The sequence below is a fragment of the Mytilus galloprovincialis genome, chromosome 10, assembly GCF_965363235.1.
Source record: "Mytilus galloprovincialis chromosome 10, xbMytGall1.hap1.1, whole genome shotgun sequence".
NCBI lineage: Eukaryota > Metazoa > Mollusca > Bivalvia > Mytilida > Mytilidae > Mytilus > Mytilus galloprovincialis.
Genome location: NC_134847.1, coordinates 4264155 through 4336243, shown reverse-complemented (window position 1 = coordinate 4336243; position 72089 = coordinate 4264155). Strand labels below are relative to the sequence as shown.

At 31.6% G+C, this 72089-nt stretch overlaps 3 protein-coding genes across 3 annotated transcripts; 2 read left to right on the top strand and 1 right to left on the bottom strand.

Moving 5' to 3' along the window:
* Positions 1-20549: 20549 nt before the first annotated feature.
* On the bottom strand, positions 20550-31309 carry LOC143049682 (uncharacterized). Its single transcript, XM_076223340.1, has 8 exons — positions 30901-31309; positions 30137-30251; positions 29400-29518; positions 28478-28555; positions 27649-27768; positions 25363-25497; positions 22089-22263; positions 20550-20684 (listed from the first exon to the last, which is right to left on the bottom strand). The coding sequence occupies exons 1-8, from the start codon at positions 30913-30915 to the stop codon at positions 20671-20673; spliced, it is 771 nt and encodes a 256-aa protein (XP_076079455.1). The 5' UTR covers positions 30916-31309; the 3' UTR covers positions 20550-20670.
* On the top strand, positions 31288-48461 carry LOC143048831 (uncharacterized). Its single transcript, XM_076222700.1, has 11 exons — positions 31288-31783; positions 33707-33832; positions 34342-34439; positions 34961-35154; positions 35818-35932; positions 37171-37318; positions 38473-38645; positions 41089-41242; positions 42002-42198; positions 43352-43652; positions 45625-48461. Exons 1-11 carry the CDS (start codon positions 31361-31363, stop codon positions 45952-45954), a joined length of 2259 nt encoding a protein of 752 aa, XP_076078815.1. The 5' UTR covers positions 31288-31360; the 3' UTR covers positions 45955-48461.
* Positions 48462-57359: 8898 nt separating this feature from the next.
* LOC143048940 (ankyrin repeat and SOCS box protein 16-like) lies at positions 57360-65319 on the top strand. The gene is made up of 2 exons (XM_076222790.1): positions 57360-57459; positions 64024-65319. The coding sequence occupies exons 1-2, from the start codon at positions 57452-57454 to the stop codon at positions 65225-65227; spliced, it is 1212 nt and encodes a 403-aa protein (XP_076078905.1). The 5' UTR covers positions 57360-57451; the 3' UTR covers positions 65228-65319.
* Positions 65320-72089: the final 6770 nt, after the last annotated feature.

Below are 72089 nucleotides of genomic sequence, written 5' to 3'. Positions count from 1 at the left end.
TTAAGCTAGCTATAAAACCAGGTTAAATCCATTCTTTTCAACTTTTAAGGAAGTGCCTATATCAAGTCAGGAATATGACAGTTGTTATCCACTTGTTTGGTGTCTTTGAGGTTTCAATTTTGCCATTGCCATTTAAGGGACTTCATGATTTGAATTTTTTTTTGGAGTTTGGTATTTCTGTTGTCTCATATTTTATTAACTTTGATCTTTCTGTGGAAGTACATAGTTCAGTTGTGGTCATTTGTAATGTCCATTTTATTTATGATTCTTGTAATCCTTTCCATGTACTATAAATCTCAATGCTGTGAAATACAATTTTGATTTTTGTGATTTGGGGACAACTGTTCTCTATAACTAGGTAATTGTTGTTTTATGAGAAATAAAGTTTTCATTCGTTAAATATTGCTGGTGATTTTGGACACCTGATAAAAAATGTTTTTGGTGATTTTGCCATCTGTTAATTATAATGTTGTAATTAAGTGATTGTTCTGATTAAGAGGTATATCTGAAATGGTCTTTGCTGCTTTGGTGTGAATTATGAAATGTTACTGATTACTGGACATTTGTGAAATTTTGTTGACTTTTATTGTATGATTTGTTGACACCTGTCAAAATTTTATTGGTGATTTTGCTGATTTTGGGACATCTGTGAAATGCTGTTGGGGGTTTGCTGCTTTGGTGTGATTTTTGAAATATTGCTGACTCAAGGACATCTGTGTATTTTTTGTGTGTGATTTTGGGAACCCCTGTTAAAAACAATTTAAATGATTTTGGTAATTTTGGGACAACTGTTTACACTTTTGGTGATTTTGGTGATTTTGTGATATTTGGTAAATTTTATTTGGAGATTTTGCTGGATTTGGACAGCTGTAAAAAGGTTGTTGATGATTCTGATGATTTGGGGTCATCTGTGAATTTTGTTGATAATTTTGCTGATTTTGTTCATCTGTAAAATGTTGTTGATGATTCTGATGATTTGGGGTCATCTGTAAAATGTTGTTGATGATTCTGATGATTTGGGGTCATCTGTGAATTTTGTTGATAATTTTGCTGATTTTGTTCATCTGTAAAATGTTGTTGATGATTCTGATGATTTGGGGACATCTGTAAAATGTTATTGATGATTCTGATGATTTGGGGTCATCTGTAAAATGTTATTGATGATTCTAATGATTTGGGGTATCTGTAAAATGTTATTGATGATTCTGATGATTTGGGGTTGTCTGTAAAATGTTGTTGGTGATTCTGCTGATTTGGGGTCATCTGTAAAATGTTGTTGATGATTCTGCTGATTTGAGGTCATTTGTAAAATGTTGTTGATGATTCTGATGATTTGGGGTCATCTGTAAAATGTTGTTGATGATTCTGATGATTTGGGGTCATCTGTAAAATGTTGTTGATGATTCTGCTGATTTGAGGTCATTTGTAAAATGTTGTTGATGATTCTGATGATTTGGGGTCATCTGTAAAATGTTGTTGATGATTCTGATGATTTGGGGTCATCTGTAAAATGTTGTTGATGATTCTGCTGATTTGAGGTCATTTGTAAAATGTTGTTTATGATTCTGATGATTTGGGGTCATCTGTAAAATGTTGTTGATGATTCTGATGATTTGGGGTCATCTGTAAAATGTTGTTGATGATTCTGCTGATTTGAGGTCATTTGTGAAATGTTGTTGATGATTCTGATAATATTGTTCATCTGTAAAATGTTGTTGATGATTCTGATGATTTGGGGTCATCTGTAAAATGTTGTTGATGATTCTGATGATTTGGGGTCATCTGTAAATGTTATTGATGATTCTGATGATTTGGGGTATCTGTAAAATGTTGTTGATGATTCTGATGATTTGGGGTCATCTGTAAAATGTTGTTGATGATTCTGATGATTTGGGGTCATCTGTAAAATGTTATTGATGATTCTGATGATTTGGGGTCATCTGTAAAATGTTATTGATGATTTTGATGATTTTGGAACGATTCTATTTAAAGGTTGTTGATGAATTAGAGATTTCTGTTTAATTTTGTTGATTTGGTGATGTTTTTGTAATGAAGTTGATGATTTGGTGATGTTTTTGAAATGATGTTGATGATTTGATGTTTTTGTAATGATGTTGTTGATTTGGTGATGTTTTTGTAATGATGTTGATGATTTGGTGATGTTTTTGTAATGATGTTGATGATTTGGTGATGTTTTTGTAATGATGTTGTTGATTTGGTGATGTTTTTGTAATGATGTTGTTGATTTGGGTCATCTTCATTATACTTTGGATGATTTTAAAATCTGTGAACTGTTTTTGGTGATTTTGAGATATCTTTGAAATATTTTGGTGATTTTGGACACATATTATCTGTTAATTTTTTTTTGGTGATTTGGGAACATCAGTAAAATGTTGTTGGTGATTTTTTGGACATTTATGAAACCTTTTGAGTGGTTTTGTTAATTTTGGGACATGTATATAAAATTAAATAATAAGTGGTAATTTCATTGTTTTTATTCAAAATTGAGTGCTGAGCACAGTTTCAAATAATGATGAGACAGTTGTGATAAAGCAAATAAATGCTTAGACTTGTTTTCAGAGGTCCAAAGTTGGGGTCGGGTGACCCTACCCTCCCCTTTTCACTGCAGTTAAGTTGAGTAACACATTTCAGCATTCAGTCACTTAAATTTCGATTTACAAGAAATCTTTTCTTAATGAATCCTTAAAGGCAATACAGATGGTTATTGATTAACTAAAACAATTGAAAAGTTTTTCATGGACAAATAAATAAAAAAAATCTGTCACATCTTCTTTCTTTCAAACATTTCTTTTCATAGAATAAGCCAGATAAAATTTTCATGCAAACTCAATGGTCCTGAATTTACTGTTGGGTAAATTAAAATAAAGAATAATCAGACATGAAAATTAATCATCTTATCTGCCAAGGTACAAATGTTAAAACTCAGTGAATTTAAACAGTAGCTATTTCTGTTAAAAGTAAAAGTGAAACTTGAGAACTGTCTCCATAATCATTAAATGAACAGATCCGCGAAATCAATGATTTTTAACAGTTTCCCTTATTTTTCTTTCAGCGGGTCATTAGTAAAGGAAAGATACCTTTTAAATCTTATCAATTTCTACGTTAACAGATTAGCATCGGGTTACGGCTCAATTTCTCCACGTCCTATCACCTGATCACAAAACCTATCACAGGACACCTGGTGGCTGATCATGTAACGTTAAAGAAAATCTAACGAAACACCTGGGTGAGCGTTCTCTTCTGTAGGTATAGTGACAGCGATATGTTCGTCATGATTAAAAACAAAAACATTTCGCTGTCTTGTGGGAACTTTTTCTCCGGCAGATATTTTATCTTAATGATGAGTATCAAAAGACACAAAAGGTGACGAATTAGATCATTTCATCGTCCAAAAAGAGAGCAATAAAAATTTTATCTATATCGTTATTGGTCCTCTATTGAAAAGAACGATTTTCCACTTGTTGAGTGTCTTTGTTTCCACTTCATCGGCTGACAAAGAATACTGTAATTTTGGTACGCTGGGAAAATAGCAGAGGAACAATAGAATTCGAATTTTTAAAACATACAAGTGATTCTTTTTTTAACATTGATCAATAAAATCTAAACGGAATCCAATTGAACAATGATAATTTTGTATCCAATTTCTGTTAGAATTTAATTTTCTTCATTTCGTCACATTCTTATGTGATGAAGTTTTGTTGTGTGTTTTCTCACACATATAACGTTTTTATCTGTGTTAGGACGAGTTAACGGTCTTCTTTGTTAGGGAAGCTGACCTTTCAAATGTTTGGATGCTCCCTATCGATACATCAGTAAATAGAATGAAATTTGAAACAAGTTAAAAACAGACAAATAATCAAAGAAAAATTTAAATGTCATTTTGAAAATTCTGTTATGTTCTTTTTTTCTATAACCCATGGGAAATAAACAACTATTTAGCTATGAGTGTTGATATATTATCTTGGTAAAATATTTTCTTTTATGACAATTGAAATTGTATCCCATGAAGATATACAAACAAATTTAAAAGTACTTACATTAATTTATTTTGAAAAGGTTTAAGATTTTCTGTGTTTGAAAAAAAATATATTTCACCATAAGACAACCTATCTTAAAAAATAAAGGAAATGTGGTATGATTACCAATGAGTCAACTATCCACCAAAGTTCAAATAAAGTGAATGGAAGCAATTATAAGCAACCATTTGGCCTTCAAAATTTTATTTTCCATTTCTCTGGTTGTCCTGACTCTTGTACAATGATATGAATATTGAATTGTGGGCCACTAAATGACAATATTTATAGGATGGCCTCTCCAGTAATTAAATTAACACTTTTGAAAAAAAATACATAGTGTAGAGAATCAAATATGGAACATTTCTGTCTTTGCCATTTATTTCCCTTATCTATTTAAACTTCAGCTTAAAATATATCTTCATGAATATTTGTTGCTGTTTCCATGGATATCAATCAGACCTCATTTTCTAGATTGATTGGTGTTTTTCACCACTTCCAGTTAACACTATTGTGGTTATCTTTGTGGTCAGTTTTAATTGGCGGTGGAAGCTGGAGTGCCGGGAGAGAACCATCTTCAGTAGGATGGATATCAGAGAGTACCACTCAAGTTATTGATTGGATCAAGGGATCTCAGAAAAACAGATTGTACCCATGGCCACTAAATCTAATTTTAACTTCAGTGCTCCTGACCAGTGAGGAAATTTCATTTATTTATTAATCCAAGGCAATTAAATTTCATTGAGGGCAAGAAATTTAAAAGGAAACTCATTAGCTTTGTCTGATGGACATAAACTTTTAGATCTACACCTGTATCATGGGCCAGATTAACTACGACACATTTGGATTTTTCAAAGTAAATTTAGAATAAATGTAAAATAACAAAAAAAACAAAATGTTTAAATTTTCACCTGTTTTTAACAGGTGGGATAAAAGATTCATAATTAATTATCTAAGCCACAAACTGTAAATTTTAGATTTTTCTAACCAGTACATGTAAAAATAAATTTGAAATGTTAAACCCCCAAATAGTATAAGATATCCCGCTTGGAGTACCGCCACTGACCTATAGCAGTAGATCAGTAGAAGATGTAATATCATTTTCATTTATTTTTTTTTAATTTGCAAACAAATGTAAATTTTGAATTAAAAAATCCAATAAATTTCTGGTGTTTATAATTAATCAAATGCATACAGTTATAGTGCAGGGCTGAAATATCAGTAAAACTGATGGCCTACCAGGTTGCAATATGATCTATAAACTGCATGATTACAAGTTTTGATACCCTTTTTAAAATATGCTGTTCCTACAACCTGCATAAACCAAATCTGACTATCTGCTACTTTTGAATATATTAAACAGATTTTTTTTCCTTCCACCATGCACTTTTTATCATATAGATGAATCTATATTGAACTTTCAATGCTGTTCAAAGATAATAAATTTGGAGGTAAAAATATATAAAAATTGATATATAGAGGTATTTCATTATACAAGAAATTTCTAGTGCTCATAAAACCAGGTCCAAATTCAGAAGGGGCATCTGGCATGTGCATCCCCCTTTTAACATAAAGATTTTTTTTTAATTCAAAGGTAAAATTACAGCTAGTTTTTTTCAAAATATGGTCCTCGATATCCTTACATCAGGAGCAGCCCCATCCCCTCCCAATGATAAAACATTAAAGTTACAGTGTAACCAGTAAATGCCTAATCCGACACCTGAGTATTCCAACATCCTGCTTTAACCGACACATTTTCATGGTTCCAAAATATGCCTATCCTTGCCAAAAACCTTAGTATTCAGACACCCATCTTAATCCTACATTTTTTTCTGGTCTCCAGTGTGCTTTTTTTTAAACTTTCCAAATTCATATTATTTTCAGTACTCCCTTATAAGACTAAAGAAATTCCAAATTGATGTTATTTTTAAGACTCTTCAAAAGATAAATGATGGGAGAGTTTCCCAAAATTCATATTATTTTCACTACTACCAGAGTGATGAAAATGATATGAATTAAGGTAAAGACCCTAACAAGACGAGAGAGTTTCCAAGCTTATGCTATTTTTATGAACCCCCCTCCCTCACTAATAAGGCAAGAGTTTCCAAATTGTTGTTATTTCATTATTCCCATATAAGACAAGATCACACAGTTTCCAAATTGATGTTAATTCATTATTCCCCCTAAGACAAAAGACAAGAGAGATCAACTAACATAGCAAGAGAAATCAAAATTCATCTAACCATACAAATAAGATACACGGCAGGATAGTTGACCCCAAATTGATGTTATTTTCCTTATTCCTTCATAAGATTACAGAGTTTCCATATTCATATTATTTTCATTATTCCAATATAAGACTAGAGAGTTTCCATATTGATGTCATTTTCACGACTCCCTCAAAGACATAAGACTAAAGAAATTTGCCCAAATTGACGTTATTTTCATTATTCCGTTATAAGATTACAGAGTTTCCGAATTCCTATTATTTTCATTATTCCTATATAAGACTAGAGAGTTTCCAAATTGATGTTATTTTTACGACTCCCCCTAAGACAAAAGACGAGAGAGATCACCTATCATAGCAAGAGTAATTAAAATGCATCAAACCTTACAAATAAGATAGACCTCTGATAATCTCTAGGCTTAGGTTTTTTGTCATTAGTTTCAATTGAAATTGCGTGATATTCTATCCCGACTGATTGAAATTACGATGAAATAGTTTGGCAGAATTCCCCGTCTTTTATGTTTCTGTAATGAAGAGAATCACGTTTACAGTTAAGATTTCTATTGATGGCATATTTGAAACTGTTACCAAGTTAGTTAATCTCTTTTGTTTATCGCAATAAATATCGACAGTCAACCGAGGGTGACAATGGCAATTAAACCCGCCATTTAATTTTGACAAATATTCAAATTAAAAGGACACTAATACACTTCAAATTTCAATCATAAAATCATCTATAAAATATGACTTTAAATCTTGCAAACGAAAAACGAAAAAAAGTAAAAATAAGAAACGAAATTTTTATTTTTCATCCACTTTTTGTTACTGGTTTATACCCCCATTTTAAGCTGATGAGAGTGCATGGGCTAGTTTATACATGTCTAATCTTTTATTAAATAGTTATTGTTTCAAAAATGACATTGTTATCAATTTCTTTAAATGTTTATCTGTATTTTGAAATGAATAGCGTGAGATTAAAATTTGAACTGCAGCCCAATTTTCTTAATAAATCAGATCTAATTTATTGTTTTGAAAAGCTACAATTCTCAATTGAAACATGATCAAATTTCAAGTTCAATGTAAGTTATTGAAGCAATCAAAATCAATAAATTAATACTTTAAAAAAAAATGTAAATACATTGATCCTCTATCAATATTCCATAGATCGAGAACGGGAGGGTTTTGCATTGAGATTTTATTTTATAGCTCATTCATTCTTCCTAAGAAAAGGAGGGGTAGTACGTACCTGTTTCAGATTTTATTTTTTATTTATCAAATAAGAAATTAGGAAAACTAGATTGAACCAAAGCGGGTGTTAGGGGACAGGAGAGTTTAAGAATCATATATTAAATCTGTGTCAGGATATATATACAAGAGGTTCCTGTAAAAAATGAAGTCATACATGTATGATCATTCAGATCAATAGAGATTGTTGTAATTGATTGTCAATAAATAAAATGAATCTCCTTATCATGACTATAACATCTCTTGATTCATGTTATCAAATGATAAATTCAAATATTTCTTATATTTGAAAAATTTTATGTAATTCAGCAAATTTTTAACATTTTATTCAAACATATTACCTTTTATTATTTTCTTTCTCCATATCCCAACAGGATTCTAATTTCATCAGATACAGTGACAAAAATCTTCTGATGATACATGTATAACCATGTTTCTTGTGATCAAATATGGAATTAATATCTGAAAAACATAAGTTCTAAGCCTCAAGTGGCCGGTTGGCACAAAACATTTTATTAATCTAGTCCTATGATCTACAGTGAACATATATATAAATATTACAAATGTAAAAAGAAATAGGAAAACTAGGTCTTTATGTATACTCCTTGGATGGAGAGTTGTCTCATTAGCATGCATACCACATCTTCGTATATCTACCCATACTGGGATGTGTAACTCAACAAAATGTGTGCAAACTTAAATAACGTGAAGTTCCGAGGATCTGTGTTAGAAACTGCAGGAGGAGCTTCTTTTTTTTTCTTTTTTTTTTTTTTTATCTCTTTGGTATCTTTTATTTCTCTAATTATTAAGCAACTAACAATTTCATAATACAAAATTTCCTTGCACTATATATTTTAGAGTCTTAAAATCGATATGTACCAAAGCTTTATTAATTTGGTAATGTTACTTTGTCCATGGTATATTGTCTTTCTTCAACAAACAAATGGTTTTTATTCAATATACCTGTTTTAGGTTTCACCTATTTTTCAAGGATATGAAAAAAAGAACTTTTCTTGAATTTGTCTTTGTTTCAATTTGGTCTAAAAAGGGAGAGTTGTCTCATTGGCAATCCTTTCACATTTTTTTTAAATTTACATAATTATATCCTATTAGACTTGTTTATGTGTTTGTTCCATTTATTAAATTAAGTATGAAACATTTCCAGTGGTTTTTTTTCCCAGCTTGTTAAACATTATACATGCATTGACCTCTATATATTTTCTGTTTCATTTTTTTAGGTTGCTGTTCACTTGATTTTTCCCCCACATCTATATCTTCTTTTTATTCACAATGATAAATTTAAATCTTTAAAAATAATTTAGCACTAAATTGATAACCTCCAATTGTCCTTCACAAAAACGTCAACAATTCTACGGTGACATACCGTCTGATTAAGGTCACCATGTCCACTTCTGATCGACATCTGGCCACCTCTGGGCTAATTTTATTCAATGGTCAGTTTAGAGTGACCCCTGTAATTACACATTGTGTACTAAAGTTAAACGAGACTGAGGCTGTAATTTGAATTAAACGTAATCGTCACTTATAACTACACATACTGTTCGCTATTCATATGTGCACTTGTCCTGACCTTAATTCGTTTGACGTGCATTTCATTTTTCTCGCTTTTGAAGGGAGGTAATCAGGGCTGACAGAAGTAAATTTGTAGCAATCATTTTAAAATGAAGTGTGTGTTGGCTAATTATATATCTATAGGAAATAGAATGTCATTTTAGCCACATTTAACCTATACGTGTCTGTCATAAATTCTACAGGTCAATTCTAAAATCTCAGCAGTGAATGTTATTAGTTTTCGAATTTCTGAATGGAGAAATAATTATAATTAACTTTACTGCAAACTGAGAGATAAAATATCCAAGCAAGGAGAAAAAAAAGGGGGGGGGGGGGGGGAATTAATCCATGGCAAATCTTACATCACACAGGATCCTCATGTTTATACATTAAGACCCACATTTTGTAGCTATAAAAATTTGACAGTTATAAGTTTATATATAATTTTATAAAAAAAATAATAAGATAGATTATAAAGCTATAATCGTTTGAACTGTCCATTTCTTTATATTCATTTAAGATTTCTCATGTAATTAAGAGAAAACTTTCTGTAAATTTTTTCGTAGGAATTTTATTCTTGGACTTGGACTTTTTAAGGCATATTATCCAGTAAAGGCACTGTTTCTGAAGTAAAAAATGCACATATTTAAATCGTTGTGAAAAAACCATGAATTCCTCCTGGCAATGCATCTAAATTAGTAATATAGTGTTAAGTTTTATTCAAAGAGAATACCACTTGCAAAATTCAGACATGTACTTCATAGAAAAGAGTGGTGGAATTTGATCCATCAAATTATCTTTCACAGAAAATGAAAAATACCCTTTAAACATTTAAAAATTTGAATTACTAATCATTTCACCAACAATGCACTACAACAAATTGTCATAATAAACTAGAGATATTCAAATATTAACTGAAACTTTTGACTCTGCTTAAGGCTGAAAGTTTTGACTTTGCATACAAACTTTTGTAATTGTTGGCGACTCTTAAAATTTGACGATTCTTCCCTCAATAAAAAGCAACAAATGCTATACCGAAATTTTCCCACATTCAAGTTTCCTGTGAAAGTTGCCTGGAGTAACTATACACCTGTCACTTTCAATACCTTATAATTACCTTAAATCAAGGTCAAACAAGGTCAATGACAGCTCATCATCTGTTAAATCTGAAATAGTAAAAGTATTAGGTTATTTAAGAATGTTGCTTTCAATTTAAAAAATGTACTTTTATTAAACATTACATTTTAACAGAAATGAGCTCCAATGAGTGGCTGATCCAGAAATTTTCATTTGGGGTGGAGGGGGGGGACTAACTGTCTAAGAAGGGGCTTGATATACAACAGGTTAACTCAGAGTCAAAAGTTAAAAAAAGTGATCTATATAGCTGCTAAAACTTTACCAAGTTTCACTATCTGAAAATCAGCGAAAATGGCCTCTTTCCTCCAATCTCATGTCTATTCTTATCTTTAAATTCTTTAAAATTCCTTGGAACTTCATATTAACCCACCTCAAATAACAGAATTAATCCTCCTTATAGTATTTGCTGGTAAATAAAGTTCAAATTCTACCAAAAAAAACTGAACTTCTATTGAGATTAGCAGACCAAGATAATTGATGTTGTCATATTTTCAAGTTATACACTAACTTTAATATTTCTTCAAATTTCAATAAAATCTACAAAAAAAGTTCTTGAAACTTTTTTTGCATGATTGTAGGATAAAAAATTTAACATCAGTTCATTATAATGGCCTTAAATAATCTGGTAAAATGCCGTTTTTAAAAATGTCTGAAGGATGTTGTCTGTACTTAATTTCATGGGTCATGTATTACCAGTTGGAATGACTTCTTTGGTAATGTTGGTAGAGCATATGTAAAAATAATGATACTCGTTCTCAAATATCAAGAAAGTGTGGAATTCTATCATTATAAATGTCCATGTTTACAATTTCTGAAATTTATATACGTTCAAATTAAATTTATGAATGAATAAATCTATGAATGAATGAAAAGTGAGTTTATCTATTGTCTGAAATTAGAGAAACTGCACAGATTCATTTCCCCGGTGATTTAAATAAAAACAATTATAAATGCAGAATTAATGGGATTTCATATGATTTTTTATCCTTTCTATGGTAAAATATCATCTTATATTAAACAGATTTTGAATAATTTTTCGGGTTCGTCAGTGTCGACGAAACATAAATCCATGAAATGAAACTTCAAGCATGTACATACTCACGTAGGCCATTGGAATATATTTGCTTACATGTAACAGTGTACATTTCATCAAAACAGCCAAGTGGGGGGCAGGGCTAATGTTTACTGAAATTTCAGTAAAGAATTATTTATTACCGTTAAGCATAAAATATTTTTTTTGTAATTTTGAAATTTAAAAGTAACATTGCGGTAAACTTCCATTCAAATATCTGCACACCTAGAATCTGGGTGAACTTTGCACATGAAACCAAATCGTGTTTCAAATAGTTGAAGAAATTAAATACAATTACCATAGAGTAATATAAAGCCTTAAGCTACATAGGAGTCAGATCCACTCAAATAGCTAAAGAAACAACTCCCTTTGGTTACAAGTATAAATACCAATATTCATGGCTTTTGTGGGTACAGGAAAACCACGAAATTAAATGTTCAACGAATAACAAATTTTCTATAGGCTTATATGCAACCTTCGGCAAAACAACAAAATTAAATATCCACGAACATGCAAGTTTTCCTAAATCCATGAAAATTGCTACACACAAAAAATAAATGACTTCACAGTATATGGTAATAGTCACACAAATGTGCAATGCTTTCTAATTTGTTAAAGTGGAATTAGATGCAAGATTTCTTCTAATTTGTTAAAGTGGAATTAGATGCAAGATTTCTTCTGGCTTACAGTAGTAAGTCTGGAAAGACTGTGTTGATCCAGCTTTACAAATTATGCGCCATTTTCTATTTCCTTTTTTAAAGTTTAAGGGCTGTACTGTGCAGGTTTCTTATTGTGTGTTTTAGTTTTATGATATATGGTTGTGGTACTGGCAAAAAAAAGGGGGAAGGTTGTACATATCAAACTCACTTTTTGTGCATGCCAGAGTATCTGGCTCATGTGTAGTTGTTGCTTGTCTCTGTTAGTATGTCTGGTTTTTGGATGAATCAGGTATTGTTACCAATTTGGTGGTTGATGGAGTACATTTTTCTGTACAGAGATTTCGGTTATCCTTTTTATGTATATTTTAATTTTCAGGAAAAAACTTTAAGCAGTGGATCCAACTTTGTATGAGAGAGCTTTCAAAGTTTCAATAGAGAAATTTTTTTCAGTCTTAAATTTTGTGAAACTTGGAACTAAGTCTCACTTAAATCCAAAGGGAAAAAATCTGCTTTGATCACTTTTCAAAGTGAAATTTTTGAAGTACCTTAAAAATTCTAAAATCAGAACAAAACTGTTCATATAATTTGATAAAGAGTTAAATTGGATTGTAGTTCTTTGATGTGTTTAAGATATTAACAAATTTTCATATTTAGCACTTTAAATTTGCATTTTATACAAAAAATGCCACTTGAAACTGGGTTAAATAATTGCCCTAACAAGTTAATACCAGATTAAGTTTCCAATAAAACCATACATTTGACCACAGTTACAAATGTTAGAATTTAATAATGAAATTTTACACGCTATTTTACCCGACTAAATAAAACAAAATTGAATAGAGGACAAGAAGCAATTATATAAATCAACACGAAATTTACTTTTCAAATTTTTTACTTTTTTTAATCGAATTGTCCGTATTCTTTGTCGCTCCACAGGTGGGACAGGTGATGTTGGCCAAACACGGCTATTTGACTTCATTATTTTTATTTCCACTACAAACATTTGATATTTTTTAGTATAAAATTTCACGGATGACACTTCAAGTTTTTCTTATTATCCATTATCACATGAAACATCTTCCTTTTCTATCGAACCCCGCTAGTCCACATCTTGGAAACACATAAATCTTTCGACAATAAAATTTTATTTTTCAAAAGCTTAAAATTTAGTGAAAGAAAGAATTTAATTCCGTCCTAACTGATGTCCGAATCATAGAAACAAATAAATCTTATTCCAATTGTCTTTTACAAAGTTTTTATTAACTTGAAAAGGTACAAATGTTTAGAAATCAATTTCCATAAATCTTTGGTCATTTACATTTTATGATACAAACATTATGAAGATGAATCTAATTTCTTATTCACAAGTAATAATTTGGCGACTTCTGATTTTGAAAGAAATTATGGCATTTTCTAAACAAGCGGTTTTATTCCAATAGTTATTACTGTCACTGACCAAAGTCTTAAATCACTTTTAAACACAAAGACAAAATTATAGTTTCTTTAAATTCTAGTGACTAATACTTTTTAAAAAAGATGAAAAATTACAATTCTTGTATTTAAGGGTCATTTTGAAAAAAAAGTGAGAGAATTAACAAAGTTTAAAGTAAACTAGAGGCTCTCAAGAGCCTGTATTGCTCACCTGACTCTACTTGGGTTTTTGAAATCATATAAAAAGATAAAATTTGGCTACAAAGTAACAACACTTGGCCAGCACCTCATTAGGAAAGGAACGTTTATGCTATGTTTGGTTTCATTCAATTCAGTGGTTCTCTAGAAGAAGACTTTTGTATGCATTTCCCATAGGGCCCTATATTAAACTAAGACCCCCCGCAGGCGGCCATCTTGGATGATAGATAGCTACAAAGTAACAACACTTGGTCAGCATCTCATCAGGAACATTCATGCTATGTTTGGTTTCATTCCATTCAGTGGTTCTCTAAAAGAAGTCATTTGTATGCATTTCCCATAGGGTCCTATGTCCAACTAAGTCCCCCACTGGCGGCCATCTTAAATGATGGATTGGCTACAAAGTAACAACACTTGGTCAGCACTTTATAAGGAACATTTGTGCCATGTTTGGTTTCATTCCATTCAGTGGTTCTCTAGAAGAAGTTCAAAAAGTTAACGCCGACTACGACGGACGACAGACGACGGACCCAAGTGATGAGAAAAGCTCACTTGGCCCTATGGGCTAGGTGAGCTAACTAGAGGCTCTAAAGAGCCTGTGTCGCTCACCTTGGTCTATGTGAATATTAAAGGAAGCAGATGGATTCATGACAAAATTGTGTTTTGGTGATGGTGATGTGTTTGTACATCTTACTTTACTGAACATTCTTGCTGCTTAAAATTGTCTCTATCTATAATGAACTTGGCCCATTTAAGTTTCAGTGGAAAATGTTAGTAAAAATTTACAAATTTTATGAAAATTGTTAAAAATTGACTATAAGAACAATAACTCCTAAGGGGGTCAATTGACCATTTCGGTCATGTTGACTTATTTGTAAATCTTACTTTGCTGAACATTATTGTTGTTTACAGTTTATCTCTATCAATAATAATATTCAAGATAATGACCAAAAACAGCAAAATTTCCTTAAAACTAACAATTCAGGGTCAGCAACCCAACAACGGGTTGTCCGATTCATCTAAAAATTTCAGAGCAGATAAATGTTGACCTGATAAACAATTTTACCCCTGTCAGATTTGCTCTAAATGCTTTGGGTTTTGAGTTATAGGCCAAAAACTGCATTTTACCCCATGTTCTATTTTTAGCCATGGCGGCCACCTTGGTTGGATGGCCGGGTCACCGGACACATTTTTCAAACTCCTAACCCAAAAGATGATTGTGGCCAAGTTTGGATTAATTTGGCCAAGTAGTTTCAGAGGAGAAGATTTTTGTAAAATATTACTAAGATTTATGAAAAATGGTTAAAAATTGACTATAAAGGGCAGTAACTCCTAAAGGGGTCAATTGACCATTTCAGTCAGGTTGACTTATTTGTAAATCTTACTTTGGTGAACATTATTGCTGTTTATAGTTTATCTCTATCTATAATAATATTCAAGATAATAACCAAAAAGAGCAAAATTTCCTTAAAATTACTAATTCAGGGCCAGCAACCCAACAACAGGTTGTCCGATTCATCTGAAAATTTCAGGGCAGATAGATCTTGAACTGATAAACAATTTTACCCCATGTCAGATTTGCTCTAAATGCTTTGGGTTTTGAGTTATAAGCCAAAAACTGCATTTTACCCCATGTTCTATTTTTAGCCATGGCGGCCATCTTGATTTGATGGCCGGGTCACCGGACACATTTTTCAAACTACTAACCCAAAAGATGATTGTGGCCAAGTTTGGATTAATTGGGCCCAGCAGTTTCAGAGGAGAAGATTTTTGTAAAATATTACTAAGATTTACGAAAAATGGTTAAAAATTGACTATAAAGGGCAATAACTCCTAAAGGGGTCAACTGACCATTTCAGTCATGGCAGACTTATTTGTAAATCTTACGTTGCTTAACATTATTGCTGTTTACTATTTATCTCTATCTATAATAATATTCAAGATAATAACCAAAAACAGCAAAATTTCCTTAAAATTACTAATTCAGGGGCAGCAACCCAACAACAGGTTATCCGATTCATCTGAAAATTTCAGGGCAGTTAGATCTTCACCTGTTTAACAAATCTACCCCATGTCAGATTTGCTCTAAATGCTTTGGTTTTTGAGTTATAAGCCAAAAACTACATTTTACCCCTATGTTCTATTTTTAGCCATGGCGGCCATCTTGGATGGTTGGCCGGGTCACCGGACACATTTTTTAAACTAGATACCCCAATGATGTTTGTGGCCAAGTTTGGTTTAATTTGGCCCAGTAGTTTCAGAGGAGAAGATTTTTGTAAAAGTTAACGACGACGACGGACGACGACGACGGACGACAGACGACGGACGCCAAGTGATGAGAAAAGCTCACTTGGCCTTTTAGGCCAGGTGAGCTAAAAAGGGTTTTTGTAAATTATGTCTTTTTTATATTACTTTCAATGTAGGGGTTATCACATTGTTGAAGACCCAATAGTGACCAGTAGTTATTTTCACCCGCATCATTAGGTCTCTGGTACTGGTAATATTCAGAGGCAGATTTAGAGGGTTTTTGAGGTAGCCAGGGCCCCTTTTCTGAAGAAAAATTGGTTGATAATATAGGAAATATAACCGGTAATGATTATTCTCTGGCTTTGTAGAGGGAAGCAAAAATAAAATACAGAGATGTGTTATGAGCTCCAATGAGACAAACTATCCATAGGCGGACACAGCCTCCCCCCCCCCCCCCCCCTCCTTTGTGGAAAAAAAAATGGTTATAGAAAATGTAAAAAGATGGCTAAATCAGATATAATTAGGAAGTGTAACCCTATATTTTGAAGAATTTCTGAGAATTTCACATCAAATATATCCCCTGAAAAATATAACAGATTTAAGGCCCTTATTCAGCAATGCTTAATTAACCTTCATTAGTGACCTTAAAGAACTTCTCACTTGAAGTGGGCAAGGGGGATAACTCTTTAGAACTGTTTAGGAATGCAAGTTCAACTTTAGTTAATTTTACCCTGTATAGAATATAAAGTTCTGCTTTGGAAAAGGACAGAGGATGCTTTGTAACTGGTTAGGATGGCAAGTTTAACATGGTTTGAAGTTGCCCTGTCTAAAATCTTCTTTCCATGGGTTAGGGGAAACTTTAAACTTGCCTCTTATTTCTACCCCCTGTTAAGCATCTACCTGAATCTTACATGAATGGCAAGTTTAACTTGGTTTGAAGTTGCCGAGTCTAAAATCTACTTGCCATGGGCATTAGGGGGAAACTATAACTTGCATGCCTCTTATTTATACCCCTGTTAGGCATCATGATCTACCTTAATCTTACATGAATGGACAATGAGTTACAACTGCTAATAGTGTCTGAATTCCATCAGAAATTTGAATCAAGATTTTAGTCTGTGGGCTGATTCAGTAAAGCCTAATAAACATTGCATTTGTTTCCGCTAACCTTACCTACGTACCTAACTTTTACTATACTCTTAAGGTTGTTATAGGTAATTTTTGAACATGTACTACTTAAGTTTTACTGTTTACTCAGTTTTAAAGAGTGCAAAAGAATTATATGTTTCCCCTTCTGACCGTCCCAAATTAATATTCCTATATTTTCCCCCTACCTACCTACCCTATTTTTTCAGTATGTTAGCTGAAACTGTTTTTTTTCTCTTTTTATTAGGCCTTATCAGAAGGTAAGGCTGTCAAATAGTAGACCATTTAGGATTTTAAACAAATATATAAAAGATCATATAACCCATTTGAAAGTTAGAGATATGCTTTCTCACACATCTCACAAGTTCAAAGTGTTCGATTACTTTTAACTTACACCTCCTAGGCCGAAAGATGTGTCAAAATATTATCTGATGAGTATATCCATAAAGAAGTGATTATTACACGCAAAAAATAAAATTTCAAAAAAAAATTTGTTCCTCTGATATCCTGGAATTTCTTATAGAAAAATTTATAATTTTCCTTTTAAGATGCTATCGTGTTATTAAACGATTATCTAAACCTAACATTTTACACATGTATGGGATTAAGTAACAGTAGAAAATCAATCGTCTTTGGCCTTAGATCCCCAGCCAGGAGTTATATAAGGCTTAACACAAAGAGAAAGTCAGATCAAAAGTGGATTACCAATGTATCAACACTCGTGAAATGTTTCCGATGAATGACAGAAAATCGATGCGTAATCCGTATATCATCGTCACATTTCAGCCCTGTAAAGATCATATTTATTCCTTATTTGTCTTTAATATTTTAAGATTCTGGTGAAGAAAGTATTTTTGTGAAAACGATGACAAAACAGAATTATTTCAGTAAATACTGACAGATGTCGTTAGGTGAGCATTTTTTTTTTTATCAATTACAGTTTTATATTCAATTTCTGTTATATTTTCCAGTCATTTGAAGGGAGAAGTTGATAACGGGTTGAAAGTTTGGATTAAACTGCATTCAAACATAATCATATTTCAGAGTCTAGAAAAACACATATGAAAATAGCAAATCGAAAGCAAACACTATAAATTCATAACTTTTGCATGCATTTATAACTAAGATTGTTGATCCATGACAAAAAAGCCATCAATAACAAATGTAAAACAATTAGCAATAAGTACATTGAGCAAAAGCAAAAAGACATATCTTACAGACAAACAAGTAAGAAAGTTTTCACACATCAATCATAGCAATTCATTCTTTATCTAAATCTAATTCCCCCAAAAAAGAAGAATGTGTCTATGGGACATATATATTGCCTCTGCTTGTAAATATTTTGCAAATTTTGCAATTTTTCAATAAATAAAGGGACAAAACTCAAGAAAGGTGTAAGTGACATCACCCGTAATATGGTAATAGTATTGTGTATTAGTTCCATAATATTTGGTTGAAGGAAAAACTGACTTTTAAAAATTGCATATGTTTTACAATTTTTCCATGAATTTATGAAGGGACGTGAATGTTCAAAATGTCTCAGTCCTCACTACCCATATTCTAGCTTTGAGGCAAACTAATTTTAGGAAAGAAGGACAAGGGTAAAATTGACTGCCCCCATCCACAGTGGCCGAGTGGGGGCATGAAAATATGTGATCTACTTACGTAACCAAGTCAAAATTCTATATACATCCCACATACCATGCTTATTCCATTTTCTCTCAAGGCAAGGATTCAGTTTGCCGAACAAAAGAGTTGCTTCCCTTTGATAAAACAATGAAATTGAAGTAAATCAGTACTTTGGAAATTGACAGTTTATAACAAATGTATTTTGATTAATAAAATTTCACCACATAAAATTACAATTTTAACCATTTCTATTGAAAAAGGGTTTTGTTATATTGTTTTTTGTACTTTGAAGGTTTTTTTCTTGTTAAACACACATATATGAGTTTTCTCTCGTATATCTTTATCAAATTTAATCTAGTCAACAATGAAACCTGGAACATTAGTGATTAAATGAGAATATGATGTAAAAAATACTAATGAAATAAAGTATACTGTAGTCTAATTGAAAAAATACTGTAGATTGTAGACAGTTAAGGGGTTAAAAAAGTGAGAGTCCGAGGTCCAAGGATTTAGACTAGTCTTTTCTGAAAGTGACCCTAAAATTTTAAATAAATAAAGCCAACAACCTCCTTCATTAGAAAGAAAGTATGACTTTCCTAAGTTAGACCTTTCATTCTTAAAAGCAAATTCAAACCCCTACAGTTCTAAAATTTTCATACAAATTTAATATTAAATTATAACCAAATTTCATCCATGTTATTTCAAAGAAATAAAACAGTTAACACTTAAAGAGAATTTTTTTTATTACCCTTCATCTTTATCAATTATCTGTACATGTATAACTAAAAATATTACTTCATAAATTATTTCTGTCTGCAGTTACTGAGTAGTACAATGGGAGATAATCCATTAATTAATATAGTAGCATATTAATCTATTTTAATAAAAATTCATAATATCTAATAAAATTTGTAGATTCAGCTAACAAGGTCCTTATATTTGTATAAAATAACATTTGTTTATAGTGGAAAGTTGTTTTAACGTTAAATATGCTACAATTAAAAATTGCTTGCTAGTCCCTCTCTGTGATTACCTTTAGAGAACTTTGGTTCATTTTCCAATCAATCTACACAGGCAAAATTGCAACGCATGTAAACGCATGTTTACCAGGAATTTACCGTACGTTTCTAAACATGTCAGAAACGCATGTTTGGAGCACCGTACGTTAAACGCATGTTTGGAGAACGTATTGTTTACATGCGTTTATGGGAAACATGCGTTTGAAAACACATGGTTAACGCATGTTTATATGTGAAACATGCGTTTGAAGACACATGGTAAACGCATGTTCATGGTAACCGTATGTTTGGATGACGATTGCTTTACTTCCAGTTGCAGATCAGATGCATATTCAGGTTATGAAATCATGCTAATGAGAAATGAGCTCTAATACTGCTTTGTTAGGACTGACACCCTAACTCACTAAGTAACAGTTTGCAGGAAGAATAGTCACCCTACTTGGACACATAATTCTGACTAAGGGTCGGTTGATTCAGTCCTTGTTTTTACTTCTTAATGCTGCTTGCCTAGCATAGAAATACCAGTTTTTAAGTCTTTGCATTGACTCTGCCCCTGTTTGAACCTTAAATAACATCATGCACTTAATGCTAGCACTTTCAGAATAACTGAGGTTGTCTAATATCATGTAGGATATATGCATGAACAAACCATAAGTCATTTAGTGAATTATGCGTTTGAAATAAAATTTTAATGGTATCAATTCTATATCACCATATGAGCATTTCATCTGAGTACAGAATGTTTCAATCAAAAAAGTATCTACAGCTTTACAGTTTGCACTTTGATGTTGTGTTTTTTTTTAGGATTTTAAGAGCGCTTACTAATTATATCATTAAGATGAGAACACCTTAACCATCCCATCAGCTTAAGATAAAACCAATTTCTATACATGCAGGTTTTCTTAAAATGGCATGATTGATAATAAGTTCTCATTTCTGGTAACAGAATATATTTGAAAAATGTGTAAATAGTAAAATAAAAGGTAACATGAAAATATAAGGTAGCACAAATTAAAAGTCTATTTCTTCTTTTCTTTTATACTTCTTCGTCTTTTTAAACAGCAGGTTCTGAAATAAAGCAAGATGCAAAGTTAATTATACATTTTGTTATAGCAGCAACTAACTACCAATTAATCTTTAATTAAAAACAAGCAATAAAATTAAGTTGAGGTTAATATTAAGAACATTGATACATGAACATCTATATGTTTCTGAAAGACATTGAAAATCAATTATATCATTTTATAAACAGTTAAATTTTCCTTTCTCACCTAACTGGTTTAGATAAAAGAAACTATAAGTTTTTCAATTTTATTGTATTTAAGGGTAAAGAAAATCAAAAGATACATCCTAATCCCAGATAAATTAATTGTATTTCAATCTTCATAAAGGAGTAATATCGATCCTTGTGGATTGTTAAATTTTTTTTATATATTTTTGTGTGTATGACAAAGATTAGTAAGCATTCTTTCATTCTTTAAACAAGAATGTGTCCATATAGTACACTGATGCCCCATTTACATTATCATTTTTTCTGTTCAGTGTACCGTGAAATTAGGATCAAAACCCTAATTAAAATTAGAAAAAAACATATTGAGAACATGTGTCCTAGGTTTCTAGTTGATTACACTTTAACTTCAACAAAAACTACCTTGATCATAGACTTCAACCTGTAGTGAGACAGACTGGACAGACAAATAAATTAAGGGATGCAAAGCCCAAAAAACATATGCCCCTAGGTGGGACATAAAAATGTATGAAATGTTATAGTTTGTCTTTTTGAAATTTTTGTATGCCTTAGATGTTGTAATAAGACTCTAATCATGCATGTCATGTTCAAATTCCCTTCTTTTTAATAGTTTTAATATATATATTTTTATATTAGTTTGTTTGAATAACATTTGTTGCTTACAAATAAATTAAATCACTTTGTAATAAAATAAAATTATATAATTCATTTAACCAAAAAATTTGGGTTTATTTTTCAATTTTTTAATTTGATATTATGTCTTAAAAAAAAAAGTAGTCACAGGAAGTAAGTCAGGCTCCGACTACAACAAATGTAGAAATCATTTTAACGGTACATGATTCAACTTGATTGTTCCCTTGCATGCAAACATTTAAATATCATTAACACAAGTGTCAGACTGACACACAGTGGTTCAGAAGGTCATCAGACAGAAGTCAAATAATAAATGTACACTTATCCTCTGTAATTAGAAATTTTTATACACTGTATTGCATATATCATGTTAAATTGACAAATGACTAGTAAAAGTCAAAATTACTTGGGAATCACTGCATAGACAAAGAAAGAAATGGATGGAAGGACACAGAGAATATAGTCAGACTGACAGACAAGGTGAATTCTAAATTTATACCACCAATATGTAAATGAGTGGTGATATTTTTTGATTGATTCATCTCACTTTTTCTAATCAATAAATATAAATATACTTTATAATATAATACCTTGTCTTCTCTTGGTTCTTCTTGAGTCCAATTCCTGGAGTACTTTCCACTTTTCAGGATCATTTATAACCTGGATCTCACCAAAGTAATCCTTAAATTTTCCCCAAAAGTCAAGAAAAAATTCCACCTCATCTGACCCGTTTGTGTTTAATTTGTGCTTGTTGAGAAATGACCTCTAAAATAAAAACAAATAAAACAGTTACTTGTATTACAATTAACTAACTTAGGAATCATGTACTCTTCTTACACGCCTATAATATATTTAAATAACCTATGGAAAACTTGTAAACAATTCCAAGTCTTTCTAGGTGATTATGTTATGTTGTAAACTTCTTTTACTACAAAAGTATACAAATATAGCCTTTGTGAGGATTATACAGTATGAGGATAAAGACAATAGTTTGTATGGTTCTCTTAATTGGACAATATAACCTTATAATTCTTATAAATTATATGATTTGTATACCATCATAACCTTCACTTCTAATCATGTGTGGTACAAATGCATGCAGGGATCCCATGATTTTTCAGCAAATTGAGATTAAAAATAAACTAGAGGATCTAAGGGCCTGTGTCGCTCACCTTGGTCTATGTAAATATTAAACAAAGGACGCAGATGGATTCATGACAAAATTGTGTTTTGGTGATAGTGATGTGTTTGTACATCTTTCTTCATTGAACATTCTTGCTGCTTACAATTATTTCTATCGGTAAATGAACTTGGCCCAGTAATTTTAGTGGAAAATGTTAGTAAAAATTTACAAATTTTATGAAAATTGTTAAAAATTGACTATAAAGGACAATAACTCCTTAAGGGGTCAATTGACCATTTTGGTCATGTTGACTTATTTTAGGTCTTACTTTGCTGTACATTATTGCTGTTTACACTTTATCTCTATCTATAATAATATTCAAGAAACGGCAAAATTTCCTTAAAATAATAAATTCAGGGGCAGCAACCTAACAACGAATTGGCTGGTCCATCTGAAAATTTCAGGGCAGATAGATCTTCACCTTATAAATAATTTGAAAGCCTTCAGATTTGCTCTAAATGCTTTGGTTTTTGAGTTATAAGCCAAAATCTGCATTTTACCCTTATGTTCTATTTTTAGCCATGGCGGCCGTCTTGGTTGGTGGGTCGGGTCACGCCACACATTTTTTAAACTAGATACCCCAAAGATGATTGTGGCCAAATTTGGATTAATTTGGCTCAGTAGATTCAGAGGAGAAGATTTTTGTAAAAGATATATAAGATTTACGAAAAATGGTTAAAAATTGACTTGAAAGGGCAATAACTCCTAAAGGGGTCAACTGACCATTTTGGTCATGTTGACCTATTTGTAAATCTTACTTTGCTGAACATTATTACTGTTTACAGTTTATCTCTATCTATAATAATATTCAAGATAATAACAAAAAACAGCAAATATTCCTTAAAATTACCTAATTCAGGGGCAGCAACTCAACAACGGGTTGTCCTATTCATCTGAAAATTTCAGGACTGATAGATCTTGACCTAATAAACATTTTACCTCAGGTCAGATTTGCTCTAAATGCTTTGGTTTTTGAGTTATAAGCCAAAAACTGCATTTTACCCCTATGTTCTATTTTAAGCCATGGCGGCCATCTTGGTTGGTTTGGCGGGTCACTCCACACATTTTGTAAACTAGATACACCAATGATGATTGTGGCCAAGTTTGGTTTAATTTGGCCCAGTAGTTTCAGAGGAGAAGATTTTTGTAAAAGTTAACAACGACGGACGACAACAACGGAAGACGATGCCAGACGCCAACTGATGAGGACCAGGTGAGCTAATAAAAAGGAGTTGTTTCTAATTAGAAAATATCAAACATTAATGGAATTTAGAAAGTCAATTGAGGGTGGGGGTTCAGGGGGAACTCCTTAGTTGCACCTTGTCAATTAGTGTTCATTTGCTGGTAATTATAGTAACCATTATACCACAAACAAGAATGTGTCCAAAGTACACAAATGCCCCACTTGCATTATCATCTTCCATGTTCAACAGACCGTGAAATTGGGTAAAAAATCTAATTTGACCTTAAAAGTAAAAAGATCAACCAATAGAAAACATGTGTACTAAGTTTCAAGTTGATTGGACTTTTAACTTCATCAAAACTACCTTGACCAAAAACTTTAACCTAAAGTGGGACAAACAGACGAACAGACAAAAGAACAGATGAACCAAACAGACGAACGGACAAACGAATGGACGTATGGACGCACAGACCAGAAAACATAATGCTTCTCTATTATCTCTATTATCTTGGTGGAGCATAAAAATGTTTATTAAAATTGGGAATATTAGGCTTAAGGATTTATAAGGATTAATCAACAATTTTACTGCAGGTTATTGATGTGTTAACCGGGGCTCTCACTCACAAAGTTAGTATAAAAGTTCTTCAGACTTATATTCAGTTTGCGATAATTAATCGCCCCTGTTTGCAGGTCAATAAACCTCTAGAAAAAATGTGTTTAATCCTATGATAAATACTGACCTCAGCCAAAGGCTACAATTATTATATTATTTATCAACTAATTTGCATGATCAATGTTCACCTGTTTTCTGCGTTTTGGTCAGGTTTCTGTCTATTTAAAGTGACATATTCCCCATTTCCATTCTCAATTTCAAATTTTTCAATGTATTCCAGTAAAAGGAATGTTATGAAATTTAATCTCATGAAAGTGATGTTATAAATGAATAACAGTTTGAATAACAAAAAGTTATAAAGGATGTTATGAGTATTTGGAAATAAAATAAAATCTTGAATTGATACTTAAAGTGCCAGTCTGCCTAAGAATAAGGCAGTGGTGAAAACATGACCAAAAAACCTACCCAATTTGACATTAATTTCAGTTACTAATATGTAGTTATGCACAAAAATAACATTCATTTCCGTTTTCTGTTCTGGTAATAGAAGATACAATTTGGTAGAAATACACACGAGATTAACAAATAAGGGGAGATAACTCTGTAATTTGCCATAATTCTAACCAATTTTCTAATCGAGTTATTTGATATACCAGACACATCAAAACGAAAGACTAATAATTATTAACACAGGATTATGGTTAGTATTAAATAGCATGATTAGCTTTTAACCTAAATTGCCTGATTCTTACAAAGACTGGCTCTTAAGTCTGAAGATCATTAGTTAATTAAGATTATATATTTCTAAAAATACCAAATCATACTTTTTTGCATCAACATGATCAATATAATATATAGCAAATGTTACTTAAAATATTAACTTACTAATAGCAGGCTCAGTTGCCTTCTTTTGGGGGCCAACACATCAGATGAATTACAGAATGGGCCAAGGAACACTTTACTGAACTCATCTAGTTCCATGGCCTGTACATCTTTTCCTGATTTTATGTCAAGAGAAATCTAAAATGTATAACTTTAATTTCAGTAATTAGTACCAGTAATTAAGAATAAGACAAGTGTTACTTAATGTATTTGAAAAATTTAATATGTCCATTAATTTTTAGATAAATGCAAATCAGTCCTATTTTAAACTGAGTTTTACTGTGTATATTGCTGTCACATGTTTCTTTATTTTAATTACATTGGCTGGAAGTATAGGGGAGGTTAAGTTCTCACAAAATATGTTTAACCACACTTGTTATTTGTCAGGAGCCTCTAGCCTTTGTTAGTCTTGTATGTTTCTGAAGCATTAGTGTAATCAATCCCGTTTCAAAATAACTAGACTAAGATCAATCATTCCTGGTATACAAGCACTAGTGTATTCTTGGTTTGAAAAAAACTATATACTGTGAATATTACTCCGAAGAAAACACTATTTTACTTTCTCCCTTTCTAAGTTAAATCAACAATGCAAGTTTACCAAGAAAAAATTGAATAATTAAATCTGGTCTTTGTATGTGTGATTGACAATGAGACAATTCTCCATCAAAGTCATAATGACAGGTTGGGAACAACCTCTTAATGTTATAAATATCCCTTTTAATGAGGGGTTATCATGTTTATAATATGTTATTTTGTAAAAAACACTTTTTAGTACAATAAGGAGGACCACAAAATTTCGGGTTGCAGTAGGGTCTAAGACAATAAAAAATGGCTGCCATTTCCATGGAAACGGAACAATTGTAAAAAATTCCAGTTTTTGGTTTTGGTGAATAATTTGGAGATGCTTAAACTTAGAATCATCATCTTTTAGTACAACTAGAACACACCCGCGAAATCGCGGGCATATACAGCTTGTAAACTGTTGTAGGATGATTTTTGTAAAAGAAATTATGACTGGAGAATTTAAGGTATCAAAAGCCCTCTCCCTTTGTTCCAAAGTCCGTTATGTGCTTCCTTTCTGTTAAATTCAATTATTTTTCGTGTTTCTGGCCTTATACCACAATTATTCTTCCCCTTTGCTACAATGCATTTTTTGGTAAAAGTCAAATTAAATTAAAAATTTGCACCGCTTCAAACATGAAATAAATGAAACTTGAATGTGTATGATAGTGTTACAAAATCAACCATGTCAATTTCAGCATGCGTGTTAAGTGAATGTCAAGTATGAAGCGTAGGATAACTACACTTCTGTTTCAAATTTGACAATGTTTTGTTATTTGTTTTTACTGTTGAAATTAGTTGTTATGTTAATATAGATAATTATTCACCTTGAGCGATGTATTATTGTTGACCATTCGAGATTCTTTTTTTGCGAACTTCCGTCTTCAGCGTAATGTGTGATTTTGATATTACTACGCGGGCCTCAAGGGATTACAAATCGAAAATAAATGCTAAATATGTTAGTTTTTGTGTCTTTCAAAACACAAACAATATACAGAATTAATTGCAGGATAAGGACAATAACTGTTTAGTGTCTTTAAATATCAGCTGTATATGTACTCGGCTCGAAACAGGTGTAGTAGCTCGCTAAAAGCTCGCATACACCTTGTTTCCTAGCCTCGTACAAATACAGCTGTTTTTTTTAAAGACACTAAACAGTTATTGTCTATAATATAATCGTAGTTTACAGGTGGATTAACTCGAAAACATAATTGTCTCTAAGGAGGTATAATAGTTGTGGTTTTTGCAATCTAAAAACCATGATATATGGAGAACACTCTGATTGGCTTATATATTTTTAATTTTTTGTAATCTATCATACGATTGGTTGTTCTTGTGCATGTTTAAAACCGGAAGTCTTAAGAAACAATATCCGGACACCTATTTTGTCGTTTTTTCTCCCAAAATAACTTAATATGAATAATCATAAGAATGGATGACAAATGCGACTATGCATATTACCTAAAGAACACAGAGACATGATGATTAATTTATTGTGGAAGGAAGAGAAGCGACACACAAAATGAGGTCTTCTCGTTTAATAGTATAGAAGATGTAGCTGCCAGCCATATATTGGTTTTGATGATTTTGGCAATGTATAGGTATTTCCGCTGTTATATTTCAGAGCACTCCAACTTAGGATTAATTGGTTTCACAGATACATGTATGTACAGTGTGGTGGGGTGCTAATAGGTTTAAAATTGTTATATACAGGTTTATAAATCTTACTTTTCTCCTTAATTGGTTTCTGTAATCTGTAAATTTGGATGCAGACCACTGCACCACCATCTTAAAGGCATGACCTTGGCCTTTGAAACCTTCTTTATCTAGGTGTGATTTTACTTCATTCTAAAATAGATTGACAAGATAATATATTATATGAATGACTTTTAAATGTAAAAAAACAAAATGCACATAATCTGAAACTCAAACTACAACTGTAAAGCATTGAAACTTAGTAAATTTACAAGCATGCAGTGACTATATGAGTCAACAAATGGTCAAGTTTGACATTTAAACCTGAGTCAAACTACGATTTAACCTCAAACTAATTGCAACAGAAAATGTTTTAGTTCTAATCTATAGCATAATGCCATAAATTAATAAACACAGAAAAAAGTCTCATAAAATCTAACTTGAGGAAAACTCCAAATCAGCATTTTTTATTTTCCTAGGGAAATTAAACACTGAAAAGGGAGATAACTCTGCAAAAAAATTTAGTCTTTCTGTTTTGTTCAGTTTTTGCTTGATTTTTTGAAATTTATGTAAAGTATGATACTGTGATGGGGTAATAAGTTAAATATATAATCTTCTGATCATGAAATGTACAAAACCAAAGTATTATGGGTATTTTTATTTTTTTGTGCATGTTACATTGCAAATTTGAAGCTTTGTGACCATTTAAACTAGAGGCTCTCAAGAGCCTGTGTCGCTCACCTTGGTTTATGTGCATATTAAACAATGTACACAGATAAATTCATAACAAAATTGTCAGGATAGCCTTGTGCAATATGTAACCTTATTAAACCAATCATTTTCTCTACATCTTAGAACTTACTTTGAAACCTATGTCTGAAGTGGTATTCAACCATGGGTTGGCACTAAACTTCTCCCGAAGGTAAGTATTAAGTTTCTTCTGGAAATAAACAAAATTGATTTCATGATTTGATTAAGAACTTTTTTTTATATTTGAAGGGAACAAGAGGATAAAAGGTACCAAATAATAAGTATAATTAACCCTCTCCTACATTAATTTTTTTTTCTCTGCATACTTGATTCGCATAGGATTCTTGTAATAAAATGCTGAAAATATGCTTAAAAGTCAGTAATATAAGCAGCATATATGTAACTGTCTTTGGATATCTTTAAAAAAAAAATTAGAATGGAAACAGCCTCAGGGAATGTGTTAGTGTCACTACATTGATGTGAATACCTCACTTGGCCTTTAATTGGGCCAAATAAGCTAAACAAAAATATACATGATATTCTGCAAAAATTATTTTAGAACTGCATAAAACAAGAATGTGTCCATAGTACACGGATGCCCCACTCGCACTATCATTTTCTATGTTCAGTAGACCGTGAAATTGGGGTCAAAACTTTAATTTTGAATTAAAATTAGAAAGATCATATCATAGGAAACATGTGTACTAAGTTTCAAGTTGATTGGACTTTAACTTCATCAAAAACTACCATGACCAAAAACTTTAACCTGAACTTCACACTATCATTTTCTATGTTCAGTGGACCATAAAATTGGGGTCAAAACTATAATTTGGCATTAAAATTAGAAAGATCATATCATGGGGAACATGTGTCCTAAGTTTCAAGTTGATTGGACTTCAACTTCTTTAAAAACTACCTTGACCAAAAACTTTAACCTGAAGCGAAAGGACGAACGGACGCACAGACGGACGAACCGAGGCACAGACCAGAAAACATAATGCCCCTCTACTATCATAGGTGGGGCATAAAAATACCTTAAATGAGCATTCCTCCATTAGGAAGCTCTGTCCTTTCTGCTCTGACTGCCTCTTCAGGTACAGCACATCAGCTGATAGTTCTTGCAGAATCTTTTCCATTTTGACTAGCTTGTTCACTTAAAAAAATTGTATAATGATTAATATTCTTAGCCAATTTAATTAATTTTTCTCATTACCTTTTGTTTCAATTGTAAAAATCAAGTAAAATTCTCAACACTTTTTCAGATATAATCATTCTTCATTAAACTTCATAGTTTTTTACCTTAGACTATGATTCAGTCAACTTAAAAAAAATTATTCACATCTATATGTCCTTGATTGACCTAAAACAGGGCTAAAATTGTATAACAATAAATGATATGTTACTTAGAGTGAAATTAATTTTATTGAGAAAATAATTTAAATTCCTCAAGTCCAATTATTTTAATGGCAGGCTTCTGTAAGAAATTTGGTTATTTGCTTAAAGTGTAATAAAATTAAATGAATAAAATGCTGTTTTAACCCTAAATTAGAGAACCCATTATTTATCAAGAACACATGTTGAGTGTGAGATACCTCCTTGATTATAAGTTAATGGTTAAATTCTTTAACTTTTATATAAACAGCAATCAAACGATATGTACCAATATGTAAAACCAACATTTTTTTTTTGCAGTCGTATAAAAATTATTGAACTGTTACAATTAATAATTGAAACTTAGTTAGATTACTTTATTTATAGAGTATGCACTTACAAATTTCTTTGGATCCAGCACTAGCCCCTGCTGGGTTTTCTGGCGGTGCAAACAAATCCTGGGAGTGGTCTTGCTCATCTCCAGGTACTGCAACAGGCACATTTTCCTGTGAATCCTGTATAAAAATAAATATACATGATAAGTTGATGGGATACTTTTAAAAATGTTAAAGGCACTAGTTCCTGTAAAAATGTACGCTATTGTTCAGAATTAACCCCCCCCCCCCCCCAAAGTGGTATAAGAGAGGTTGGGACATTGACTAACCTATAAAGGGGGTGGGTTCCAGTCATACTTCAGTGATTCCCTATGTAATCAAACAAATTTTTCTAACATAAGAGGGATGCCCCTCCCCTGAAACCACCTATATGGCCCTTTGGATACTATGAAAGATGCTTTTATTTATGAGCATTTATTTGAACTGAAAGATGCTTTTATTTATGGGCATTAAATTGAACTAAAGTCCGTCAGATGATAGTAGTAATACTAATATATATATAGTGAAGAAAAAAAAATCTTTGTAGATTTAAAGAAGATATTTATAATAATGTCTATATCATGTTTATTAAATTTATCAAACTTATTTCATCTGTGAATTATGTGGTGTAAACTGGTATAGATCATAAAATATTTCAATGTGTATCAGGAATCTACCAAATTCTTAAAATGCAGCAAAATTCATTTCTTTTTGTACTCTCAAGCCGGCAATTTAAGGCGAACTGAAAAGTATCATTATTTCTTTACCCATATTATGATAATATACCTACCTCTAACGCACTCATGCTCTTTTTCTTCTGTTTTTGTATGTTTGACTGATTTCACTGTGATGTGTATTAAAATAAATTTTGACAGAACTGTGTAACTTTGTAATAGTCGTCTGCTAAATGACGTCACGTCGGAAGCGTCGGTAAGAGCGCAACAAAAGCTGAAGCGGAAACGTAAACGTGATGTTTATCAAAATCTAAAGTCAATCGAAAGTATATAATTGTTGTGCAGTTATTTTAACAAAATAAAATAAATAAATATAGTAAACGATTTAGATACGTACAATGTTCTTATTGTTGAAATAAAGAGGGATACTTCCGTGTAACCGTTTCCCGTTTTTAGTTTGACCCGTATGACAATCGGAATGTTTTTGGGCTTGACTCACCTCAATTCAACAACCCTAGAGTGCTACCGAGTGAATGATTGTTTACTGCGTAACTATCAGTTGATTACTATGTCAGTATGTACATCTGCGACTGCTGTAATTTTAAAACAACGCGACTGTTTAATTATCAGAGACACCTGAGCAGAGCTACACACGAGCGGCAAGTGTTTTTAACTCTAGAGAACAATTACTCTTTCTCACCTGGATCTATTGAACCCCCTTCGGATTTCGTGTCGACAGCCTTCTCCGGCAGTGAAGAAGACATATTTATACAAGAAAACCATGAAACACTAGATGAAAATGAAAACAGAATTAGCGAGACAGATCAATCTGACAATGATTTCCAGGAAAACCACCAAACAGCAGATGAAAATGAAAACTGTAATACTAATAGTAATAGCGAGACAGGCCCATCTGACAAAGCCCCAACATGGTATCCTTTCTCATCCAAAGCTGAAATGTTGCTGTACATCTTTATGAATTCTACAACACATCCAGTTGTAAGTTTGTCATTTTATGATTTTATTTAATATAAGAGGTTTAAAATGGTATTGGGTCTGTTCTCCCTAATTACAAAATGTACATGTTCGCCCCGGTAGGTCTTTTCACCACCGCACACCGTACCGCCGAACACCCCAAAAGTTCATTATTTTGTCTTTTATCGTTATCAATGTGAATTAAATATAATATTCAAGTTATTAATTCAACAAATTAGAAGATTAAAAGTCCAAATATCTACAGAATACAGTCTTATAACACCCCATTTTTTTTAACTCCGCTAACCCTCATGCACAAATATACTTTAAAATTTTTTCTTTTTCTAACTCTTCTATAAAATAGTTGTACCAATAATAATAAAAGAGAAAAATATCAAAATCTAACCAATGAACAGAGATCCAGGATACTTGAACTTATCATTACTTATTATGAATATATATTTGAATTTTATCATACACAATGTAATCCGGAAAGTGATGAATCCGGAGACGTTTTAGCTTATATTGATTTTCGATTTCAACATAAAAATGATGCTCATAAAAATCGAAAAATTGATTAAATTATATGTAATTTAATTTATTTTATCGTTTTATTGTATAATACATGTACATGTATCAAAGTTTTTCTCAGTGGTTGGTGGTTTTTAAGGTGTTCTGTGGTGTGCGGTGGTGTTCGGTGGTGAAAAGACCCACCCTGTTCGCCCTGGGACCTGTTCGCCCTGGGACCTGTTCACCCTCAGTTTGTTCGCCCATAGGCATAGAGTCTGTTCATCCTACAAAATGTACTTAAAAATATTTTAAAATATTCAGGGCAATGCAGTTTAAAAAATTTATTTAGATTATTATTTCTAGGGTATATATTCTTGAAATTTATTGAAATTAACATAATGTGACTAGACAACAATTAGAAAAAATAAAAATCAGGGAGAAGGACCCTCACAGTGTGAACAAGAATCAGGGCCAATATAGGTACAAGGGCGGACAAGAAACAGGTCGAACAGACCTGGATTCAGTTTAAATTATGTTTTCAACAGCTGATTAATTTTTGTTAAAAAAAAAATTGATCTTACTTTAAAGAGTTTGGGATTTAAATTTGTTCTCATACATATGTATCAATTAATTCGCAAATGGATAAAATACAGGTAAGAAATCAATACAGTGGAATAAGGTTTTAAAGAACTGTGTTAATTATAAGTTGACATTTATTGTCAGACTACATTGTACATTTAATGTAACCAACCATTTTGTAAACATATGCAAAATTTGGATTTGACAAAAATTCAAGAATCAGAATACATATTTCCAACATGTCAAATTATTCTTTTTTAAGTATATAGGACAGGATCTTTATGTTTTATATTTCTATTAAAAAAAAGAATACATATTTTTATTATCAGTCAGTTCATACAGATTGGTAAAGTCATTGATTAAAAAGCTTAAGGTTAAAAAAATTTTCTTCACTAAATGTTATAATTTCCAGGTTTAATTCACATTTTATGACATTAAATTATAAACCTAAAGCATTTAGAGTAAAATCTGACATGGGATAATAATGCTCATTTAATAAATCAAGATCTATCAGCCCTAAAATTTTAAGAGGAATCAAACAACTCATTATGGGTTGCTGCCACTTAATTGCATTGTATAAATTGTAAGGAAATTATTCAGTTTTGGTCCATATCTAGAATATTATTATAGATAAAGAGAAATTGTGAACAGCATAAGTTTTCAGCATAGTCGAGAACTAATATATTAGTGAATATGACCATAATTGTCAATTGACTCCTTAAGGAGTTATTTTCCTTTAATGACACTATTGCACATTGTGTTCAATCATATTTGCTTTATTTTACAAGGTTCCAAAATATTTGACATAATTTTATATAATAAGCATTGAAATTAATTAAACTGTAATTTCATTTTCAGAGTGATGAAATAGTGAAGTATATCATTTTTATGATGGGAGAACTGAATGTGACAGATGTCCCAACTCTGCAGAGTTTGAAAAATAAAAAAATTGGAGACTTCAGCTGGAAAGATTTTGTGACAAAAGTGAGGGTTCTATTAATTATAATACATTATACATGATATAAAAAAGTGGGTTATGTATTCAGAAAAAAAGTGAAATAAATTGGTGGTATCACCATGACTTATAAAATAAATAAATTGATACTTGCATGTCAGAAATTTACACATTTACAGAAACCTGAATTAAGAGCTCTTTGAAAGGAAGCATTAAATATAGAAAGAAAAGAAAAAGTTGCAACTATAAAAACCATTTATCATCCTCTATGTTAGTTTTGTTTGAAATCTATACAGTATAAGAAAACAACAGTAAGGACTACTATGATGTGTGATAAAAATGAACTGGAGCGTTTTAAATGACTAAAGCCCTTTGTTAACCTTTATTAAAGTCTCAGTGTCAAGCAGTCTACATAAAGCTTGATTATACTAACATCATTTTACTGCAATTTTGTTATACCGGTACATGAAAGTCATTCATAATTTTTTTTACTCTGAAATTTGATTTTATATATTTTATACTTTACAATTTTTTGTAGTCTACAAGTGAAGATGGCATTCCTGTTTGGTCGATGAAACCATCACAGGTCTTAAAGCTCAATATGGCACATCCTAAGATCTCAAAGTCACTCAAAAGGTATACGGTAATCAATTCTTAGATCATTAAGTTATAAAGATTGATCTTGATCACAGAAATTAACAACTACTGACAGCCTTCAACGATGAGCAATGTCAATACAGCATAGTTCATTATAAAAGGCCCAACAATTACAAATTTATGCGAAACAATTCAAAGTAGAAAACTAGTGGCCTAATTTATTATAATGTACAAATAAATGAATGAATAACAAATATGTAACACAGCAACAAACGACAACCAAGGCTTCTGACTTGGGACAGACACATGCATACTAACTGTGGCGTGGTTAAACATGTTATCACATCTTTGTGTCACACACGGTCATGTAACAAATTTTTAGCTAGTTAAAACAAAATTATCCTATTCCTATAATAAGATCACCAAAATTAGATAAAAAGGTGAAATAGGACACACCAATACAAGAAATCTGATAAAAACATAGAGCATATGAAAAGATGATTCCAATTCAATGTTATATACATGTTATGTTATATACATGTATATATTATATTTTGTAGAAGTGCTGATGAAAGTGAAGTTATAAGACATCCTGCCAATGGAAAAAAATGGATTGAAGATCTGAATTTTAACTGCCAAACCCAAGATGGAGAATCTATAATCACAATCCCTTTCAATATGTTTCTGGATGATACAGCCACTCATAAAAGTAGACGCTGGATGCCACTACATTGCATTCAGATGCAACTATCAGGTAATTTATTTAAGTATATTGATGAGTGTTCAAACATATCAATTTAATATTGTGTCAATGACAGTTTCTGCATCAACAACAAAAATGCATATCATCCCTATGTTCTGTACTTTGCAAAGTTAATGTTTACCAATGGACGGATCATAGACACCAGTTGCAGATGGAATTACCGTAGTGCATGAGCTGAAAATCACATTGAAAATAAAAAGAACAGTTGCAATATTATAATGATATTAAAATAGGATTAAACACATTTTTTATAAAGGTTACATGTATGATGTGTTAACATGGTGTTAACATGGTGTTAACAGGGGCAATTATAATCACAATCTGAATAAAAGTCTAAAAGAAATGAGTTTATCCCTTATAATTTTTCAGCCAAACATTTCAAATGTTTGAGAAACATTTTTTGTTTAATGGATACAATATTTACCATCAACAGATTCCAAAAAGCACAATTGGATGCCGTAACTAAGGTTTTCTAAAAACCATAAATGTCTGATAAATGCAACAGAATCTAAAATGATATAGCATCTACCTCAAAAAGTTCATTTTCATTTGCCTTTTCCCAAATTTGAAGAGTACAAATATAGAAAAAATCTTTTATTTGAAATTTTTCCCTCCTGTATCATAATAATGTTAAATAATTCATTTTTTTATTAGGGATTCCAATAGATATGAGACAAAAACAAGAGACAATTCAGTTCTTGGGAGCAACAGAAAAAGCTGACATTATGGATGTTGCAAAGATAATAATAGATGATGTCAAGAGCAATAGGTACATGTATGGTACTTTAGTAAATAAACAAATGTGAAGAAATAAAATGGCAACCGTTTGTAAGAGTATCTTAAAGGTACTTTACAAAACATTGGTAAACCATTAATTTTGTTTAAGGACATGACTTATATTTTTTCTGTCCTTTTTATAGACTTATATGTATAATATAAAAAAGAAGATGTGGTATGATTGCCAATGAGACATGTCACGGAATATAAGTTCTGTCATAATATAAGTACCAAAAGGAAAATATATTCTGGAATATTGTTTCCACAGGAATAAATATTACAGTATATGTTCCTAACGGAATAAATGATATAGAATATATTTGTTCCATCAGGAATAGATATTATGACAATTTTTATAACAAAGTTTCCATTGGAACTTCTGTTAGAGGAACAAATATACGTTGACAGACAACTATCCACAAAAGACCAAAATGACACAAACATTAACAATTATAGGTCACTGTACGGCCTTCAACAATGAAAAAAATATAAAAAAGAAGATGTGGTATGATTGCCAATGAGACAACTATCCACAAAAGACCAAAATTAGACAAAAATTAACAATTATAGGTCACCGTACGACCTTCAACAATGAGCAGAGCCCATACCGCATATAGTCAGCTATAAAAGGCCCCAATAAAGACAATGTTAAACAATTCAAGCGAGAAAACTAACAGCCTTATTTATGTAAAAAAATGAATGAAAAACAAATATGTAACATATAAACAAACGACAAGTATGTCTGAGCCAGTGACAACTCTACAACAGATTTATCCGTTGGATCACCAGCAGTGATGGTGATACATGGCTGTGTACATTATGTATATATATACAACTCTTCTTTAAAACATCAACCCAACAATGTTATATCTATAAATTTGCTTTTGCAAATTTTTGTTCTTCCCTTGCCTGGATTCGAACCCAATCCCAGCGAGGGAAGAACAAAAAATTTGTAAAAGCAAATTTACAGATCTAACGTTGTTGGGTTGATGTTTAGACAAGTATTATATATACATAATGTACACAGCCAATGAATCATATATAAATGAGCCAGTACATATATTTTTATTGTCACTGTGTTGGAAAGATAAAGCAGATACAAAATATGAAGCCTGCTGCTTTTAACACGTTTCTAATTGCTATAATTTAGTATTTTAACAATTGATAATTAAGATATAATACACATCAAATTAATTGATTCACATTCCTCAGTTTTAAAATTTGATTTAGAAATGGAATTGAGACCTTCGATGCAGCCAATAAGAGGAAATGTTTTGTGACAGGAGAAGTTGATTGTATCGTTGCTGATTTTAACATGATGTCATATTGTTGTAATCATCTTGGAGCAACAGCTCAGAAGTACTGTCCAAAATGTTATGTATGTATAACTACACTTTGAAATGAATATTATTCTCAAATGATTTAAATATTGAAAGAAATTAAAACTTTGACAAATGAACCAATGAACAATGAAAATTAGGTCACCATCAATTGACCCCTGCAAGTTTGACATACACACCTAACAGATATTCCTTACACCAAATATAGTTTTACATCCTTTAGTATTTGGAAAAAAAACCAAATCACAAAATAATGACATTGAACAATAAACAATAAAAATAAGGTCAAGGTCAGAGTAAACCTGCCAGACAAATATATACAACTTACAATCATTCCATAAATCAAATATTGTTTTACTATCCCAATATTGGGTTAAAAACTCTATTTGGTATAAAAATTAGAAAGATCATATCAAATAGAACATGTGTACTGAGTTTCCTGTTGATAGGACTTCAACTTCATCAAAAACTACCTTGACCGAAAACTTTAACCTAGCTGCCATTGGAATTACAAACAAATGAACTAACGAATGAAAAATGGATGGACTAACCAATGGGCGCATAGACCAGAATACATAATGCCCTTTACTATCATAGGTGGGGCATAACAATACTTAATCACGGAAAAATGACATTAACCAATGAACCATGAAAATGAAATCAAAGTCAGACTATTACTGGCACACAAACATAAAAGTCGTACAATCATCCCAGACACCAAATATAATTGACTGAATGCTCAAAGTAAAGTTTCCAAAAAATAGACCAAAACTGAACTTTGACAACTGAAGACCAAAAGTAAACTTAGTGACAACTGAACCATGGAATTGAGGTTAAAGTCATGAAAACTGTTGTTTGCACATGTACACTTACCAATCATTCCATACAACTGATCCATGAAATGAGGTCAAGGTCAAACGAAAAGTATCTGACAGGCATAAGTACAGTAGAAGGTATGCACATACCTAATATAAAAATAAGTGGCTGATCCAGGGGGTAGATTGGAACCACTATCCCTTTTTTTATTCAATCAATGCATGTGTATAGGGACATATGTTTGGAACTACCCCTTAATACCTGGATTTGGACCCCCTGTTCTTGAAAATAGATCAGCCCCTGGAAATCATATTACATGGCAAAAAGCTCAATTTATTTTGACTTTAAAATACTTTACTTTATTTTATGTTTTAAGGCTGATGCAGATCACTTTATGTCGCTGTGCCAGAAAAGGACACCAGCAGATACTAAGCTCCAGTTAAACAGACTTAGTTTGAGATCTCTTGAAAAAGATAAAAAGAAATTTAGGAAGAAAAAAGGTGTGAAAGAGCATGACAATGTTATGTGGGATGTATTGGATCCACACAGGTAAATATAAATCAATCAATATCTATTCATTATTAAAATAAATATAGTCCAGTCAATCTAGCATAAATTTGACCCTTACCTGAAAGTAATTGTAACAGAAGTTTTTTAAGTTTTAATCTTTAGCATTATACCCCAAATATACACAGAAAAAAGTCACACAGAATCTGACTTTTGAGGAGATTTGCATTGAAAAGGGAGATAACTCTTGCAAAAAAGGCAGAAATATCAATAAAAATTGATACGAAATTACAACTTTACCGCTTCTATTCACCAGAATGTATTGCTTCTGATATTTTATCGGTCTTTAGAGTAAAACAAACAACTCTAAAGGTGTTTTCATATCTTTTATCAAGCTAAAATCTAGATTTCCTAATTCATTAGTTGACCAATTTTTGAATTTTTCAACATGTCAAGGTAAAGAGTCTCTAATTTAATAAAAAGAGTTCAGCATGTATTCTTCTTTTTGTGGTTTAAAGTTTCTTAAGATAAGTAAGATGCTGAAAAAATATTATACACAGATATAAACAATACCAAATTTTCACATTATTTTTCAAAAATGGTCACAAAGCTTCAAATTTGCAATTTCTTTAATGAAAATGCACAAAAGAAATAAAACTACCCATAACACTACAGTTTTGTACAGTTCATGAGCAGAAGATAATATAATTTAGTCAAAAACAAACTTATAACTCCATCAAAGTATTATACTTTACATAAATTTCAAGAAAATATACCTAAAAAGACAAAAAAAGACTCATTTTTGCGGAGTTATGGGACTTTTTTCTGTGTATATTAAGGGCTCTGGTATGTAAGACATAATTAAATTAGTAACTTATAAACATATTTCCATTACAATTTTAATTGGAAGTGATTGCAGAATGCAGTGTCCTTTTTTATCAGATGCACATTTATGATTTAAAAAGTGGTACTGTTTTTATAAAGGTTTACTTTCCCTGCCTTAAACAATGTGTTTAATTTTTGTTTTGCCAATTAAAACCATACACCAGGAAAACCAGTAAATCAAAATTAATAATATTATATCATTGGAGTTTGTAAATTGATTGTGAACAGATATATCATGTTAAGGAGGGGTATTTTTAAAAAATACCAGTCTAGAGAATGTTAAATTTTGCGACCCGTAAGGCGAGGGAAATTCATTCTCAAGACTAGTAATTTCGCAAATGCCCCTCAAGAATTATAGTATAACTAATTGCCGTATTTGAATATCAAAAAATAAGACAACGCGTGACCGAACGACGCATGGATTAAACGAGTGCGCAGCACGAGTTTAATCCATAGCGGCGTTCGGTCACAAGTTGTCTTATTTTTGATATTCAAATACGGCGATTAGTTATACTTTTTATTACATTGTCAAAAGGCTTTTTTTTTAATGAAATTAATGTAGCAAATGTAACGGACTATATGTTTTTCCTACGCATTTACAATTTGTTTTGATCCGACGTTATCGATGTCTTGACAACGCCTATTGTTGTATGACGTCAGAGAGTGAAATAACCACGTTTATTTCACATGTGAAATTATCGGTTTTTATTTAACTGGGAAATCAATGTAATTTATTGCAACCAATGTAATAACATGCTATATCTGTTTAATTACACCGAATGTTAATGTTCAAAAATGCATTGATGATTGTGACGTTACAACCGTCAAGTCCGATAGAGTATTTTTTGTCTAATTACACCTTATATAAGAATGCCAGCTTTTGATTAGCTGATAGCCAGTGTATTTTTCGCATATTCTAACATTTTTTCCTCATTTCAAACGAATCTGACTGTTTTTCACCACTGCCGGTGAATATGCTTCATATACCATGGTATTTGCCATTTTGGATATTCCTTTTTTACCCTAACGAGCATCTTCCCGTCAATTTTTTTCGGATATGACTTTACATAAAGACAGCACGAATGTGTATTAGTACATGTATTTTCCCGCCGTATATTTTATGATAGTACTTGTCATCAAATACATATTTCCTTTTCCTAGTACAGAGAGTTTAAATAAATTAAAATTTATTCGGTGTAATTAAACAGATATATCATGTTATGAAGGGGTATTTGCAAAAAATACAAGTCTTAATGGGACAAAATTTCCCTTGCCTAGCACCTTGGGAAATTTAAGTCCCTCGACTTGTATTTTTCGCAAATACCCCTCCATAACATGATATATCTGTTCAAAATACCACGGCAGAGAGGGTAAAAAAGGCATATACTTTTTGCAAATACCCCAGTTGCCTTTAAAATGAACAATTTCCATTTGGAAACAGTAAACTAGTGAAAAATACACTGGCTATTAGCCAATCAAAACCCAGGATGCTTCTTATAAAAGAAATATAACATGACTTGTTAATATAAGCAGAACAGTTACTGTTGAATTTCAAATGATCAGAATTATCTATTCTGTTTTTTTAATTTGTTTTATTTTTATTGTTAAAGATCCAGAAGAAATTGAATGAAACATCATTTTGTTCAGAAGATTTGGACCAAATAAGAGAGGATATTAGAGAATATCAGCAACTAATATACCAGTATGCCCCAGAACTAACCAGAAAAGTAAAAGCACATCTTTTGCTACACTTGGTAAGATGATCATTAGATATTGTTACTATTGCTTTAAATACTCTTTTTTGGTTTTGATAACGTTGTAAATGTTACAAAATATTTCAAGGGTGCTCCGCGTCGCCAGGTAAACTAAATTTGCGACAGTAAAACTACCGATGGTCGTCCTTAAAGCTTCAAATACAATACAGTTATCTCTTAACTGACATAGCAATTCTTCAACTACAGTACTGTTACTCTGATTGTAATGAATTTCAAAAAGAAATAATACGATAAAACTTTATAAAATGTCTTTTTTTTTACCAATTAAAAAAATCCTGTGAAACTTCATGAATGATTGTATAGTTGTAATCGAACATTTGTTGATTCAATCATTTCAAAATGGAGGGTCCCTCCTTAGTTACAACTGGTCGATGGTGAATTTGATGTCAATTTTTAGCCAATTTGAATAATTGTTACATACATATTTCATTAGAAACTTGTACAACCCTGGTGACTAGAAATGGAAGAAAAACAAAAATACCATAACCTATTTAAGACACACATATATTAAACACAACATTGGAAGCTTAAGAGTAAAAGAGTGAGCAACATAATCTCAATAAAGAACAAAGGTGGTCTCAAACTAGAAAAAGAAAACAAGTCATCCTCAAAATGTATCATTTGTCATGATCTGTCATGGTATCCACTATATAAAAAAAAAGGATGTGGAAACCGTTTAAGCATAGCTTATTGAAACTTGATTGTGAAAATTAGTTTTTATTTTTGAAATTTTTTCAGGTAGATGATATTGAAAGACATGGCCCTCCAAGTGGTTTCCTTGAGGATGGTTTTGAAAAAAAACATGGAAATATAAGAAACCTTATATTCCAACAGAACCAAAAGGCCAGGAGTCGAGACACTGCCTTCAAGTTTGCACAAAACTTTTTGTGTTTCCATGTGATTACAGGAGGATATTTTGAAAGGAGCAGAATATGGTATGTTGCATTGTTAAACTATATGAATTGAGGTTCATATAACACTGACATTTCAAAAAAAATGTATATATACTTTAGTAAACAATAAGATGTGTTATGATTACCAATAAGACAAGCCTCAAACTATGTTTAAAGTAGTAAATATAAGCAAGTATAGGTGTCAGTTCAGCCTTTGCGGGATTCAAATCCTTCAACTTTGGAACATTGATTTTACAGGACAATAAAAGAAACAATAACATTTAAAACTCTTTTAATATACTCAGTTTAACAGTCCGACATGAAGCATGTAACATATGTTTTGAAGAAGCTTGGCTGATGACTGAGCAAGGTATTTATTTCAAATATTTTAATAGAAATAATCATAACACCTCTTATGTTTGCATATGTTGGTTTGTATACAGTATTATCCCCGGCTTAGAATATATCAATGATTTTGATAGTTTAACGCACGTCATTACAAAACCCATAGCCTTTGGGTGTTGGTAACCCATAACCCCGGATGTTGCTAACCATTATCCCGGTGAACTTCACACAAGTTTTCCTTGATCGCTCCTTCTGAAATGTTGATTTCCTTAGATTATCCATGTTTGTAATTAAATATTTAATTCATTAACGATTTTGTCCTATTATGCCAATCATTTACACTCATTTCATCAAATGCATCACTTGACTGCCACATTTTCAAGGAATGGGACTACTGACCTAGCTATGCAAATGACCCAGGTTGACGTCACACCATCTATGACGTAACTCTCACAACATTGAGCGCCAAATTTGACTCAATTCAGTTTTTCTGTCACCGTATTTAAAACGTCTTTATATTTGACTACCTGTAGGGTTCAATCAAAGGTAGTAAGTACCCTACACCCTGTAAAAAATATGTAAAATTTCCGTATTTCAATAAAACTTTTTTAGATAATGAAAAAAAAACGTTGTTTTCACGTTATACTTTGTACCCTAATTTCCTTAAACTCGCCCGATTCGGATTAAGACAGGGGATAAATTCTGAGTCTGCTCTAAGTATATTTTATCGAGAAATTTAGCAGTCACAGTGTTGTTTACAAAGCTATAGAACCACATCATATTAGAATTTTCAACTTTTTGGGACAGGGCCATTCATGTCACTTTGACACATCTAGTTTATAATTTTCAGGACACAAGCATCTACCAAAGTACTTGAATCTGGAGAAAAAGGTCCTATACTGAAATTTCTTGGTATAACACAAGAAAAAACCAAAATACCAGGAAGAATTTCGCTTCTGAAAAGAGATGGAAATGGACATCCAATCATTGAGAATGAAAAGCAAGATGCGTTGTTACGCATGTCCCTCCAAATTGCATCAATAGTTGATAACAATGATTACACAATTGAAAGAGGGACTGGTGTATGTGCTCAGAATGGTGATCTAATACATGCTGGTGACTGGGTGAAATACAGAAATATAAATAGTGATGTAAGTGAAATAATTAAAATATGTATTTACATTTAGTTACACAGTGTCTAATTAAACAGTTATCTTATTTAGTTTTTTAGGGATATAATGAAACTCTTTTCAATATGCTGTTAACATATATATATTGAAATTTAAAATAAATATGAATAATTATATATATATAAAATTACAAAATGCTAAGAAAAATGTTCTTTTATTGACTAATAAGTATATAGAGAAAACTAAACATAGTTTGGAAACGTTGTGGGACAAGCATGTTGTTATTCAGCTATTCTGTGATGTTGATATCCCCTTACCCCTGTAAAGATTTAATAATATTATCAGATTATTACATGGCATTTTTCATATCACATGTATTATCAGCCCTAGGTTCAATATCAGCCCAAGAGCTGCATGGCTCGAGGGCTGACATTGACCGAGGGCTGATAATACAGGCAATATGAAAAATGACATGCTATGATCTTTTTATCATATGCTTCAACAGAAGAGAAAAATAACAGATTTATATATTGATCCTTTTACGTGGTTCCCGAAAAGAAGTTGAAAGAGTAAAAAGTACACTGACGTCGGACCCAAAATTTGATACATTCAATATGAAATGTTTCTATCATATGCCTCACCAGAGAAAAAAAAACCACACATTTTATATGGACGAATCGACAAAAAAATAATTCAACAATATACATAATGAACATTGTTTGGAATAGACAATTTTTTAAAGTAACTTTCTAAATTATGTTTCAGAAAAACTTAAAAAATGCATTTATTTAATATATTTTTTTTTTAATTTAATTTTATTATTTTACACAAAGAAGTATATCAACCTCAGACTTCGTATATTTTAACAAATTGATTCGTTTAGGGATAGTCACATGTTAAACTATATTTTCGAAGTTAGAGAAAAACGGCGGATAGCAAAAAGCATATTGCACAGAGCATATTGCACAGAGCATATTGCACGGTTATTTTTAGAATATCTTAAACCTGATTTACTTTGTGACGTCATGTAATGAATTTCAGGATATCACTAAACATTTTGAAACAAATTATATCTGTGATCGATTATTTGTCGAAAAATATCTTTAATTAGATTTCAAATACATGTCAAACAAACAAAAAAAGTAAATTAAATAACAACTTATATGTCGTTATTGTCAAGGAGAGAATATGATATCTATAACATTCAAACAAAATCAAATGATGATTTTGATACAAATATGCATAATATGGTCTGAAATTAATAATATAACAAATATAGCCTTTGTATGAGGTCAATACAGGATATATCGACCCAAAGAAGTATATCGACCTCGGACTTCGTCCTCAGTCAATATACTTCTTTCAGGTCAATATATCCTTGTATCGACCTCATACAAAGGCTATATTTGTATAGTATCGACCTCATACAAAGGTTATATTTGTATATTATTACATTGTCAATATTTATATGGGTTCATATACTCTATCAAGGTATCCTTTTAATTGTTTGATGTTCCAGAATACTTTGCTACAGTTATGCTTATGATGATAGCACATAATATAGAATTACACACATTTTTATGCCCTATCTACACCTATGATAGTAGAGGGGCATTATTTGTTCTGGTCTGTGCGTCTGTTTGTCTGTCTGTCCCGATTCAGCTTAAAGTTATTTGTCAAGGTATTTTTTTTATGAAGTTGAAGTCCAATTAACTTGAAACTTGCACATGTTCCTTATGATATGATCTGTCTAATTTTAAAGCCAAATCAGATTTTTTATCCCAATTTCACGGTCCTTTGAACAAAGAAAATGATAGTGGGAGTGGGGCATCAAGTCTTAAGGACTACCTAAGTAGTTCAGGCAGAATGGTTTAATGGTTTATCAAAGTGTAAACTAAGGAAAGTAAATCTAATGAAACAATCACATTCAAATATTTTTTGGTATGCAAATTAAATTAGAATTATAATTAGATTATATAAATGTATTTTTCAGATCTGCTATGGTATTTTCAAAGAAGCTATGAAGATCTGTCCTAAAAGAGGATCTGTGAAATTAATAGCTTTGGTATTGAAATGTACCATTACTGGTGATAAGGTTGTGCAGTGTCCTGTTTTGAGACTTTCAAATCTTAAAGAATATGTGCCTACCCTCCAAATATTATCTAACAGTCAAGTTATACACAGCTGTCATGAAGCTAGATGCAAAGTTATCGAGGGATTGATCACAGAAAAAATTGAACAGGAAAACATTGTCAGAAGAACAGTCACCTTTAACCATAAACTTCAGTGTCAAACCTATTTATTGAATGTATTTAAATTTTAAGACAATAATGTATATGTTGTGTATAAGTTGTAAGTTTGTACAAATTGTAATTTGTACAGGTTTTTTGTACAAGTTATAAGTTGTTTGACACATACCTTCTAGAATCAGGTGATACAGATTTATCTTCTTAAATGTACATGTTTATCTTTTAAATTCAAATTTATAAAAGCCAACATAACATTTGGTTATATACTCCTTGTACTCAAACTGGAAATATAAATATCTGAATGGTTTAAATTCTAATAATGTTTTTTTGTATCAATGCTCAGTATTATGCCTAGTTATGAAAATACTGTATGCTTGCATCATCCATATGTGTGGATCTATTTATAAAATACAATTGGTACAAACATTAAAACTTTTGTACACAACATATATATATGCAAACAAATCTGTATAACTAATATTACCTAAAAAAAAAATTCATAGCATCATTTATCAATTGTGATTTTGGTAAGTTCTTAACCAACACCTTTTTTAAAGAACAGAAAGGAACTTCATTAAACCCAAAGGTTTATGTAATTCTTCTGCTAGAAAAATATATTAAACCTTAATAAACATTTGTTCTGTAATTTGTCACTTAGATATTTGGTATTTGATATCCAACTGTTAATGCACCTTTGAAATTCCCCCTGCGTAACCGATACTTTTCTTTGTAGGAGTTATCTCCCAGAACACTATTTTCATTGTAACTGCATCTCCTCTGTAACCATAAAAGGAAGCATCTAATTCATTTTATAAAATTGCTCGTTATATCCTTCGTATGATTTGTCCTTATTTGACCAAAGCGATATGATAACTCCATATGAGAGTTATTTCCCCTTATGCATTTGATATAAGAGATATGCATTTCTATCTTGTAAACTTTCAGTATTTAATAGAGACCCAAGATTTTTTAATTTTAGGCTCTTGATCCAAAAATAATAAAAATTAAGTCAATGTCAGAGGTCAAAGTCATATTTAAAATTTATGATTAAGAAATAATTCATAGCAGCCATATCATATTTTGTGTTTGTATGTGTGTTTGGGGCTTTGTTTTTTACCACATTTTTGTTTTTGCATTGCAATGCAAGCTACTTGACCCTGGAAAAGCCAACATGAATTGAAGTGGTGTAAACCAAAAGTGGCTATTTTTTTGTACTTAATAAATTTAAAAGTACAATGTATATTGAACCATATATTTTTGAAGTCAGTCACTGTGTACAAAAATCCATCATTTGACGCTGGATATAATATTTCAGACTAGATTTTCATAATTCTTGATCAAAATTGATCTTCATGGGTGGACAGACTTTCAATTGTTCAGATTTAATTATTTTTTTACATTTCTTTATTATACCCCCGCTTTGAAAAAAAGGGGGGTATACTGTTTAACCTCTGTCTGTCTGTCAGTCTGTCCTTCCGTCCGTCCGTCCGTTTGTCCGTCCGTCCGTCCGTCAGTCAGTCCGTCCCATGAATATTTTTCGTTTTCAGATTGATCACTTGACAACTTCCTGTTTACCGAACACTTGTATGATTTTACACATGATAGCCAAGTTGATAATTTTCGTCACATTTTTCTCAGGAACTACAATACAAGGATTTCTGAAATTTGGTTTCAGGGTTTATCTAAGTCAGCTATACCGTGTGATGCGTTTTCAGATTCATCACTCGACAACTTCCTGTTTACCGAACACTTGCATATTTTTACACTATTAATATTATCCACTTGCGGCGGGGGTATCATCAGTGAGCAGTAGCTCGCAGTTTCACTTGTTTGGATTAAGCAATTCTTTGTAAAAATATCAAAAAGGCTTCCATTTGTAATTTTGAGGTATGATAATGTAACTATGAAGTTGTATTTGGATATAAAGTTTTTGACCCTGTTTTCAGTTATTCTTTGAGGTATGATAATGTAACTATGAAGTTGTATTTGGATATAAAGTTTTTGACCCTGTTTTCAGTTATTCTTGTATCATAATCAGGCTTACCCCAGTACCAGTCTTGCAATTTCTACAAAATTGTAATTTAAATGACGGTACACTTATTTATGTGAGGAATCAATTAAGAACAAGTTTTTTTTATCATTTTATTTCAATTAAAAAACACTCTTCATCCAATTTTTTGGATTTGGGCATAACAAATTTGTTACTAGAATATCTTTTACCTGTGATTATCATATTTGTTAGATTAGGCTGTCATTACATGTTCATATTGATCTCAGGGATTGATAAATAATTTGTCATATCATATCAGAAACTTTGCTGTTTATATCTAATTTGTTATTTGCTGATACAATTTCCTATGCATTTTTGATAGATTTGAGTTTGGATTCAGGAATTATTCATTATAAACCTAGAGAGTTCACTATAATTTGGTTTTACTGTATCTGATTCATTGATAGATATATAAAATTGCAATATTTTTTATTAGGTGGCATCACCTATAGTAAGAATTTAACAGGAAGATCATGTTTTCTGACACATCAAACACTTAGTGAAGATCTCTAAAATTTTCAGTGACATGTTATATATGTCGTGTACAAGTTGCGATTTTGTACAGGTTATAACATGTACAAAAATATTGTACATGTTATAACTTGTATAATGCAAAAATACAAGTTATAACATGTACAAAAGTACCTCGTACATGTTATAACCTGTACAAAATATTGCTTAAAAATGGTTTTAACTTGTACAAAATCGAAAAATAAGGATATGTTTCTATTATAGCAACAGATGTTATTGACCTCAATAATATTTTCATAACTTTTTTATTATTCCTTCATGTTAGTGTGTTTTGTCCTTTTTTGATACAGTTAATGTCCAGGGGTCGGTATTACGAAGCATTCCTAAGACTTGTCATAAGATATATCTTAGGACATGTCTTATGATCCTCTTATGACTATCTTTGGACATATCTTTATTTGATGAATTATAATTGTGAGTGTCCACTTTGAAGGCAAAAGTAAAATAATTTTATTCTAGTTGACACTAAAAGACATAAGAGGATAGCCAGGACTGATGTGTCTACAAATAAAATTGGGAATGGAAATGGGGTATGTGTCTAAAAGACAACAACCAGCCAATGGAGCAGACAACATCCAAAGGACACAAATACATGCTTTCAAAGTAGAGGATGTATATTTTAAACATCAAAATGACATTCGCCTCATGCAATGATCTTATAGTTTATAAACAAAATTGAGTTATAAATTTATATAAGTCATGCTGAAGGCCAAAAATGTTGAAGAGTAGATCCAAAGATATTGATAATGAAGCGTGGTCCAATGAAAACTATTTCAGCTCTCTCTTGCTTTTACAGAGTAAGCATATAGACATTGTTTTAGTATTTAGTTAGATATAGGAAGGTGTGATTGTTTTAGTCTTTGCATGCTATAAAACGAGAGGGAGGAGTATTACCCAAAATTATTAGGCATCATTCTTTAAATTTTTTGAAGAATTTAGTTTCTAGTATCTAATGTAATTGTCATTAAGGAAATGCAAGCTTTTAGTCAATAGTGTAGCACTTATTTAAGCCATGATGGACCATATAAAACATACAATCACATGAAAACACATTTTGCCAACATAAGTCATGAAATATATATTTCTGAAACTTTGTGATCATTGTCCTCTACAGAAAAAGACACCTTCAAGCCTATTTATTGTTGTTCTTTATGCATTGGTGAATTTAAAAGTATATTTTACTTCATTAAGATTTATCTTAAATTTTGTACAAGTTAAAACCATTTTTAAGCAATATTTTGTACAGGTTATAACATGTATGAGGTACTTTTGTACATGTTATAACTTGTATTTTTGCATTATACAAGTTATAACATGTACAATATTTTTGTACATATTATAACCTGTACAAAATTGCAACTTGTACACGACATATATATATATATATATATGTCCCTCGATAGTAGTTTATATTAACAATAAACGATTTAAACTGTTCAATTGTATATTTACTTTTATTTTGCCATAGATAGTTTGTGCAGATTTCATTTTGAACTGCCTAATAATATTTATATTACAAGTTACATTAATAATACATTATTTTCACAATAAGAAATGACCAACATATTTATATACCAAACACTAACTGGTACTCTAAAGAGTTTACCTAATCTTGAGTTGAGTTTTGTAGATTTCGGGTTGTTATCTCTTGGACACATTCCACATTTCCATTCTTTATACTAATAATACGTACCAGTATACAAATAATTTAATATCCTATAATATGTTTTTTTGTCTTGTGTTGAGGGAGCCTAAGCATTGGCATATATATCGTTTCCATAAAGATTATTGCATTATTTTATGCATTTGTTATAATATCAAAATAACACATAGGCAAGACGTAGGTATATATTATTCATTTACATGTCAATCAAAAAGTTTAAACATTATTACATAGGTCAGTTTTCAAAACATGAAAAACATCTTTATTTGGTGTTACTCAAAACATACGTTAACGGCCTGTTTTCAAACATACGTTAACCAGATGTTACTCAAAACATGCGTTTACCAGGTGTTTTTCCAAACATATGTAAACTACATGTTTTCAAACACATGTTTACCAGGTGTTTCTTAAAACATATGGTAAACATATGGTCAAACGTATGTTTCTCATATGTTTTGTAAACATGTGTTTCACATGCGTTCATCAACGCATGTTTACCACATGTTTTTCAAACATATGGGAAACGCATGGTTTCAAACACATGTTTACCACCTGTTACTCAAAACAGATGGTAAACATATGGTGAAACGCATGTTTACCATACGTTTTCAAAAACACCTGGTAAACATGCGTTGCAATTTTTCCTGTGTATCACGAAGGGAAGATAAATAAAACGAATTTCAATCATAGTCTTTTTCAAAAATGATGAACGGTTCTTTATATTGGTATGTAATCATTTTAAACGTTTCAAATTTATGAAATTATATACGTACATCAATGTTTTTGATACACCAATAACAAAAACTGAAGTATATTGAATTGATACATTTTGTACCTATTCAAATTTATATCAGAAACCTAAACTTAATTATAAAATAATCAACCTGTTAAAGGGAGACAATACTCGCATAACTTTTTCGAATTGGCACATAATACAACGGAATGTCACTCTTGCATACAAATGGCACATCAATATAATTAATTAACTGTGCAATCCCGCTCCACCTTCAATGATAATTCTAAATTATAAATATAACCAAAAGTTGTAAATCTATAGATAGTAAAGACTAATGAAATCTAACCCACTGTTAAAATATTTCTTTGCATTTTTTTTAAAACTTCCTCAGTAAAATGCTTGAGCCACTTGACTTTCATACCTCATAATTAACGTTTTTACACAATATTTAAATAAAGTAGCTAAAGATTATTCGCTTCTCAAAGTGTAAGACGCAATAAAAATCGTATGCTTGCACCATCTTACCCAAAAACAGATTTAATTAAGTTCTGAACATTTCGACATTTCTTCGTTAAAACCGGTTTCAAACAAATCACAAGTACGTGTTAAGATCCGACTAAATACCCATATCCCGATATCGTCAGGTTAATTTGCTAAATATAGGGTTTCCACCTATCATACAATTAACTCAAAAATATAAATAACACATAAATTGCTCATTCTTTAGTTTTCTATGTTTTGATTGTGTTCAAAGTAGCATTAAACATCAATCAAGCAAACTATATAAAAAAGAAGATGTGGTATGATTGCCAATGAGACAACTGTCCACAAGAGACCAAAATGACACAGACAGAACTATAGGTCACCGTACGGCCTTCAACAATGAACAAAGCCCATATCGCAAATTCAGCTATAAAAGGCCCCGATATGACAATGTAAAACAGTTCAAATGAGAAAACTAATGTTTATTTGTGGTTTTTGTTGTTGTTTATATATAAGCTATGGATTTGTAATTTTTTCATCAACTTATAAATAAATCATTATGCACATTGTATGGCCAGTCTCACTTTTATAAATAGTCTGCTTAGAGTATACAGAAGATATGTCAAAATGCATATACTGTTGTAAATTTTACCTTCTTTTTTTTTAATTGGTCAATTTATATATCACACTAACTTAATAAAATTCAATTGGTAAATATATTCAATTCAATTCAAATTGCAAAAAGATGTTAAATCTAGATTTTAAAAATGTTTTATTTAAAAATAAGACATTGAAAATTTATTACTATACATTTTATTATTCTTATATTTTGGATATTGTTTTAGCTTAATATACTTTTTCCAATTCTCAAGAAAAGAAAAAAAGAAAAAAAAGGAATTGATATTTTTTCCCCTATTTATCACTTCTTAAAGCCAGAGCTTGAGAAAGGCTCACTTATTGTACAGTTGGGATTCCAAAAGATTTTCTCTTTTTAGGTAAGGTTCAAGAAACGATCCTCCTGCAATCTCATTACAAATACCAGATCGGCAGGAGTGATTGATATAAGATTACTTACGATTATTTTATATTAAAGGGTCACAAAATAAACAACAAATGACCGACAAAAGTAAACACATCTTTTTACAAAATCTGTGAAATATTATACAAATATGTTGACTTAGACAACACGGTTAGTTTTCTAAATTCTTCGGTAAATCTGTTTACTTATGGTCCGTGTGAATCATCAACAAGATGTAAGATTAATGACACTGTCGTCTGATCAGGTGTTAAAATAACTAAAACGGAAAGTGTAACTATCGTACCAACTTTTCCCTCCGGATTCCATCATTGTTTTCTACATTTGCTCTCCTGCATGTGAAATCCTGATCAAATCGTAGTGATGATAATCGAAAGAAAAAATTTCGGGAAAACTGATTGCACCTGTTAATGTTTTTATAAACTGATTCAATATCAAAAGCATAGACTGTTTCAGTTGTGAAGATTCACTGTCAAAAGATCAAAGGGCTATAGAAATTAATAACTATTTCTTTTTTTCTCAACAATGACATTTTTGTTTTAAGAGATATTAATTAATATCTTTAGAACTTTATTAAATTTGGAATGTCCTATATATGTCTGACAGATAAAATTAAGCTTGGTAAGAACAGTTGGATTTAAGATTTTATGTAATGAACTGTCATAAACAGAAATATTACTTTTAACAGCACTGTCAGTGACTAGATATTTAATTTATCGTTAGATCTTTTAACAGGGCTTAAGCTAAGATTTCAACATAAAAAGTTAAAATAATTAAAAAAAAAATTTCTTTGCTTCAAAACATTTTCATTCTAGAATGGAATATTGGGTAATGCTTAAAGTCATTAGAATTAAGTCAGTTTGATTCAATTATGTCAAAATCAGCCCAAAACTTTGCTGATACATTTTTGACTTGCAAGACATTAATTTGACTTCATCTATATCCATATGCATGCAACCTTTGATTTAACTTTAGTTTTGACAAGATAATTCAGCATGTGCTCAACAAGATCAGTTATTGAATAGAATGTCAGACTAAAGTACAATAAATGTGTTTTCTCTCTTATAATATGACATCCAATAGAAAAACACTGTTAGGCCAACATTAAAAATATCTTTGTTTCCCCTCCCCGACAGAGGTTATCAGGGTATGGGTAGGTAGGTTACAGCAAATTATTTTATTTTATTTCTTGATATAATTTTTTCTATATTGAATTTTTACAAAATTCAACAGGTATAAGATAAGTCAAGAAAAGTGGCGATTTTACCAGGTCGGTCGGGGGAGGGGAAACAAACAATATTTCATTTTTGGCCTTATGCTATTGCATGTGCTATCAATATCTATCTATTGTGGATTAATTATTATTTGTTGGATACCAATTTTCATGGTTTTCATGGGTACAGGTAAACCTCGTAATTAAATGTTAAACAAATGACAAAATTTCTCTATTAGGTTTGTATGCAGACCACAGCAAAACAACGAAATTAAATATCCAGGAACATACAAGTTTTCTGATATCCACGAAAATTGGTACCCGCCAAAATGATTCATGTTTAAACTAGGGTCACATGCCAGTCTGCCATCTTAGAAAGTCATGTGAACCATTAATTAATGTCTATTAATTTTTTTTCGTGGGTATCAATTTTTAGTGGATTGAGTAAAACTTGCAATTTCTTAGATATTGGATTTCTTGGTTTTGCAAATTTCTGCATACAAAGCATATAGAAAATGTGTACTTAGTTGAATATTTGAATTTGTGAAATAAATGTACCCAAGAAATAAACGAAAATTGGTATCCAAGAAGATCAGAAAACATGATATCTATAATACTAAAATTACGAGGTCCAATTTGTCAGCCGTCATCACGTAAAAACGATGAATCAAAGAATTCAACTTTATATATAACTATAATATAGTACAAAGGTGTAGATTAAAAATTACACCACTCCAGGCCGTTTTGTTTTCCACGTAATTAATATTGCCAATAATTAAGAAGTTCCAGGTTGAGTCCGATACCGATACCAATAGTATATTCACCTGTTACATATTACCTTATTTGTACGTTCCGCATCTGACAGGCGCACCACCAAACGGTGTATTCAGGATTAATATGCTATATACACGGGTCATATTCACAGGGTTGACACTACTAGATTGTCAAATTGTTACCTATTGTAGCATTTTAATCAGGTAAACTTTCTAAGATAACAATACGAATACTAAAGATCTGGACTAAAATAAGGCGTATAGGTACAGTTTTCAATTTGTTAGCGGGCATGATGTAAAACAGCGAATCAAAGAATTCAACTTTATAACTAATATAGGACAATGCTGTTGATTAAAAAATATTCCATTCCAGAACCTTTTGTTTTCCAACTAATTTATATAACCAACAATTGATAAGTTCCAGTTCGACGGATTCAAACAGAAAGATTTGAAAGCAGAGAAAACTGCGTATCTTATAATCGGCATGACTTTATCAGATGACAATACTAATATCAAAATAAGGCTTGCGCATAGTTATATACTTTAATTCAGTCACGGACCCGCGATATCACGGGTGTGTTCTAGTGTAGTTTAAAGCTAGGGGAAAAAAGACCACAGGATAATGACATTTACAACCAGACAGAGAAAAGACTAACATTTTCCATCTACGGACCAACTTGGCTCAACATATGCTTTATAAAAGTAATATAGACCTCAAGTTGGCTCCACATATGCTTTATAAAAGTAATATAGACCTTTCAAGCCAAAATTTATTGCCTAGCCCAAAATTTAGTAAACTATAGACTACGGCATCTAGGGACCAACTTGGCTCCACATATGCTTTATGAAAGTAATATAGACCTTTCAAGCCGAAATTTAGTTGCCTAGCCCAAAATTTAGTAAACTAGACTACAGGGCCCTTCTAATTGTTTTCCCTGCTAAACATTTTGGTCACATGATCTAGTGATATAAACTTCCCGTTTCAAGCTTCTAACTAGGAAGCCAAAATCTGTTAAGGGATGGTGACAGAAAGAGGCCAGAATATAAAATATCTTTATGAAGTGCATTATGGAGATAATCACCTAATAGACAGCTACCAGTAGACATATCTAATTATCTTTAATTATGTTCATGTTTAATTAGACAAAACCAATGCAAATTCATCTTAAAACCATGGTGAGAAAAAAGAAGTCAAAATTACCAATAGTTTTTATTGGTATGACAAAAAACAAGATAGTTATGTCCATAACCACAGAGTTGTACAAAGGGAGATAATCAACAAATTAATTTAATGATTTCCCTACCAAATCATTGAAGTTATTGAATATTATATAACTAAACTTAGGTTATAACTCAAGTTTTCTTACTATATAAGATAAAGGATATAGGTCTAAATGCATTGTTTTATAATTTATAATATAATATTCAACATTACTTTAGGTGTCAGACCACCAATTAAAAATCCCTATCTGTTCAACCAAATTTTGCAATTTTTACAACTTTCTAAATATTTTACCTTTAATTAAAAATTAAACTTTATAGAAACCAGGTATATCTTGAATTGTACATGTATCACCTTTCTACATGCCAATTTTCAACCTACCTTTAAAGACTTATAAGAAAAATCTGAATTTCAAAACAAAGGTACTCCAACCAAAAACAAACCCTGGAAATCTTAAATTGGTACATGTATACTATGGAGCGCATTGATCCTGAATTTCAAATGCAAACTCATAGACAATTGAATTTGGGCTCAAAGTGGTCTAATTATATTTCTCTTTCACCAAAAGATTCATTTCTGCATATTTGTTTGTTAGTTTAGCTAAACAATGACATCAAAAGCACGATTTTGTGTCAGAGTAGGGCTTCTTTTACATATATTCTAAATTGGAGGGAGTAAGTATTTGGCTATCTAACACCTTTTGTTGTTGTCTTGATTTAATTGTCTTTGCCTGATTGTTTTCAAGATTTGAATATTGGTAAACTACTGTGGCATTAATATATCTAGTTCAGCATTTTAACCAGGCCCATAGTTTTATCTTAATGCTTGACACTTGTTCCTTTTATATTCATTGTACATTATATAGGGAACCACGATTCACTACCAAAAGTGTTATTCAAGTTTAAGTGGAGGCTTATAAAAAAGCTTATCAGAAAAAGCCAAAACACACAATGTTTATGAAGTTTTTGTCTTAATTAAATTGAAAATGATGCCTCACTACAATCAGATTAAAGAACTTTTATGTGTTTCGTTTGGTGCTTGGATGATTGAAATGCCAACAAGTTTATAAAATTTTGGATAATACTAATAAAGATTTATTAATTAAAGTTTCTAAGCCTAGCTGAGTTCTAAGAAACTTCCAAAGAGTTACACTGAGCCAGTCATGTTGACTCTCGTTTAAATTATTTACATTGTCATTTCGGGTCCTTTTATTGTGGACTATGTGGTATGGACGTTGCTCATTGTTGAAGGCTGTACAGTAACCATTAGTTGTTAATTTCTGTGTCATTTGGTCTCTTGTGGAGAGTTGTTTCATTGGCAATCATACATCATCTTCTTTTTTTATATCTTATTGTTCCACAAATTTCCTACCTATTTTATTAATAAATCTAGAACTAGTTTAAAGATTTTGCTTGCATTGGCTTATTTTGTTACATATGTTTTATCATTTACCCACCTGTCTATCATCAGAACATTATTTCCTACAGGCAGCAACACATTATACCATTGTGTTATTCTTGCAGACATAATATTACACTGAAAACACAAAGCCTACAAAATAAAATACAACTTTCTTAATATTTAATATACAATCTATATTATAGATCTGATCTATATTATAGATCTATATAAGCATTTTTCTTACTGCCTTTAAGTAAAGGTATAGTTTTAAACATTCAAATCCCCTGTTGATGATTAAGATTTTCATTCATAACTGTATTATAAATCTTGAGACTAGGAAGAAGGCTTGAGTTATCTCCCCTACCATACTGTATCTGCTAATGATAAATTATTTCAGGAATGTCATGGCAACTGCTTCTGTATCTGATTAACATAATGAGAAAACTTTTACTGGAATCAAGTCATGGCCAGGTAAGATGATATTAGTGTTGATCAAGTATTGTATAACCTTTACAATGTTCATTCTTTGATGCAACATTCCTCCACAAATAATCCTCATCCTACCCAGTAATTAAAAGCAAGTTGAAACTATGTATTTAATATATATTATTTACTATTATTAGGAAGGGTGTCAAAGTCAAAGTTAAGAAAATACTTATTTTATGATCATAAAAATTCTTCATAAATGAAAGGTTCATAAAGAATTCAGCTATTAACTGTTATGTATGATCAGAGGCCTCTTTATCTCATATTTTTTTATTTTTTTTTATAAATTTCATCCTCACTTATTAACTTAGCTCTAAAGTTTTTTAGTTTGTTGTTTAACAAATTTGTAATCGGAAAGGTTAATTTGGGTTGGTAATTTCAAGAACATAAAGATCTCAGAATACAGTAACTGATTTAATAAAATAGATTTAATTATGAGTGCTGTAAAAACAAACTATTTTTAGATCACAAAACACAGCAATTGATGTGCAATCAGTGATGTTTATGTATTTTTGTAACAGCCACTATGTTCTGTCAGTTTAATACTTTGTTCCGGCGGAACTTTTCAACTAGTTGTTTTATTCTGAGTGCAGTCGAAAAGTTCCGGTAAAAAGTAGCTAGTTGAAAAGTCCCGGAACAATGTAGCTTGTTGAATAGTTCTGGCAAAACAGAACAACTAGTTACATCGTTCCGAATATACCCTATTTCGTCCTTTTTGTAGAAAGAGGGAGAAGAATGAGTATCAGTATATAAGAGCAAATCATTAATTTACAAGAATACCCAACGCACTGAAACAGTTTCTTTGGGGACAAATATGAAAAAAGGGGCATGGAACTTTATTTTTGGGGAAATAATGAAAATGTATTTAAATTTTGATGTACTGAGGGGGAAAAACAAACTCCCCCAGCAAAATTCAAGTTGAATTTCATAGCTCACATAAAATGGAATAAGTTGCATTATCATGCAAATTTAGTATTTATAGTAACCTCAAGAGAGGGAAGAATACCCCCCTCCTCATGTGGGTCTTTGCATCACTTCTCCAAATGAATCTTGTGACTGGTTGATAAGTTCTGTTGGAACTTTTGGGCTATTTTGTTAGTTCCGGTTTTAACTTATTTGCCAAAGAGGAACTTTGTGGCTAGTTCTGAGTTGATCAGTTCCTTTTGATTTTTTTAATCAGTATCTTGGTTTCCCTTTGAAAGGTTCAAATATAATATGTTGCGCTTTTACTTTGCATCAATTCTCCAAATGGAACTTTCTGCCTGGTTGATAAGTTCCATTGGAACTTTTGTCCTAGTTTTGACTAATTTGGCAAAAAGGAACTTTGTAACAAGTTGATATGTTCCGTTGGCCTTTTTAAATAGTCACTTTGTTCCGGTGGAACTTTTAAACCAGGGGAAGAACAAAGTAACTAGTTAATAAGTTCCTCCGGAACTATTCGGCTAGTTTGTTCTTCTGCCCAAAACTTTCCAACGTTGGAACAAAAGAGCATTAACATTTAGTTTAAACAATATTTTATTTAAAAAGTGCATGAAATATAATTATACAATATAAATACAGGGATTCGGAAACAAGAAAAACTTATATAAATCTGTCTCCCTTACATTACATAACATAGCATTAACATTTACATGCTTTCTGAGAAGGTAGATAGCCTTGCAGATATTTTTTATTTTATTTCAGTGAAATTTGATCTGTTGGGACTGCAGGAATAAGAAAATAGACCTAACTAATTTCTGTTCATTTCTGAAGTTTGAAAAATTAAGTCAGCAGATCCATAAAATTAAAAACTATGTTCTTACAAACTTAAATCTTTGGTAAAAAACAATTTATAAAAAAATAAATAAAAAAGCTTTGAGCAACTCAAGTCACAAGCACTTGTTTCTGTCAATATGGGGTTTACTATTCTTAAACCCATACATGAAAGTGATTTTTTTCAAACGGGTATGGATAGTAAACCCCATAGTGCCTGTGCCTCAAGTATATAACTGATCATAACTGTATAAAATAAATTAATTTTGAGAAATGTATGAATAAAGTTAAGGTTTATGTACCCTTCTGTAGCCATTTTTGTACGAACTTTTCAAACTTCAATTGTATCAAAACTACAGATATAATGAATAATAGAGATAGGCCATTTTGTACATATTCCAAGGGGAAACTTGATGCAAAGCATTATTTTTTACTGTTCCATTTCATTTAATAGAAAAAGAGGACTTTGTGGCAAATAAATCAAGATTTTTATAGAAAATCCACAGCCTTTATCCTTGTACTCTCATATTTGGCAATTGGATGACTGATAGATATAGGATTATTGCATGCAGTGCTAGCATTGATTTCCTTAAAACAAGTTTATAAATGTAGTTATTGGTTAAGACGAGTATAAATATGGCCAAAATCAAGTATACCTTTTAAGGTGCGCTTGACTTTAGTGACTCAGCACGAGGTGTTTTGGAATTTACAGGTTACTTAGAACTTTTTGTAAAAAATAAACACTAGAACATCATAGAAAATCAAGTGAGTAATTTATGTTTCAAATTTTATAACAAAAATCTTTGTATTAAAGGCTGTGGATTTTCTATAAAAATCTTGATTTATTTGCCACAAAGTCCTCTTTTTCTACCAAATGCAATGAAACAGTAAAAAATAATGCTTTACATCAAGTTTCCCCTTGGAACATGTACTAAATGGCCTATCTCTATTATTTATTATATCTTTAGTTTTGATACAATTGAGGTTTGAAAAATTCGTACAAAAATGGCTACAGAAGGGTACATAAACCTTAATAAATACTTAGTTGCATAATTAGTCCTCAAAATGACTAATAAAATGTGTGGATCAGAACTTTTCTTGATTTACCTTCATCAGGAACATAACAATACCATGTGGATTATAAACTGATAAAGACGATAAAAAATTAAAAACACATACGAGAAAGATGGAACAGCCAATCTAAAGAGATATCAACCCAGGTTTAAATTTTGTAATCATGCTGTAAATAAATGGACAGGTTATAGAAGACCCCAATTTAATGGGAATTATACCCCACACCCTTTTTTCACCCAAAATATCAAATGGTCGCAAAACACTTTCAGTCATCCCCTTAGTTCATGTCGTGCAAGAAAATTAGACAATTTACCTGCTTTATAGATAAACAATTCAAAATAGAAAGTTTGTGAATTCCAAATGACTGGCTGGTGTAGAAAATAACTTGCACTTTGACTTTCCATGTGTGAAAAAATGCGTATAGTAAAGTGTTCATTTTACCCTATGTACTATAATCGAACACACCGTCAGATGCGACTTAAGGTTCATGTGGACCCTTTGGCTAAAATGGACGTATTTTCACCTCAAAATTTACCTGCGCATCTGTAAAAATGTTAAGGCATGACATGCCCTAGATAAATAGAATTCAAATGCATTGTATGATTCAGAAAATTCATAACTTAACTGGATTTTGTTGTGCACTTTTTTCGTCTCTGCAGAAGCTGATAAAATTAACAAACAGTTGAGTTTTACTTGATATGGTCCATTCAGGTACACAGTTTAAATCACCAATTATTGTCAGGTATATATTGTCTATGTCAATCAGTACAGCTCACTTCAATTATTATCTGTGGGAAGTTCTAAAACCTGTTTCACAACTTAATTTATTTTGGCACCTTCTGGAGAAATGAAAAAAAGTGAACTGCAAAATCCTGGTAAGTTTTTATTTTTCTTAAAAATAAAACATATTTGAAATTTATTTATCTAGGGCATGCTATGCCTAAAAAAATACAGATGGGCAGGTTTGTCTGTGAAATTAGGGGCGTTTTATCAAAAGGGTCCACATGAACCTTAAAAACAACTTATACAACAACAAAAAACACAATTGCCATGACAAAAACAAGAACTTTTATGACAATAGTATTCTACTTCCTTATTTATATATCATTGTTAACTTAATAAAAAGGCAGTATTAATCACGGGAGTACACATATATTCTTTCAGGGGCGGATCCAGACATTCAAACAGGGCCGTAACTACATTGAGGCAAATGAGGCAAATGCCTCATGCTTGAAATTTCCAAAAAAAAAAAAAACTGAAACAAAAAGATTGTCAAATTGTTTTGACGGAAAGTGTCTTGCAAGAAGCCAGTTCTCTTCACTCTCTGGTGTAACTCCTTCATGTTTTTCGTGATCCATGTTTCTATTTTACTTTTAGTTATCAGAGTTGATGGTCTATTGTTTGTACTTCTATGTCCCGGGTTTGTCTTTTGTTAATTTATTGTCCTACTTAATGACTATAGTCTGAGTGTTGATTTTCATTTGTAAACGTGTGGTTTTGCAATGTTGCATAGATATGTCCTATTTTCGGATTATCAAAACCCGATAATCTAATTCAAAGTAAGTTGAGATATTATTTCCTGTGAATCGCCTTATTGAATATTTCTGATGCTATCGGAAATCTGCAAACTTATAATACATAATAATATTTCTGTGTCCGCGTGTCCGGACACAAAATGAATGCCAACTATATTTTGCAACGAAACCTTGCCACTAATGATGTTGCATGCCAACCGATGTCCAGACAATGTGCGAGAAAATATTTTAAGAATATTCAATATAATATACGATGCTACAAGACACAGAAATGAATCGTCGTTTCTGTATGGAGAATTGAACTTGATATCAAAGAGAACAAAACTGGCTTTTTTCGTAGATAAAACTAGAAGGCTGACATGGTTTAAATTGAAATATGGTCACCAATTTCACAGTATCAAAAAAACTGAAAAAAAACTAACAACAATGTATTGCCATATGACCTTTTACATTGAAGGGTTACCCTTGCATTAAGTCATGTTCAGACTCTTTTAACAGAAATAAAGGAATATTGAGTACACGTGCACGGAACCTAATCGCACACAAAGTCAATGTATAGAAAAATACGAAATTATGATCAATTGTTAAAGTTTAATTACTGTTTTTCATCTTGATAGTCTCCAACAATAAAAGAATCATTAATATCGTAAAACAAGGTCAAGATGGTCCCTAGTGTCGACTTTAACAGTACTAGTACTTAAAGTATAATACTGCACTGTCACTATATTTAAATCTAGTCATAAAAAAATCACCAAAGTCTAAGTACAATACAAGACAAGAACAGACAGACAGATTCGGTATTATAAGGATTATGAGAATTACGATTTTTGCTTTATCCATCATATATATATCGATCTTTTTTTAATGTTATCCCTAAAACCTAAAAATCTTAAAATACAATGAATTTTTATACGACCCCAAAAAAATTTTGGGATCGTATAATGGTATGATGTCGTCGTCTGCGTCGTCTGCGTCGTCGTCGTCCGAAGACACATTGGTTTCCGGATAACAACTTTAGTTTACGTAAATAGATCTTCTTGAAATTGTTTCAGAAGTTTCAATACCACAAAAGGAAGGTTGGGATTGATTTTGGGGATGATGGTCCCAACCGATTAGGAATTAGGGTGCCAAAAGGGGCCCAAAAGAAGCATTTTTCTAGTACAGGATAATAACTTGTGTAGAAGTATTTCAATTGCTCTGAAATCATAACGCAATGTTTAAAACCACAAGTATTTGGATTCATTTTAGGGGTTATGGGGCCAAAGTTTAGGAATTAAGAGCCAAAAAGGGGTCAAAACAAGCATTTTTTTCTAGTTTCAAGACAATAACTTATGTGTAATTGTATGGATCTCTCTGAAATTGTACCACAATGTACCATATAACAAAGGGGAGGCTGGGATTAAGTTTTGGGTTAATTGCCCAAAATATGTAGGAATTAGGGGCAAAAAAGAAGCATATGTTTCTAGTTTCCAAACAATCATGACAATAACTTGTGTTTAAGTGTATGGATCTCTCTGAAATTGTACTACAAGGTTCAATACGGCAATGGAAAGCATGGGATTGAGTTTAAGGGTTATTGCTCCAAGGGGGTTTCAAAAAGCTGGGGGGGGGGGATTTTTTGTTTACCATTTTTTGAAGAGCTTCCTTTTTTTCTATTTTTTTTTAAATTTCGAATTTTGAAAAGTTTCAAGAAGAAATCTTCAATTGCACAGTATTGTGCAATAGATTTGTTAAATCTTTGACCACATTAATTTTATGACAAAAACCTATATTATGTCAAAAATTTGATCACAATCCAAATTTAGACAGAATCAAGCTTGAATATTGTGACCAAATTTGCCCCAAATGTTCAGGGTTCAACCACTGGGGTCGTATAAAGCTGCGCCCTGCGGAGCACCTGATTGATATTGCTATGAGACCAGAATATTGTTGAAAAAATAGCTCAGAATGCACGATTTTGCATTATTTTTCTCAGAGCGTCTGGGGGCCTTCAGCCCCCCCCCCCCCCCCGACCCCTCGCAAAAATGTTTTGTCTCACTTTTAAAAGAGGCTAGTTACGGCCCTGTCAAATGCATTGATCGTCCAAAAAATAGGGGGGTTCCCCGTTTTTCATGATGTTGAAAATTTCAATAGTCGGCATACAATTTAAGAATAATATCTATTACATAATACATTTTATTTTTTTCAGTGTTCTTGACAGTGTAAAAAACAACAACATTCCCATCTTAAAAGTTCTACTGAAGGTTCCACAAAGTATCAAGAAAAACGACCTTGACCTTGGTTTGTTGCAGGCTGCCAAATTGGGCCATACTGAGTGTGTTAGTTGTATCCTAGCTACAAAGTATGTGTGTCAAGATATTTCAGACTCCCATGGCAATACACCACTCTTTCTATCAGTCCAAGCTGATAAATCTGAAGTAGTGAAATTACTTGTGACTGATAATGGCGATTCAATAAACACAAAGGGTGTCGGGAAATGCTCACCGTTGCACGTTGCAGCAAAACTTGGAAATGAAGAATGCCTTGACATATTAATCATTAATGGCGCTAACCTAAATTCCAGAGATTCTGTTGGAAATACTCCATTAATTCTTGCGGCAAAACACAGCCATCTTTTGATAATACAGAAACTCTTAAACGTAAAATGTGATATAAATGCAAAGAACAATGATGGTTGGACAGCACTACACTACTGCAGCCGTAAGGCCATGGGAGTGGACATTTTGTTAGAGGCCGGGGCAGATGTAAATATAGCAGATAGAGACAACATAACGCCACTTCTCATGGCGGCAACAGAAGGTTTCGATCGTGTTGTCAAAACTTTAATAAAAGCTGGTTGCCAGGTTAATATGGCAAGTAAACTTTCAAATAAGACGGCACTCCACGTTTTAACATACAAAGGACATACAGACTGTGTTGGAAATCTGATTGAAGCAGGCGCTGATGTGAACATTTATGATTTCGAATATCATACACCTCTATGGTACGCTATTAAGAATAAACAGAATGAAATTGCTAAGTTTTTACTTCGAGCTAACTGCATAGTGGATACATTCCAATGTGCTGGACACATCCCGATAGAAGAATGTCCCATTACGCTAGCACTTTCATTGGATGCAGTAGACATAATAAAACTATTTATTCTAACAGGATACGATAAAGCTCACATGAAATCAGCACTTCAGAAAGACGAAGGGCGGTTAAAACTAAAGCAGTTTGACATTGATCATTGGTTCGATCGTGCAAATGACATTAGGAGTTTAAAGCACACGTGTAGAATGTGGATTAGACATCATTTAGGTAACTCGTTCTATCACAATGTTATGGAGTTACCCATTCCACAAGTCATGAGAGATTTTATATTTATGAAAGAAATTGATGAAGATCATTAAATAGGATGCCTGACAAAGAAAAAACATCATCAATTCTTTCTGTTGCCAACTTCCTGATTACTAAGTTGACTTAATAAATCATCAAAACTACATCTTAGATAGTTGGTTTTCTTCAATCAAATATTTCGGCATATTATAAAGATCTGACTTATATTCATATTTCTTTATTGAACTTTTAATGCTCTTTTCTAAAGGTTCATTCCTGCGAGTGGACAGGGACGGATCCAGCCATTTTAAAAAGGGGGATCCCAACCCAGGATTAAAGGGGGTAGTTCCAACCACATGTGCCAATTCAAATGCATTGATCGTCCAAAAAAAGGGGGTTCCGACCGCGGGATCCGCAACTGAGTAGGAATATTTCTTTTGCAATTTGTCGCACGGAAAAAAATCATGTCCTGGAAATGCTGGTCCTTGTTCCTTTAGACCAAGCATCAATTCGTTATCTTTGTTTACATTCAAAGCAGTTAAAAGCGTGGGTTTGGGGTCCATGACAATTCTTATTTCATCCAAAGCTGAAATCATACAAACAGGACTTTTCTTTTCAGAAAATATGTTAGTAAAAATAACTTCGTCATTCATGTTCAATGTAAAAATGTGCCCCTCTACTTGCCGACATATTTCTTCATTATTATGAGGCTGAGTTCATAAATTATGAGGCTGAGTTCATAAGGACTTCTTAGGAAGAAAGATAAGAAGTTAGCAAAATCTTTTTACTCTACTTGAACGCATCTATCCCATCAAACTAGAGATAAAGGATACTACAGATACAGTTAAGTCGGCCACATATCTTGACTAACTTTTAGAAATTGACAATGAGGGTCGATTGAAACAATTTTTACGACAAAAGAGATCATTTCAGCTTTCCAATTGTGAACTTTCCATTTCTAAGTAGCACCATTCCAGCAGCACCTGCATACGGGGTATATAGCTACCAATTGATACGGTATTCCCGTGCTTATATTTCCTATCATGATTTTCTTGTTAGAGGGTTGCTGATCACAAGGAAGCTATTAAACCAAGAGTTCCAAATGGTGAATTTGAAATCATCCCTTCGTAAATTTTACGGACGCCATCACGAGTTGGTTGACCGTATTGTAATAACCGTTTCACAGATGATACCGGATTTGATTCTTATACATCGTAACAACAATCTCCTTCCCAAACTCCCCGGCAGTTCCAATTCCGATCCGCATACGGGTCCGCATACTACTCTACACTAATCACTGCCTTCGGCTTTTTTCGTTACGCGCTCTTCAAGCGGTTTGACCCGGATTGACCTTTTGTTGTTACTGAAAAAATTATTGCTGAACTTTGCAAAATGAGGATAATTGTTATCAACTTTACCAGTTATTATGAATAAAAACACTAACTGTAAGTAAAATGCACTCAATCCAAATAATTTTACAAAATGAAAAGTTTGCAAATTTCTGTATCGTTAGGTCGAAGTATTCAATTCTGGCATGAAAACTCGATCGACTTTGTTGCATATTGCGATTAAAAAAAAACTTCGTCAATGAAGAAACTTACCAATCTGAATTTTGATGGAGTAAGGAAAATAGTTCCGGAACGGAAACGATCACTGTCCGGAGTTAGTCTCCTTCCCTTTTATGAATGTGACGTACATTCCCTTTTATGAATGTGAGTCTGACGTACCGAATAAGACTATTTACCGGATTTGTTATAACACGAGTAGCAAGACGGGTGCCATATGTGGAGCAGGATCTGCTTACCCTTCCGGAGTACCTGCGATTACCCCTAGTTTTGGTGGGGTTCGTGTTGCTTATTCTTTAGTTTTATATGTCGTGTCATGTGTACTATTGTTTGTCTGTTTGTCTTTTTCAGTTTTAGCCATGGCGTTGTCAGTTTATTTTCGATTTATGAGTTTGACTGTCCTCTGGAATCTTTCGTCCCTCTTTTAAACATTGGAAGAGGATAAGTTTGTACTGTTGTAGTACCTTAAATGATTCTTTCAATATCTTCCCTTGTTAATAAATACGCATTATGTTAGTTTAACGTTGTAGAGAATGTAAACAATATCATCACTTGAACATGACTAGTATGAAACTATTGGAACGCTTTGAGAACATTTCAATTTTCCAACTTTTTCTTTGCAGGCCCTACACATACATACATCGAATTCCTCACCTTTCCATTTAGCCAATGGTACGTTACAAACGTGGCAGTACTTATGCCTTTCTGGTACTGACTTATTCATTCATTGAGGTTATCTCAGGTTTGGTAGTGTTTCTTTTGATATAATTCGTTTGATTTTGTTAGTGAATTTCCCTTTTTTTTAAATTACATTTGCCTTGGAGGTCGGTTCTTTTTGTTATAATTTTTTTTTACTTTCTCACTCTACTTGAAAACATTACATACATACATGTTTAAGGAAACTTTCAAAATTTTATCACAAAATTTCATTAGTATTTTTAGTTAGAATTCGAGATTTTTATCTTTAAATGTCATATGAAAGGAAAACCCGGAAAATTTGTCAAATGTGATTCAAATGAAAGTGAAGATTTTATGTATAATATAACCCAACATATATACTTCGCTCATAAAAAGCATTTAGAATTTACATTTTGTATCCCAATGCCTTTAACAGCTACATGTACTGGTTAATAACTTTTTGATTAATTTTTATTTAACATGTTAAAATTTTCAAACACTATTTTTAAGCTATTGATTTTTTGTTATTTTACTTTTAAAGTATATGATATAGACTCTAATATGGAATTTGAAGTAGTATTTGAAAACTTTTTAAATTCTTACACTCTGAAACAAATATACGAAAATTGTTTCATTTATTCTTAACACATGAACTTTTAAACAAAGCATTTGTGGTAGTTTGTTTAAAAGTTCATTTTAAAAAGAAATCAACACAAACTGGAACACAAAATACAATTTTTCTGTTTTAAAAATATTGCAGTAGTTCTCTACAAGATTTTATTTGTTATAGTTTATAAATTTAGGTAAATAGAAAATAAGTAGACCTAGCCCTAAAAAGATGGGATTAAGAATAAATGATACACAAATCTTACATGTAAAATTAATAACCGACCTGAGATGTACAAACAAGCTAACATTTTAACTCTGACTATAGGACCAACAATTTTCGTATATTTGTTTCAGAGTGTAAGAATTTAAAAAGTTTTCAAATACTACTTCAAATTCCATATTAGAGTCTATATCATATACTTTAAAAGTAAAATAACAAAAAATCAATAGCTTAAAAATAGTGTTTGAAATTTTAACAAGTTAAATAAAAATTAATTAAAAAGTTATTAACCAGTACATGTAGCTGTTAAAGGCATTGGGATACAAAATGTAAATTCTAAATGTATGTGTAAAAATTTTGAGTCGATGGACATTGCTGAATAACATTAATAAATTCTGATTAGCTTAAATCCTAGGCAATAAGCTAACGCCTAGGCAGTAAGTCTATTGCCTAAATGATGTTAGGCATTAGTCTTAAATCCTAAAAATGTGTGCAGGCATTAAGCTTAATGCCTAAAATATAAACGAGTGTAAATAAAAGACATTTATTCATTTAAATACAAATATATTTGTTACATAATAACATTTTGACAACTGGGGCCTGTTTATCGAAGCTGTCCTAAGATCTGTCTTATAAGATATTCTTTTTTTGTTGGGCTTTATATTGTTTTCTATGTTGTTTCTTGTGTACTATTATTTGTCTGTTTAGCCATTTTTAGCCATAGTGTTGTCAGTTTATTTCGATTTATGAGTGTGACTATTCCTCTGGTATTTTTCGCCCCTCTTTTTATGATTATCTTAACTAGAATGTCCTAGGTATTGGCGTAAAAGAAAATAGCAAATGAAAAATATGAAATATTGTATCAATTTAACAAACAATTTTAATTAAAAAAAACGATTAATTATTAAAACATAATTATTAGCATTAAGGATGTATTCTTCTGACCTTTCAGTTTAAAAAAAAGTTTAATTGTGGAACTGTGATTTGTTTTCACCAAAATAGGTAAAAAATTATGAAAAATTGGAAAATCATCAAACTTGGGTACTTTCAAAGGGTCATAGAAAAAAAAGAAGTGCATCACCATATGATTTTTTTCTTTACCAATGACTTTTTTTTACAGTCTTATAAACTTAAAAATCAGGTTAAAAAAAGTGAAATACTTGAAAATGTTTGGCTTCTCAGGAGTGAACATCCTTGAATTAAAGGTTAATACATAATTTTGATATTATAATTGTACATTTAAACTCTTTGAAACAAAACATAGGTAAAAACAAATATAACTATGTTTTATATAAGAAATGAAAAAACTAACTGTAAATAGTTAAAATTAAATATATAATTGGTAAAATCTGTTAAATCATTATATGCTTTGAGGGAACTGAATTCGAAGTGTCATGGTTTCATACTTAAAAGTTCAAAGACAAATCTTGTGCATCTTCCATATAAATACTGAGTACTTCAACTCTTTTATTTTATTTCTACGTTTGAATATGAGCAAAAGAAAAAATCTAAATTATACCAAGGCAAAATTACAGGACCCAGTTTCATCCTATATATAAAAAAGAAGATGTGGTATGATTGCCAATGAGACAACTGTCCACAAGAGAACGGAAATAAAATCACTCATAAAATTAAACGCATCAAATAATAACTTATAAATATAATAACTTGATAGAAATTTGTCTTAAAACCATTTTGTTATCACAAATTGTGGAACTGTTAACAAAGAAAATTTACTTATCCAATAAAAAAAAATGGAAAATAATGTGAGCAAATGTCTTATCTTAATTTTGTCAATTTTTGACCAGTTCAAACCAGCTCGATTAATGAAGTGTATTTTCAAATAAATATCATAATTACTCTAAAACATCTCCCCTGTTTTTAATTGGATACAATCACTTTTTTAAATCTTTTTAATATTTTGTAATACCACGAAAACATGAATGTATTTGTATGAGTTAATTCTGATTTTTTACACTAAAATTACTAAACTTACTAAATTTGAAGATCTATCAAAAGAATGTATATTTATACATGTAATATTAGAAATATAATAAAGAAACGACTTTAAATCAAGAATAAATCACCAAATATACATAAATTCCAGAGTTTACTTATTGCCTAAAATTATGTTCGGCAATAGGATGAAATAATCATCATCAGATTTCAGGAAATAAGCTTAGTTAATGCCTGAAAATTTCAGGCAATAACTTAATGCCTAGGCGTTAGCTTATTGCCTAGGATTTAAGCTTAATGCCTAATTTCACTTATTGCCGCTAACACATATACCACTACCAAATTCTCTCGATTGATAGATTGGTATTTAACTTCCAATGCAAATTCTTCTTGTATATCAGTTCTAGAATATGATAATGGGATATCATAAGCTGAGTCGTATTTTTAACGTGCTATTTTACAAAAGTCAATCGAAGAGTGACCAGGCCCTACACGGCGTTACGAAAGTACTGTTTGTCATGAAGCTCTGAAAGATATGTATGCATTTGTTAATTAAACAAAGTAATTAATGTATTTAATTTGATCCTGATATCTATGATGAGTTTATTTACGTCCACTGAGTATATGCACCTGCTGCATGGTTGAGTTTTTATTCCCCGAATGTATCATCAGCTCATTAGTCTGCACTTCTGTGTTGACATGGATTATCATTGATATGGTCATAATAATAGATTAGCTGATTACAAAACTTTGAATTTGTGAAATACTTAGGCTTTTCTACCTCAGGATTAGATTACCTAAGCTGTAGTTGGAAAAACTTAAGGAATAATTGGTCCTGAATGCTCTTCAACTTCGTACTTTATTTGGGCTCTTGAACTTTGTTTGATTCGAACGTCACCGATGAGTCTTTTGTAGACGTAACGCGCGTCTGGCGCAAATACAAAATGCCAATCCTGGTATCTATGAAGATTTTATTCATAAAACGTCCATGTTATCAAATTATCAAATAGTCACTCATTAGCTGTCTTTTTTCACATAAAACGCTCTGCTATCTTCACAACATGGATTTCACCATTCTTATCATCCTCTCTGTGATTCCCGATTAGCAAAAATCCCTCATTGTCAAGACATATTGCATGAGAATATCCTATATTCAAGTCGTCAAGAAACTGTAACGCAAGTAGAGTTCCTTTCGTATTCAAAGCATGCAAAGCATTGTTATAATCGTCCATGATGATGATGGTATCATTTGGTGTAACAGCAAACAGACGATGGTCTAATGTTGTCTATATCCGGCGGTCCACTGTATGCAAATTTCAAATGTCCTGTTCTGTCTACAGCTACTAACCTCCCGATTTGGTCTGTATTTTTCCAATCAGCTACATACATTACGTTTTGTGAATCGGTGCGGATGGTAGCAGGGCACGAACACAGCTTTCTCCCCTTAGTATCATTTTCTAAGGTATTTTTTCGGTGGTTGTCACTACCAAATATTACAATTTGACGGATGGCAAAGTTGTGTACAGGAAACGGCGGACCCTGCTCTCGTAGACCACATATCAATTCATTATCTCTGTTTATATGGATGGCAGTTAATCGCATCGGTTTTGGGTCCAACACGGTTCTGATTTCACCTGACGAAATCATACGAACAGGGCTTTCTTCTTCAGTAGATATATTAGTGAAAAGTACTTCGTCGTTCCTATCCAATGTAAAGTCAAACATTGGTAGGGTATAAGTTTCAAGTATCCTAATAGATGCTTTCAGTAGTTTCCCTTTAATGAATTTACATTCTGCTGGTTTGGGGTTGTAAAGAATGTAAACTATGTCATCATTTGAGCATAACAAACACGAAATTGTTGGTAGAGAAGTTGTATATGAATTGAAAACTGAAGTAACTATACTAGA

What these genes read in the sequence shown, in the direction of transcription:
- LOC143049682 (XM_076223340.1), bottom strand. An exon ending in TGCTGGATCCAAAGAAATTT is followed by an intron (nt 29,519 to 30,136) that starts GTAAGTGCATAC and finishes AATTTTTTTAAG; the next exon opens with TGAACAAGCTAGTCAAAATG. An exon ending in GGCAACTGAGCCTGCTATTA is followed by an intron (nt 22,264 to 25,362) that starts GTAAGTTAATAT and finishes TTTTTATTTTAG; the next exon opens with AGGTCATTTCTCAACAAGCA.
- LOC143048831 (XM_076222700.1), top strand. Translation starts at nt 31,361, where the DNA reads ATGTACATCTGCGACTGCTGTAATTTTAAAACAACGCGACTGTTTAAT. An exon ending in ATCTCAAAGTCACTCAAAAG is followed by an intron (nt 34,440 to 34,960) that starts GTATACGGTAAT and finishes TATATTTTGTAG; the next exon opens with AAGTGCTGATGAAAGTGAAG. An exon ending in TTTGAAAGGAGCAGAATATG is followed by an intron (nt 42,199 to 43,351) that starts GTATGTTGCATT and finishes TATAATTTTCAG; the next exon opens with GACACAAGCATCTACCAAAG.